This window comes from Barbatula barbatula (genome assembly GCF_947034865.1).
Source record: "Barbatula barbatula genome assembly, chromosome: 20".
NCBI lineage: Eukaryota > Metazoa > Chordata > Actinopteri > Cypriniformes > Nemacheilidae > Barbatula > Barbatula barbatula.
Genome location: NC_136783.1, coordinates 6,847,146 through 6,919,234, shown reverse-complemented (window position 1 = coordinate 6,919,234; position 72,089 = coordinate 6,847,146). Strand labels below are relative to the sequence as shown.

Here is a 72,089-nt window from a genome sequence, read left to right as displayed (position 1 = left end):
AGCATTTTGGGTTGAAACAACCAAGGTTAATTCATATCCCATCGGTTGGATTTGTGTGGCAATCGCACACCATGCACCCAGCTCCAGAGAAATACTCCTGGACACGTCACCATGCTATATCTACAACAACATCATCATAAAAAAAGACACTGTTATCCAGTCTGTTGTTCTCTGCAATCATTCCTTCTCCTGAAAACATGTAATCTCCACTTGATTTCACTCTTGCTGGGCTAGAGTAGCCTCTCACACCTTTTCTTCACGATGACGGCCCCTGTTTTTTTTCTTTCTCAGTCATAAAATTTGTATCTGCTCTCTGTTTTCTCCTTTTTGGCTGTTCTCTGACTGACTTGTGAATCACCTCTGAATGACGTGTGCTAAAATGTATTCTCTTTATCATTTTAGATGCCCAAATGGATTTATACATTGAAGCAAAACAATATTTTGTGCAGTAGAATCCAGTGAGTTAAAGTTAGCCTTGACTGGTGGACCATAAGCTACAATATAACTATTGATGCTGTGATGATATCGTCCGTACATGCTGTTGAAAAATAACCTAAACCAAAGCAAGAATCAATGTACCTATGACAGTTATTTAACCTTGTACTATATATGTTTTCATTTCTATGAAAGTATACAAAGCAAGTGTAATAAATGGTCTAGTATGGTCTAATATACTAGACAAAAAGCATGAATTTGTGCATGTCGTGATCCTGGTCACGTGGGTTCTCTTCCTGTCACTATGTCTGTGTTTGTTCTGTCGGACGTGTGTGCTTGTGTTTTTGTAAGCTCACTGTGCTTCAGGTGTCCACGTCAATCATCCCGCCCTCATGTCTCCCTGTCAGGCATTTCCATCACCGCTTCACCCATTTCACCTGTAGATCCCCCCGGCCATCATTATCATCATTATCTCTGATGATACCTGCTGCCTGTGGCTCGATAGGTTCCCCTAGTTAGTCTCTCTCGTTCTCTTGTCTTATGTCCAAGATCTTGCTCCTTGCCTACAAGACCACCACCAGGTCTGCACCATCTTATCTCCACTCACTAATGCAGATCTATGTTCCTGCCAGATCACTGCGGTCTGCAAAGGAACAACGACTAGTGGTACCATCCCAAAAAGGAAAAAAGTCACTCTCCCGTACCTTCTCTGGATCTTTTCCACATTGGTGGAATGATCTACCTGCTGCTACAAGATCAGCAGACTCGGTTGCCATCTTTAAAAAACGCCTGAAAACGTATCTCTTCCGTCAACACATCGCTGATTGATTTATCCTATTTCTTTTCTCTTTCCTTCTTATTAAAAAACATAAAAAAATTAAAAAATTACTAACCTCACTATTCTTAGCTTTGTATACTGTGGTAGGCTTTAATGGACTAGTTTTGATGCACTTAGGTATTTTGTTGCCTATGTTGTTATAATTGAATCCAATGTTTCCTCATCTGTAAGTCGCTTTGGATAAAAGCGTCTGCTAAATGACTAAATGTAAATATGTCAAGTTCAAACCAGAGACAGATCCTACGAGAATCGCTCTTCAACAGCAAGGGGTCATGCTGGGACACCAGGCCTCCCTCCTCAGTGCCGCCACCGTAGCGGACCGCTAGGGAGCGGACTTGCTCCTCCAGGTCTTCGAACAACGTTGCGTGGCGACCAGCCAACAGACTCTCACCTCTGCCACTTCTCTCGGGTTCTGCCCCGGCGGAGTGCTGACCGTAGAATTGTTGCTGTGTCTCCTGTGTTTCAGGTTGAGGCCACCGATTTGGCCGTGGTCCCAGAGGAGTACAACGATCTTCAGTCCATTTTCAGCAAATCACGAACCACCTCCCTTCCTCCGCATCGCCCCTACGACTGCAATTGACCTCCTCGCAGGCACTTCTCTGCTCCGGGCAACCTATACACCGTCAGGAGACGGTTGGAGGTATGTCGCCAGGGCAGGGACTGGGAAGCTGGACTGGGAAGCTGGACTGGGAAGGCTATGGTACAGAGAAGAGGTAATGGATGCTGACTCGTGACATATTGGATTGGTCGTTGACCGTGGACTTCTCCCAACATGATACTGGAGATGTGGGTTCTCTTCCTGTCACTATGTCTGTGTTTGTCTGGTGGGATGCACGTGTTAGTGTTTTTGTCAGCACACGGTACATGCAGTGTCTACGTCACTCACCCCTATAAAAAATGATTGTTGTTTAAAGAATCTTTGACAAAATGGTGCTTTGTGGAACTAAAAATGGTTCCTCAATGGCATCGCTGTGAAGAACATTTTAAGCACCTTTATTTTTAAGATTGTAAATATGGTGTCTCATTTGTAAAAAAATTTTAACCAATTTTAGCATCTCCCAGGTGTCAATTGCAAGTGTAATCGCTTCGAAAAGTAAAAGCCCTCAAACAATCACCTCAATAAACCGCACAATATAAGCTACACTTTTAAAAATAAAGGTGCTAAAAGGTTCTTCAGAGCGATGCCATAGACGAACCGTTTTCGGTTCCACAAGAGAACCTTTTAGTCAAAGGTTCTTAAAAGAACCATCATACTTTTTTATAATTTTAAGAACCTTTTTTGACCACAAATAATCATTTGTGAAACAAAAAGTTTCTTTACATGTTAAAGGTTCTTTATGGAACCAAAAGGTTCTTCTATGGCTTCGAAAAATCTTTTGAAGCACCTTTTTTTAAGAGTGTATCATTAACATCCATATGGACTCTTTTATTATTTTCAACCCAACATTGGGTCCAACAGGGACAAACTAAACCACTGGGTTAAATTAACCAAGGCAATGTTTATATTCAACCCAACCAGCCATATTTTCGAGTTCAGCCCATATATTGCAGATTGAGTTTATTTTATTTGCTGAAAAGAGGGAATGAACATTATTAAAATGGTCTTTCTTTGGTAGTCAAATCAGACATCCAGTTTGCAATTTAAAAAAAAAACAATTACAACAGACATAGCAGACTGTCTCAATTCCGTACGATGAATTTCCTCCCTGCTATCATTCTTGTAATCTGTGTAGCAAACTGCCAGCAGCCTCAGTAAAGTTATTAGACGTGGGGTGTGTCTATCACTCCCGTGTCCTGGGTCTCAGACCTCAGTGGCTTTTAAACTGTGCCAGAGCTTTACGAGTGTTTCCGTGAGGACAGTGAAAATCTCATCAGCCCAGACAGAATATCCGAGATGGAATCTGCTGATAAGTTTTATAGCCCTATCTTGAGGGTATGGCCCTAGAAATCCAAAGAGAGGTGGCTATTTTTTAAGAAACAGACCTTTAATAACATCATCCTTTACTTTGTGGAGCAATAAAACATCTCCAAATTGTGGGGCAGTTGGAATAACCAAAGGGCTAAATTCTAGAGAATAGACCCATTGTGTTGAAAATTTGGGATCGGACTGTCATTTTCCGTCCCCTCTGAATTTGCTTTGGGAAATGGTGAATAGACTGTGTTTAATTTGGCACTAGCTACCTGGCATTCAGCGCATCTGAATTAAAAACAAGGACAGAATGGGCTACGGGCATAGAAGAGTGCTTAAATCAGGTCTTGGTTTTGCCAGTTTACATTCAACATTTTTCTTTTTGATTCCTCTATTATGAAACTATTCAGTGCCGTTTAAGCAGACATTCAGATTTGAAGCAAGCTCAGGTCTTTAAGCACTTAATCTTCACTATGAAATAAAGCTTCATAATAACAGGCGTATAATGTTTTGTTGCTGTGGTAACAATAGCTGTTCTATCTCCATACCCTTGAAATGAAATACAAGGACACCCACATATTCTTCATTTGATTGTATTACTTTTTTGTATAAATGGAAAATTCCAGACAGTGAGTGTATCTGCAATTAGGATTTCAAAGAATGCATTGAAACGGTTGGTCTGTATGTTTAAAACAGCCTCCAAATGAGAAAATCCACTGCAGCCGTATAAAACATGACAACAGTGACACCACTGGATGAGAGATGGCTATGAATCAAACCAGTAGCACTTTGAAATGGAAGCCACGGGGCCCTATGTTTACAATAAATACGCTCTCAACACTAATGTAGTGTATTAATATCTTCTCAAGTGACATATCAGTGCATATCAGCAATAAACTTGATCTTCAAATCTATACGTGTATTGATATATTAAGGTCCTGAAAAGACGCATGGTCTCCATTGGCAGTGTTGATTTCTAATGAGCTCATCAATTTAAATTATAGATGGGCCGGCTATTTTAAAACAGCATTGGTGCATGTAATCAGTTGTTTACTTTGCTTGTGAAACTACTGGCAATGGAACACAGCTTGAAGGTATAGTTTACCCAAAAAATAAAAATGATCTCGGCCTCCTGATATTCCAGAAGTATAAATATATTTGTATTTTCATTACATAATGTGCATGCACAGGTCCCAAAATGTTGACGCTCCGGAAAAGCACATTCTGGCTCATCTGGGATGAGGGTGAGTAACTCGTAAGAGTATTTTCATTTTGGGTGAACTACTCCTTTAACATTCACTGTAAAAAAATAGTTTTATGGAATTTTACGGTTTTATTTGACAGAATTATGAAATACGGTAAAAATGTCAAATTACAGAAATGGACTTCAAATGTACAAGTCTTGTGTAAAATAACATGATAAATATTTTATTGACAATTTTACTTAAAAAAAAAAATTATTCTACATGAGTTTTAACAGAGTTGAAGTGTACTATTTAAATTTGTTTAATACACTTTATTGTAATTTATTTTTACAATAATCTTACTGTTATAAATTCTAATTTCATTAATAACAAAGCCAAAAACTAAGCCATGTGTAGTTTAAACATCCTTTTTAAACATTTCTTACATTTTTCTAGCATCAGTCTTTCACAGTCACGTCTCCTTAACAAATGAGACAAAACTGCCTGCCAGTCCAACCAATGCGAGAGAGGGCTACATGTTCGTGAAACCTGTCATTATTTTCTAAAATTGGGTGTCACAGAAATTACACACTTTACCTTTCACAGGACGTTCTCATTTTCCCGCTTGAACGTATCGGCACGTCCCTCATCCATATTTCAGCTGTCTCATCATCTCGAACGCGCATACACACAAAATAAGGACACGAGACCTGTCTCCAACAGGTTGCTATCTCATTCTTCCTTTCTTAAATGCGCCGTCTGGCCGAGATTCAAACAACTATCAGCGGGAAGTGTGAAAGGGAGATTAGGTTTGTAACTCGGCTAGACTCTCTGAGCAATCGTTCTCCTTTTCTTTCTTTCATAGACTGCTAATCAGCACCTTCAATTACCCAAATAAATGAATCTGCTTTCTCTCCAGGTCGCATGAATTAAAGTTCACCATCCTGTCTCGGCGAAATAAAGACTTCTCTAATTAGCTTCTGCAAGCTCTGCTTTAATTGTCAGTATGGTTGAAGCTGCAGGTCTATCTGTTTATCCGGACTGTGTGATGCCGCGCAACAGATTCACAGGAAATGTGGAGTTTCATTTGTTTGAACCTTTCTTGTCTCTCTCTCTCTCGCTTTCTACTATATATAGTGGGTCTTTATCGTATTAATTTGCGTGTCATTTGTGTGTAAAGTGTCACTGAAATGGGAACAAATGCAGTATATCAAATTCAGGGACTGTATGGTGTAATCTCTTTTCCCCTGATGCAACGTGAAAATCGAACTCCTGCCACAACTAGGGATTAGCCCAGGCCAGGAGAAAATAATGATAACAATTACTATTATTGATCTCTTGTACCATGATTGCAAACCTGGACAACTGCTTCTCATTCTACATTATCCAATGAGAGTACCGAGCTTTTTGATGGAATTGATGTATTAATGTAATAGAATTACAGTTCTGTCATTATGTTCACACATATCAGTAGTAGCTAAGGTTGTCACGATACCAAAGGCCATCTACAGTATGTTGTTATGTACAACTGTGGTTCAGTGTTAAACAGATCCAATGACGACATAATCTGACTGATTGAAGCGAGGAATGAGTTGGTGCTGGAAAAAGCTTCACATTAAACAACATGTTAACTCTGACAGATGGCAAACTCTCATCTTTCTCTCTCTCTCTCTCTCTCTCTCTCTCTCTCTCTCTCTCTCTCTCTCTTTTGTTTATCAATCTGCCAAGCAGATTTAACCCTGGAGCCAGCCTTAGAAAGATACGAACTACATTAATATTTGTGATATAAATATTTATACGAAATGCGTTAGATTGCACAGTAGAAAGTGCAGTCTAAGACTTGCCCCGTACGGTTGTTTAATTAGAGAAACGAAAGGTACTTTCAGAATCCGTACTTTAATAGCAGCGGGGGACTATTATTGTGTAAATTCACGGAACCGAGAGGGACAACCGAAGACATTGCGTCGTGGAAAAATGTGCAATGCGAGTATTCAAGCTGTTTATTTGATTTTTAGCCATGAGGTTTAAAATGAATTCTATTTTCAATGAACAAAAAACTAAAACGGCGCCGTTTACTCATCCCTGTTTGTTCAATTTCAAGCTGAAAAACAAAGGAAGGTACAAGGACCAGAAGGTACAAGGTACTCGCCTTCATGTCAACCCAAAAGATGATATTTTGAAGACGGTAACCAACCAACATTGGCCGCCATTGACTTCCATTGTGTAAGCACAAAACCACTGAGACATTTCTCAAAATATCCACTTCTGTCTTTCACAAAAGAGTCATATGTAGGTATATAAGTATATAAATGATGACATCATTTTTTATATGAACTATTCCTTTAAGTTTGTTCACATCTCTAACCCACCTCATTAGACGTAATAATAGTGATATTTGCCTTATAAGGACCCACTAATAATTGAAAGACAACTATAAACAAATGAGTGAATGTCAAGCCTAATGGCTATCCGTTTGTCATTTGGCAGAAATATATCTTTCACATCTTTGTCTCTGCACAAATTAGCTTGGTTGAGGAAATCCGTGCCTTCGGAACACCATGACCTTTCTCTGATGAGCTGGCAGCGGTAGCCCACTGTTTTCCGGCGCTCTCAACCAGGCGAGAGGAACAAGCACTGATCCATAATTTACAGAGCAGGCCGAAATCAGACAAGAGGCTGTTTTGAAGACAAAAAGACAGACAAACAAAAGTTTGCTGAACCATGGGAGGGAAAACCACGCCAAATGGCAGGAGCTCACTCAGATGCTCAAAGCTTCATCCAGCTAGAGGCAGTGTCTTACTTTAAGAGGCTATGAGGTCAGGGAGCCTCTAAGCTAAGACACACAATCTCATGTGTACTCTAACAGAGAACACGATTGAAATCTTTGTCTTTGTCTCAGTCGAATTCGGTTTCAAATATGAATTATTGACATCGGTTGAATTACAAGGTTCTCGACTCTCACATCCAGTGGTGCATTGGTAAAATCACTTGTTTTGTGTAAGCTGCAGTAGAGCATACATTTACTCTGCATGTCTGATCGACTGATTTCCAAGAATACATTGCTTGACTAACCCTGCATTCACTCCACATCAAGTCAGGTCAAGGAAACCAGTAATTTATATATATAAATATATATATATATATATATTGTATTATAAAAGCAATCCAAACATTACTTGTGGGAAATGTCTTTAAAAATGGAACAATGTGTTTGTGTTCCCGATAAAACACTACAGTGTTGGGACCAAATGGGCTTGAGTCCCCCAAACATAAAGAAAACTGGGATTTCGGATATTTCGGAAATAAACGTCTGGAACAACACTCAAAGTCAGACATGAGCTCAAAACAACAGTTTAACATAGCAGTTGCTAAAAATGAGTCGTCCAAAACTTCAGAAGTGATCAGTCATGTCTTTTATGACTAATACTGTCCTTACAAACCAAGTTCCAGAAGTAGTCCCCCATCACCGCTTCAACCCTCCTTCCCTGTGCTACAGAAATGTATAGAATTTTCTGACAGTGACAATTAGAAAATAGTAAAATATGTGGAATAGTAAAATATGTGAAAGTGTGGGTACAGTTCCCAATCGATTGATCCAGATAGCCCCCTGTCACAGACAGTTGAGATTCGCCTACGGAGGGGTTGCATATCAATACGGTCCTTCCATTTGGACTGCATGGAAGGGGCTCTATCCCCTCTCAGGCAGACGGGAATCCGCATTCTGAACTACCTCAACGACTGGCTTGTTCTAGCACAGTCGTAGGACGAGCTAAGGTCCCACAGGTCCCTCCTCCTCAGCCATGTGGAATGCCTGGGGCTCAGGATCAACCTTGCCAAGAGCGCACTGTCCCCCCAATGTATCTCGTTTCTGGGTGTGGTTTTCGATTCGACCCGTATGACGGCCAGAATCGCGCCAGACCGTGCTCTGGCTATTCAGCAGCTTGCGGCCTCCTTCAAACCGGGAGTTTCATGCCCCCTCAAGGCGTTTCAGAGAATGCTGGAGCTCATGGCCTCCGTGTCTCAAGTTCTGAAGTTGGGGGTCCTTTGGATGCGTCCCCTACGTGTTTTGGTGGACCAAGTCTGCATAACCGCCCTAGCCCCTTGGAAGAATTCATTTTTGGCAGTGCTCCTGGGCACCACATGCAGACAGAAGGTGGTCACGACAGACGCCTCCAACACAGGTGGGAGATACCTTCGGTTGTAAATCTTTATGAGGCCAGTCCAATCTGCGCTCACTGAGGGCAACTCATGTTCCAGGTAGACTGAACCAGGGAGCAGATATGTTATCTCGGAGCAATGTCCCTTCAGAGGAATGGACGCTCCACCCCGGTTCGGTTCAGTAAATCTGGGAAATCTTCAGCAAGGCAGAGGTCGACCTCTTTGCCTCAGAAGACAATACTCATTGCCCAACTTTTTTTTTGAAGGGCAAGGAAGCCTTGGCCCACAATTGGCCCAAACGGCTCCACTATGCTTTTCCCCCGATCGCTCTCATACAGCAGACGATCAGGTCCTCCTCTCTCAGGCAGCGCTGTGAGCTCTGCACCTTTGGCCTCTCGATGGGAGCCTACAGTCCTCCCAGAGGGTGTCCTGAACATGATATCTCAGGCTAGAGCTCCGTCTACTAGACAGGTCTATACCCTCAAATGGTCCATCTTCTCCACCTGGTGTACCGCACGCAGCGCAGACCCGGTGTCCTGTGATATCGTTAATACTGTCCTTCTTACAAAAGTTGCATAATAAGGGCCGTTCTCCTTCCACACTCAAGGTCTATGTGGCAGCCATTTCAGCTTTCCATCCCCCCTTTGCGGGCCAAGGAGTGGGCATGAACGACTTGATCGACTTGACGGCTACATCCTCCTCACCCCCTTACCGTTCCCACATGGGATCTGTCCATGGTCCTGAGAGCTATGAAGAGTTCTCTCTTCGAACCTCTCCAATCTGTGGACCTCTGTACCTTAACCCTTAAAACCGCTATGCTTCTACAGGTGCTCTTTGTTAGCACGTCCTGTCTTAGATTTGGGCCTAACGACTCCAAAGCAGTCCTCAAACCAAGGTATGGCTATGTACCTAAGGTGCTCTCTACTCCGTTCATAGCACAGGTTTCTGCTTTCTGCACTTCCCTCCGCCGAGCAGGACCCGGAGCTGAACCTGCTCTGTCCAGTCAGAGCGTTAAAGATTTACATTGACATTCCGACCCCTTCAGGCGGTCGGAACAGCTTTTTGTTTGCCGCACCAGAGGGTCCCCGGTCTCAAAGCATAGACTGTCTAAATGGATAGTTGAGGCTATCGTGCTGGCATATTCTTCTGTGATCTTTCTACTAGAGATGTCGCCTCTTCCTGGGCATGGTCTAGCGGTGTCTCCATAGCGGATATCTGTGTGGCGGCCTGCTGGGCTTTGCCTTCCACATTTACCAGATTCTACAGTCTGGACATTCCGGCCTTGCTGGCCCGGGTCCTTTTTGCTTAAGACTAGGCTGCTGGACCGCGCTTTCTCCAAACCGCACCGCACCTAGCACACTGTTGGGACAATCAACCGGATTAGACCACCTATTAACTTGGCTTTTCCGCCTTCCGCAAGGATTCCCTGTTCCATACCCTATCCCAGAGCCACGGCTCCGGGACTAACTGGTGTTTTTCGTTCCACTCGTAGCACGGCGGGATTATACTGGTTCCCCATAGCGCCCTGCTACGCAGAATGAGTGAAGTATCAATAGGGAACGTACTCGGTTACGTTCCCTGAGATACGGCAACGAGTACTGCGTTCATGGCCGTGCTTACAAGCTGTATGTGGTCGTCACTTCCGTCGAAGTAACCTGAGGACCATATGGCGATGTGTCTGCTTATATAGCCATAAACCCCGCCACTTTTGGCGGGTGCCATTGCCATAGGTCTGTGCAGCTTCGCTGACACTGGTTTAAAGTTTTACTTTTCACAAACCAATGGCCGTGAAGTTTTCACTGCGCTATTGAAAAAGCTTCAGTCATCGGAGAAAAAGGAGTTTAAACGCAGGACTCATTCCTGTATCTCAGGGAACCAAGGTTACGTTAGCAGCCGAGTACGTTTTTGGAATATACTGATATATCATAATTAATGATATAAAGTAAGCTTATAATCTCTTTAAGCTTAATAGACACTAAAACATTGAGTCCATATGAAAATGAATATTACTACATTAATAAGCACCACATAAAAATAATAATTTGTTACACTGACATCGGATTCAAAAGATGACGTTAATGTTAATGTTGTCATATGACTTTTATTCTCTTATACAGTCAACAATTGATGCGGCATTTTGTGTAAATAATGCCTTTATTTCTTTTTACAGTAAAAATGTAGCACCATTCACTATTTTCTTTTTTCTCAGACAAAACAAATCCCCTAAAACTATATTGTATGTCCATTTATTTATTTATTTGGTAAGCAGCCAAGTAAAAATCTGAAAATATACAGTCAGACAGTCATTACCGTAAACATAAACTACCTCGGGATGATAGAGGAGCCCTGTGCTTCGCAGGCTTTCTTCTGTGATAATGACCAACTGACTGTACATTAGCCCTTACTTAATCTCCGGGAAACTCTGAGAGGATGCTGAGAGATTATTAATGTTTTATTTGTTGAAGCAGGGTTTTGTCATTAACACATATTTGCCAAACCAACCACTCAAGGGGTGTAGCTTTATCTACAGCTGATATGAAAATTTCCGAGCTCCCTGTGGATGTTGCTACAGTAGATTCATTTCACGAGCTTGTTTGCCGCTGTTCTTTGTCACCTCCATGCGCAGATGGGACATAAAGGATCATCATGCCGTATCTGTGTAGTTATCTTAATAACCTTACCCTCTTGCCACCCAGTCTCATTTCTCCCTACCTACAACGTATACTGCTGGTTTAAGAGAGGAAAGAAGTCTCTGATGAGGACAAACGCTGATGGAAACTTTCATTTATCATATCAAAAGACTTCTAAAAATGTATGTTTGTGGGGTTTCTATACATTTTTTGGAGAATATTTCTAGAAATTCGTCAAAACATTTTATTTTTACATGCAAATGAACGTTCCTAACCAGCCAATGGTTTAAAGCTTTATGACAATTTTGGTTAAAAAACAAGTTGCACTCCAATAACAAAAGATGGTCACATTGGTTTGGAATGACATAAAGAATGACATAAAGATTATGACATAATTTCATTTCTCATGTAAACTACTCCTTTAAACTCCCAAACAAGTGACGTAAGTAGAAAGAAAATAAATGATCATTAAAGAAAGCATTGTGATTTCTTGAACGATCTGCTAGCTCTTTAATCACTGTGAATCTTCATTTGTTTTGCGGTACGGCTGCTTTTAATGGCCTACTGCATCACCGCCGTGTGCAGTCTTGCCAACGCACACAAGGTCCATTAAGTTGTTTCTATTCATTTTAAAGTCTGCAAACATCCTGGCAGCGGCATTGGATGAGGACTGGAATAAGCGTTATCTGTGAAAAAACAGCCAGGAAGGGAAGTAACAGATACAGAAAACAGTATCACAAAAAACAGTATCTGCCTACCTATAGTGTTGAAAGCTGAAATAGTGAATAAAAGAGCGAGCGGTCAAAGAACAACTCTCACGTTCCCTAAACAGAACAGCCAAACAAATTCAATTGCGGTTTTAAAATAGAATGTTTTTACAGCATGACATAGAAGTCCATGAACACACAGAAGCTAAATGTGGTTTAAATGACGGTTTTCACTGCTCTTCTAATCAGGTTCTGTACAAACAGGGTTTAGTCATGAGATTTACAACTCATTAAATTTACTCGTGAAAGATGAAAGTAAGGATGATCACATTCGAACATGAACTGCCTTTCAACTAAAAACAAGTGTACTTTCAGAAGTGTATGTCTCAGAAATATTGACTCTAAAGTATACTGATTTCTCGGACGCAAGAGCATTTCTTTTAAAACACCCTTCTCTTTTCAATTCTTATTATTATTTTGGACAAATATGTATAAGCAATATATACAGAAACATGTATTTTAGAGCTGAAGAGCAAAACCTCACATTGACCAAATCGGACAGCACAAAAACAGTCAATTCCAGTAAAGAGCATTCTAAAAAGATGGGTATTTGTTGGATGTTTTTATTAAATTCATTTATGCCCCCTGATCTAAAAGTGACCATTGCTTTAAGTGAAAAGTTAATGAAAATGTTTTAAATTGATGAAAGTGGCACAATTTAGTCCCAAGAGGTGATGATATAGTTCACTTACACTACTGGTTTATTAATATTAGCATACTTACTACATAGAGTATGCTTAAAGTAGGCTTTAACTTTCACTTGAAATTCATCTTTAAGCATTAAATTAGCATATGTTAAAAAGAAAGTTTGTTTTCGCACGATAAGAATTTCGTCATGGCTTAAAATGACTTCAACGTAACTCTACATCCTTGCAGATTCATGAATATGCAAATGAGTTCCCGCCTTCCTTCAAACACATGAGCTCGGACCGTTGTTTAAAGGTACATACAGTTGATGAATTCAATGCCATGTGGTTTGGCTTAAAATAGATTATTTTGACTTTATAAGGTAATAATCACTGTGATGTTTAAATATATAAATTTATGCATCCTTCGTTGAAAAACATCTTAAAAACTGAATGCTTTACAAACATGCTTTTTCTACCATTAGCGTACATTAAGGCATTTAAGCATCAGAGATTTGTTGAATTTCGTGTTCATGTAGCACGAGCAGACCCAATAGCTTGCTCTTCACGGGACACTTCACAGCTGCCGCCTGATATAAATACCACACGTTTGATGAGGAGCCTGCCTCTACCTGTGTCTACACAGTAGAAAAAATCTGCTTCCAAAAACGTCTCTATAGCCTACCCCAGTCTGGCGTGAAGTACTATCTGCTTTTGGCTGATGTGCACAGGTTCAAATCTCCTGAAGATGCTGTGTCGGAAAGTTAGTTATATGTGGCGGGAACGGTTATCTCGCGCTGCCGAGAGAAGGCCTCCTTTGGTGAAGCTGAAGCGTGTTGTCGCGAGACGTGTATCAGCGCACAGTCACAGTGACGCTTCCACTTACCTTGTTTAATAAACTTGTCGCAGAGGACTAGAAAAACACGCGCGCACGCAAACTCCAAATGTATTCTCTTATTGCTATTCATTCTCTCTCACTTCAGCCTATTGTTGTTTGCCGATGTTTGTGCGAAGGAACAGCAGTGTGGGTGTCTGCGCTGAGGGCCGCCGAGTTGTGAGAGCTCTCTTCTGCATCTTAATGTCCTTGCTTTCAATAAATGACCGGACAGAGAGAGAGAGCAACACAGCGGTGCCACTGAAACAAAAAGCATCATTTTGTATTGTGCCTGTCCTCCTTCCAACTGTGCATGGAGAATGTGTGGCTCACTGGCTCCCCCTGCTGAATGAATATGGAGATGCTAAGACTAGAAAATTGCTGGCTGCCCAAGGCCAAATATGCTTGTCATTATATAACCCTTTAATATGGGCCTTATAATTTTTATATCTTATAATATCATATTTCCAATTTGTTTTAACTTATGATTGGGACAAAAACAGAATGGGTCAAACTATGGATTTGTATATTTATATTACTTTAGATTTACATAACTATGGAACTAGACATTTAAACTATGTGTTTAACATATGCTGGGAAGCATCAGCCTATGTATGTGCACATTTTCTAGATTCATTTAAACAAGCATAGGTCTATACTTCAATAAATTCAACACAAACTGATGGATTCTTATGACACAAATGAAACATCAAAAAATTGCCTTAAGTGCATGCTGTCTTTCAAGTGGATGGTTTAATGGTTTACAGCATATACTGTACACAGACCGTATAGTTGTATCTTCCCACCTGGTATTGAATAGTCTATTTTAATATGTTTGTGCATGTATCAAAGTGCAAACCTACGATACATAATGTTTCATTCACAGTGATGTGAGGCAAACCTTTATCTGTGTGATGTGTGAGTTTGCGGGAGTATGAGGATTTTGAGAGTCTGACTATGTGAAGGATTGTCTTTGACAGGGTGCATGATGGGAAAGAGACAGAGAGAGATAACACATCATCAAAGTGATGTTTGTCGTTCAGGCCGGGATATTTTAGAAACGCTAGGCTTATAAAAATGCCTGAGCTCTCTCGGTTTAACTTGCAGAAACGACTGATTCCAAATCGCAATTTTTAGGTAATTACATCTCTAAAAATACCTTTTCAACCCATTATATTAGAGAAGGAGATGAAAAATGAGATCCTATATTTATCGTATTGGTTTTGCCTTGTAATTACACATTTAATCACAATCTTGATCTTCATTTGAACCATTTTGAAAGCTTTTGTATGGTCTGATCCATTTTGTGTTCGGCATTGAACGCAATGACTGAAATGCATAGATGTGGAAAGACGGCAAACTTCACATCAAAGCAAAGATATTGCATGAAACCGTTGCCTTGTGCTGCGGGCACACGTGAAATATCTGATTATCACTATTTCTCAAAGCTGGTGAACTTCAGCCAACTGTAGAAAGTAGAGAAATCGGTGCAATTACACAGCCCTTGAGCCAAGCTTCCCACACAATGTGCTTTTGAAAACAAAAGGTTACTTCTTTCTGTCGTTATCTGAAGGTCTAAAGATGCAACTTAGTTGTGTGTTTTTTATGTCAGAGACAGCTGGAGCAGTCTTTCAGCTACAACAAAGGACCACAATTTAACAAGAATGGAAAGAATGAGTCTTTCTATAGGGTATCTGTTCTATTGTGTGTTTTATTGTTTTTTAACTATTGTGCTATTTTATCATGTGAAGGTGACATAAAACTTTATATGTTTTACAATAATCTATTTACTGAAAGACGCGTGCAGAAAAGTTGCATAAACCACCTTAGACCCTTTTGTGTGTGTTCAACCTCAAACTGTAAATTTCTTTCACCCATATCATCGATTGTATTTTTAGTACAAAAATGACTTTTTCATAAATGTGAGTTAAATGAAAAATATTTTCCAGACATGCTGTATTTGTTACTTGTTATTGAGATAAAGTAAACTTCTTTAAAGTATTTTTATATATTTATGGCTGTACCATAAAATATAAAATAAACATAAATAAAAATGTTTCCTAACTATTGGATGAGTAACACCATACAAGGATTAAAGAATTTCTCTTTTTAATGAAGTTGTACTTTTGTAAAGTAAGAAAAAGTATTTCAAATACTAAGGACGTCTCTAAAATTGGCCAGTCCATTGATGTCAAACCTTCTTCAACCTTCTCAATTTGATTTTATTTACCCACCCTTGTGTGTTCCAAACCTTAGGTCGGGAATCGAAGGGTCTCCTTGAAGGCTGAACCAAATTAAACCACTGATCTGACTCTCTTACAATGTTGTACAGAACAACATTGTTCTAATAAGGTTTTTTTTGTCATGTCTTATCTCGCATAAGGCATGAAGTAAGCCAGAATTGCCACTGGTAGCCTTTCAAAAAAAGAAAGGTGCGTGACGCCCCCGAGTATGTGGGATGTTCTGCATGCGTGTCAAAGCGAGTGAGAGTGCATCGGCACTCGGTTTCCCTTTTTCTTTCTTGCGAGGCTGACCTCAAAACATATGCCATCTCCCTGAAGGATGAAGGAGGAAGTGCTAAAGTAGACCTTTGGAGCAGCGGTGGGTGGGGGGGTTTAGCTTGTCGGTTGCTTTTGGGGCTCAAGACACAAAACATTTTTCCAAAGCCTCGAATCTCTTCAGGTTTCTAAAATGAATTCATACAGTACACTAGGTAGCAGTATATGTCTTTATACTCGGTAGTCCTCCATTAACGTTGACCTAGGAAGACGTTCAGATTAAAACAAAGGTAAATTAATGTGTGCAAATTAAAAGATCTTCTGACAGTAAACACGCGTTTCAAATCGGTCATTTTTACAGTGGCTTCATTGTTACTGTGAAAGTCTCTATTTATAGTTATTTGATGTGAATCTGTTAGCTGATTCAGAGATTATTGGTTAATGGCTGATGTTGACACTCTGAATAGTCTTAATAGCGGGTTAGCCGTTGCTCACTGTTAGGATATAAAGAAATAATCAAAGTAATAATTTTTTGCCCATTAGTTTTTGCTGTTCTCGTGATTACGCTGTTCTCGTGCCCTACTGTGTGCAGCAGCGGTAACAGCGGCTAGCGCTCCTCAATGTCAAAATATTGACCAATCCAATGAGAAAAGACAGGGTTTACAGAATTCCGGCCAACCAAATTACAGATACAAGCAGAATGTCATCTTAAATCAGACTGAAGAAGACCGAACTTTCAGCCAATCATCCAGCGGGTGCTTAATAGAAACCATGCGTGAAATCCAGCATGGAGATGACTGTGTAGTGAGAAGTAAGACCTATATAACAAACCCAACGGCTTACAGTAAAAATGTTACGAATCGGAGATGCAAACTATTTTACAGGCCTCAAGATTCAAGATTATGCTGTTTATTTCAATTTCCTAATATACCATTTTTCATGTAACTTCATAGTTACAGGCTTACAGCAGACGTATTTCGCAAGAGAAGAGTAAATATCATTGTCAACATTTGTTGTGTTATGGTTTCAAGATGATAAAGCAGAGAACACATAGAAAATAGTAATATTGCTGCCACAAATGGGGGAAAAAATCTCCTTGGGGGACCATGCCCATAGATTTGGGCTGAGCCCCCGATGTCTACAACGTCTGGCTCCGCCCCTGCTTGCGAGCCTGCTGTCCTCATCTCAGTTTCCAGTCACTTTAAGTTAATGTCAACCAGGTTCTGGACCTCGCCGGTTGACTGTGAGTATCGATTGAGCGAGATCAGAGCAGGAAACTCGTCAAAATGTTCCTGTTTTAGAGAACTATAATGCACATTTAGAAAACGCCAATAATTTTTCCCCTCTCTCGGTAGAAATGGAGAAAGAGCGAGAGAACAGTCTAATTTACCCACACTGCCTCTGTGATGAAGGTCCATCCATTATACAGGCACACACACGCGGTCCTAAGAGGATCTTCACGTAATTACGGTGGGTACGCTAGATTAAATTGGGCCCGTGTCCAACTCTGAGCGAAAATACAGAGGACTATTTTCAGTCAAACATTTCCAGCCAGCTGATAAGTCATTCAGCACACAATGCTTGGCGCGGTGGGTTATTGCCCTTAAATTAGCCCTTTACACTTTCATTGGATTTTGCATTGAACCCGATAACCCCAAACCTGATTTCCCCTCTATTCTGATTCCCCGAAACGCCACTAAAAGAGAGTTCAGCGGAACGTGTGAAGATCACACTGTGCTTCATTTCTGTCTCCCGCGTTAGCCGTGGCAGAGAAGCGTTGTTAGGCGAATTGCATTACGCATCACAGCGGTTCTCATAGCTTTATTTTCTCCCTGGATTGGATGTTTTCCATTAGGAGAGCATCCATCAAAACCTCTATGTTTGACAGTCTATTTATGGCTTGCTCTACTCGGAAATGTCCCTCATCCTTATTCTCCTGTCAGTGAGCCCAAGTTTTCACTTAAACCAATCCTTTGCAAACAGGATTATTTGGATTTGGTGAGGTGTATTGACGGTGGCGGGCGCTTGGGAGGTGAAGCAAGGTAACAGAGCTGACAGATGAAAGAGAGTTTAAGGGACAGTTCATTCAGAAATTAATATTCTGTCATCATTAGCTCATTTACATTTATCCATTCAGCAGATGGTTTTATCCAACGCGTCGTACAAAAGTGAGAAAAACAACAAAGGGATGTGATAAATATTCACCCTTATGTCATTCCAAGCCACATTGACTCCCTGTCATTCATGGACATTTAGATTTTGGCATTACAGCAGGTTTGATGTCAAAGTAATTAAAGGTCGCTGACGTCAAACCCCGCCGTGATGTCATTTCATGGATCGCATTCAAATTTACACACAGAGAGATTTTTTATTCAAATATTTCCACATGAAATGCTTTCCTTAACAAAAACAAAATCTGCAAGTCCTCAAGCCCTAACCTTTTCTCAATTTACTACAGGAAACGTGTTAATGTTATACAAAAAAAGTTGTTTTGCGTGAAATGACAGTTTGACATTATTTGACTTTAAACAACAAAAAGAAAAGTGTGTAAAGTGTGGAGAAAATCAGAGATGGTGATATAGAGGTAAACGTTGCTGATACTTTAGTAGCTGCGAACCACCCAGATTAAAAAAAGTGCAGTATAATACACTTATAGTAAATGTATTTAAAGTACTCCATTTTCACATGCTGATTTTTGTACTTACTCTACAAAAATAGTATTTACTACAATACATGATGAACTTAAGATCTCGTGGAGTAATGTTTTATATTTAAAGTATTTTTGGTATATTAAATTGCTATTGAAGTTTGCCCAAACAATAATGTACCCTCTTATCATTTCAAACCTGTATGACTTTCTTTTTTCTGCAGAAAGTTGGTAGCCGAACAACGGCGGCATCCATCTACTTCTATTGTATTGACAAAAACCAAATGGAAGCGAATGGGTGCCTAATGTGTGAAAAAAGAGCACTTTAAGTATAGACTTATGGAAGTGTTTTTAAATAAAGTGTATTTTAGTGCACAATGTTTTACCTGGGAAAACAACAACATTTGTTACTGGCTGAATGTGCGTATACATTTATCAAAATATGTTCCAGTCTAAGGTGGTGGGCTTTGTTTTTGGATCTACTTAAACAGAATAGCCATTGTAGTTTTTGGCTTGCTAAAGGCACAAAAGTCTTTATAAACTGTTGTGGTACAAAATGTATCGTAGAGATCATATACTGTATGCATTTGAATTGTTCTCACAGAAGAAAGTAAGTCATACAGTGTGTTTGCAGTGACACGTGGATGAGAAAACGATGACAGATTTAAAATTTTTGCGTGAATTATTCCATTTTGTTGTTGACGTCGGTGCTGACAGTCCAAACGAGAAAATGTTGTTTCATCAACACCTTGTCTTTGTTCAGGCAGCTTTGAGACTGGTAATAAAATACGAAGACTGCTCTTTACAGCTCAACTCGAAACTTCTAAGGAAAAAACAAGCTTGTAAAGGAGATGAAATATTACCGAGATCTGACTCGCTCTGTACTGAGGCCGGACCTGAGGCTCCTGTCTCATTTGTAAACCATGTTAAACTAGTTAAAGGGGACACAGATCTCCGGGGCTTGCAAACATGAATTACATCAAAGCAGAAAATTTGTATGTAGCGGTGCAGTGCTCTCTTAAAGATACAATTCTTCAAGCAAAACAAGTCATTGTTTGCTCACTCTCGTGTCTTTCCTAACCTGTAGATTCTTAACGTAAATATCGAGCAAAATCTTGGTACTTTTGTCTTCAGAATTCGTAAACATAGAAGTGTTACACATTTGCAATATTTCGGCAGCATTAAACTTACTTTAAACATGTTTTGGAAAAACAAAACTGAAATCACACATGGAAGAGTTATAAACTTCCATATTCTGGTTATGTGGCTTATTGGCAGTTCCAAAATATCAGTTTTCTGTGTCTTTTGTGTTTTTTAAGTTGCCCATGCATGCATTAGACACGTAAAATGGCAAACATTGAAGTGTCGGAACAAACGATGCTTTCTATCTAAAAGCAAAAGCTCACCAGACCTGCCTGAAACGCCTTGTGTAACCACACCCCCACAAATCTACATCAGTTCGTGGTATGATTCAACTGAGTTTAAGCAACTTATATAAGAACATTGCATTGGTTCTTCAAGGTCTTTTCTTTATAGCCTTGAAAGAGAATGTATCTGGTGTTTATCTAGCTAAAAATAGTCCTGCTAGTGGTAGTGGGTTTGAGATGGTCTCAAAGGGCCAAGGTAAGTCTGACACCTGCGGTACCACGGGATCTGATTATTCCAGAAAGTCAACAGACAAAATGGTTAGATATTCGTCTGGCATATTCAAGCAGACACCTCAACCTCTATTGAATTGCTAATGTATTTGGATCTGATGAGAGAGAGCACCTTATGAAAAATTTACAATGTAAAATTTATTCCCCAGTTGTTCCCACAGTCCATTTTTCCGTGTAATAGGTAAGTGTGGTGATGACTTGCCAAATAGATAAATAGGGATGATATGTGTCACCTTTCTTTACTAGTTCAAGGACATAAGCGACATCAAATAAATCATAGATCAAATAGATGAACAGATGTATTATGATCAAGTCTCCCTCTTTATGTTCCTTATGAAAGAGACATGTCATGGCCTGCTTAATGTCTGACAACATCTAAACGAAAATATCACAGCAAATAAAAGTCTGCGCCTGAAGCAATGCAATGAAAGGGCTTGCATTTCTCACAAATCAATAACTGAAGTTCCTCGTGGCTTTTCAATTTGAAACATTCATGTTCTCAGTTCGTTTCATAGTGTTGGGAGTGATGAATGAGTTTGATTTCAATCCCATAAACCGCTTGTATGAATGCATTGCGCAGAGGGTTTTTGTGTAATCTATCGGTTTCACCAGCAAACAGATTCAACGCGCTCACATTTGCCTTTCTCTCCGTCCTTAACGCAATTAAAAAAAGGACTTTGGTTAAAAATAACACTTCAGCTTGTTTTGAAAGCCTTCGCTCCCACAAGACAAAACAAAAGAGGTCTCTTAACACCGCAGACGCGCTGAAGTGGCAAAGAAAGCAAAGACAGGAACAGATTTTTGTGTCCACATCAGTGACACAAAGATGTGTTTGAGTAAATGATGGGCTGTGACGTTTTATAAATGCTGATGAGCAGAAGGGGAGGCTCAGCATCATCTGCTAAAGAGAAAACATGATCAAAGGGGTTAAGACTAATATGGTGCACAGAAAAACACAAAGTTTTATGAACTACAGTGTAAATGACTATTTATTGTTTTTTCCTGAATGCTTTGAGAGTCCGACCTCAAATGTCTCAACACGTAAACATGTTTTTTCTCCTAATGTCATTCTATTTAGAGAATACAACCTGAGCTGAACGCTATCTGAAAGAAAAATGACTTTTTAATGAGGCCCTCAAAAGCAATTTGCTATGAATGATTGTGTATAGAATGGACCAGCGATTGAAAAAAACTGTAAATGTTTTTCCTGGATGTTGCTTTTCCGCATGCATCCGTGTTGTGCTACATGCACTTGCTTTACCACCCTTAACACCCTTAACTTACAGACTTGCTCAAATTTGTTGGTACCCCTCCACAAAAAATGAAGAATGCAATATTTCCTCTGAAATAACTTGAAACTGACAAATGTAATTGACATCCACCATAGTTTTTTCCTTATTTAATATAAATCAGACTTTGCTTTTGATTTTTTTTGTAAAAATGATCACGAACAAAAATGATGGGACTCCAACCAAATATTTATTTGCACAACCTTTAGAGGCAATTGCTACAGGCAAACGTTTTCTGTAGCTCTCAATGAGACTTCTGCACCTGTTAACAGGTAGTTCGGCTCACTATTCCTGAGCAAACTGATTCAGCTGTCTCAGGTTTGATGGGTGCCTTCTCCAGACTGCAAGTTTCAGCTCTTTCCATAGATGTTCGACAGGATTCAGATCAGGACTCACCGAAGGCCACTTCAGAATAGTCCAATGTTTTGTTCTTATCCATTCTTGTGTGATTTTAGCAGTGTGTTATGGGTCATTATCATGCTGGAGGACCCATGACCGGCAACTGAGACAGCGCTTTCTGACCCCCGGAAGTACGTTTCGCTCTAGAATGCCTTGATAGCCTTGTGATTTCATTGTGTCCTGCACAGATCCAAGGCACCCTGTGCCAGATGCAGCAAAGCAGCCTCAAAACAAAACCGAGCCTACTCCATGTTTCACTGTAGGTATGGTGCTCACTTCTTTGAAAGACTTTTCACTCTGTGAACATATAGAGCTGATGTGACTTGCCAAAAGCTACAGTTTTGATTAATTTGTCCAAAAGACATTTTCCCAGAAGGATTGTGGCTTGTCAGTCCTCCTGGGTCTTCTTCCACGGAGCGCATTTTTGCTCAAAAGGCGATGGAAGGTGCGATCAGAAACTGACTCACCTTCACTTTGGAGTTCAGCTTGTATCTGTTTAGCTGTTATCCTTGGTTCTTTTTCTACCATTCACACAATCCTTCTGTTCAATCTGGGGTTGATTTTCCACTTGCAGCCGATTTTCCTCTTGATTTTCCTCTTGGACCTGAAACTTCTTAATAATATTTGCAACTGTTCTCACAGGAACATCAAGCTGCTTGGAGATGGTCTTATGGACTTTGCCTTTACCTTTACCATGCTTGTCTATTATTTCTTTCTGAGCTCCTCAGACAACTCTATCCTTTGCTTTTTCTGGTCTATGTTCAGTGTGGGGCACACAATGATACCAAAGAGCACAGTGACTACTTTTCTCTGTTTAAATGGCTGATGATGTTCCAATGATGTTTCATCTTTTCTAAGGGGTACCAACAAATGTGTCCAAGCCCATTTTAAAATATCTTTGTAGAATAAGCAATAATTCATCTCTTTCCACAGATCTTTGCTTTATTCTATTCTATTGGAAGTATGCATGATACAATAGCTTTACATTTCCTCACTCTTCTGGAGGAATGAAGCATTATTTCAATGAGCTGTAAGTGTACCAACAAATTTGAGCACGTCTGTATATTGTTTTGCAAAGATACTCATGTATATTTTTTGTTTTTTAAAAAGGTACAGCAATGTCTTCATGCATCCAGTAGGTCTCAATATACAACTATAGTGATAACACAATGACAAATATGAGCCAGATAAGCAAATTAATGTCTGCTGCTTCAACGGCAAACACAAACAGAGGGTAAGTGGCAATCTTATTTATTCTGGTTGTAGATGGTGATTGGTTATATGATGATTGGTTGGGTCTATAAATAGTGAGTGATGCAAGATTGAGTCTTCCTGGCAGGACTTGCTCTGAAGCTTACATGTAAGGTTACGAAATAACCCACAAAAACCCTACAAGATAGCTTGTCTTGGTTTCTTGTTGTGTCTGCTGATGAGCGGCACTACATTCTCATCAGTACAAAACAATGGCGTGACTGATAATAGTGAATTCTATACCAAACTACTCATGCTTTCATAAAAAAGCTGTCAGCTTCTTAAAATGATGCTATTAATGTAATTAATGTATTTAGTAGAGTTGAGCCGGATACTCGGCTGAAACGAGTATCCGGTACGGATAAAGCATATTTGCCGAGTACAAGTATTATACGAGTAATACGAGTCAATATCTGTGCTCGGATGGAATAAAAATCCTCATTGGGTAGCTGACTGTGTCTGCGTTCTGTGATAGGCTAGTCACAGCGCCCCTCCCTTACACATACAGATTTGCTGTGTCCCGCTCTGCTCACTCAGTGTTGCCAACTTAGCGCCTTTGTCGCTATATTTAGCGAGTATTCAGACCCCTCTAGCGACACATTTTTAAAAAAGCGACTAGCGACAAATCTAACGACTTTTTCTGATGTTATTGGAGACTTTTGGAGACTCTGACGTGAAAGCACATATCGTTCTTAATCTTCACAACGAGCAGCGGGTCCTGCCGAGAGCCGCATGCCCGCACCAAAGCACTCACAGGCGGCTCAGTCCTCGCGAAGCAGCCCCTCCCCCGGCTGCAGTCAGAGCAGGAGATGTTGTTCACCCCTCCCCGTCCAGACTGCAAATGATCGCGCGCATGCGCAGAAAGCCGCCGCTGGCTGAATTCAGCTTGAGATATAAAATGTTCTTTGTCTAAAATAATTAAATCACCGCAGAAAAATAAATCCTCTCAGCTCACTCACTCACACACAGAACGCTGAGAAGAGAACAGCTCTCTTTCTCTCTCTCTGTCTCTCTCTAACTCACACACACACACACACACACCTGGTGTAAAAAAAAAAAAAAAGTAACCAAAAAAAACACTGATCATAAAAAAATTAAAAGTTAAAAAAAGAAAGTTATGTTTAGATGAAAACTCTTGTTCATTACATTTTTCTTCATAATTGCAACCACATGTGTTGTATTAATTGTTGCAAAACTTGTTCTGTATATAGTTCGTTTGTTATCGTGATCAAAACCATTGATCTGAAGCTCAATGCTGATGCTGTCATGTAAATAGTTTTCTAATCAGCAATAAATATAACAATTTCTGATCAACCCATAGCAATTGCATGATTAAAAATAACATACTGGTTAAAGCCCCGCCCCTTTCAAGACAACCCGACCACTTCCGGGCTAAACCCCGCCCACTTCCAGGTTAGGCCCCGCCCAGTCCGAGTACAGATACAGATACAGATAATTCATATGGTTAACAGATACAGATACAGATACAGATAATGCTGTACTCGCTCATCCCTAGTATTTAGTTTGTAGTCAGGAAGTGAAATTCTCGAATGGTCTGCTCAGTCCTCCTCTAATGCTGCGGGAAGGTGCCATAGATCACTAAAAGCAAAAATGATTCATTCTGCTCATGATGACAAATTAGACTCAACTCTGTGCACACTGCACACAGATATTAAAAACCCCTTGAGGACTGTGATTTTCTTTTACATTTTGACGTATTTCCTGCTGCTTGATTGGGAATTTGGGGCATAACGTAATGATATAGCCAGTAGGCTTTAATGTTTATCACTGCCCTGTTTTCAATTAGATTTTCAGTATCTAAAATTATTTGAATCCACCCAATTTTATTGACTTTACAGGCCATTTTTGTGCTTTTGTTTGTTATTTCTTATAGTTATATAGTTTATAATCATCATTGCACTTGAACACCGAGTAGGCTCAATAATAGATGAATCTTTGAGATCTGTGCATCTCCAGCAGGTGGCAGCACTACAATGTTCTGTAGCATCACTAGGTGTGTCATTGAAGCCCTTGACCACTCAGATGAAAGTCAACAAAAACTTAAATTTTGGAATTGGAATTTGCATTTTTGGAGTTAAATCTGTGACAGACAGATAATCCAGTGTTGGACTGGCCTCTGGTATAGAGTGTAAACTTGTGTTTGGACGTAACTCTTACCTGTTTAAGGATGCCATCTGCTGCATTGACTGAGAAATCTCACACATTAGTTAGACTTTAGCATGCCATATATTCCAAACTTGTGCACCAAATAGCAATGAATTACACAGCAGTACATTTTCATTCAAATCAAAAAGTACATTTGGTAGATACTTTATCCAAGATGGCTTACAGTGAATTTACGTCATATCAGTATGTGTTCCCACAGAATCGAACCCAATGTTTACAAATGTAGGTTTGTATTATCATATTATTTCATATTCCTTTGTTTAAATGTAAATCTACATTAAAAAAGACATGAAATTTTGTGGGATTTGCATATGTTTGCAATAACAGCTGAGTGATGCGATCGGGTATTCAGCCGTTTAATTTGCAGTATAACCAAACCCGTTCCTCAGTAGTTTGTAGTTCTGAGTCTGAACTAACATGGATGCAACACCAGATTAGGAAAGTTTGGTCTTTTTCGTGATGTCATCAGTGTGGGCCACTTATTCGTAATTGTCACAGATCCCTAATAAAGTAGCATCATATGTCGAACATCTATATTGCCCTTCTAAAATAAACAGCAAACAGATCAACCCCCAAGTACAGCCTTGCTTTTATAATCCCAACCAAAATGCACTCTCCCCCAGAATCGTGAAAATCCTCACAAACACTCCGAGGGCATCCGACCATGAGCTTCTCCAAGACTTCCTTCTCTGTCAACGCTAATTAGCATAATCTTGCCACAATGGACAAATCCTGTACCTAAAGCATGCTAACAGGTGTTTGAGCACACTCAAAGATTCCTTCATATCTGCATGAGTTGATTTCGTTTTGTTTTAACCTCAAAAGGAACGGGCAGAGGTTACTTCATGCTAAAAAGCCTGAACTCAACTCAAGCCAAAGAATGTGTTCAGAGAAACATTATTATCTAACCAAGCTAGCCACTTTTGATGTTGTCTAGGTGCCAGGGAGAGCGAGAGGGCTTTCAATGTTCAGCCCCCCCTCCCTGGCGGGGTTGGAGTGGACATAGACCGAGTCGGGGAAAGTCTAGTTCTGGTGCAGAGTTTGGAATAACAAGGAAATCTCAGGAGTCTGGGACCCAGCAGACAGACAGAAACCTCATCACAACACACAAAGCCTCAGCATGGGGGCGTCTTATGGGAAGAAAGTAAGTGAACCTTTAGCTTTGTAATTTGCATTAAGCTGTCAATTGTGCTACAGAGGAGTGGACGACACAGGCCACGAATTTTTGTTTTAATTTATTCACAATCATGTCACTCAAGACCTGTATATTGCGCTTTCCTCAGCGGAACACAAAAGAAGATATTTTGAGAAATGTCTGAGTGGCTATGTGTTCACATAATGGACGTCAATAGGGGTCAATGTCAATGTTTTGTTACCACCATTCTTCAAAATATCTTTATTTGTGTTATTACGGGTTCGAAATGACACAAGGGTGGCATGACTTTACATTTTTGGGTGAAATATGCCTTTGGGTTAGAATCATCACCGGTAATTCAAAACCATCTTTTTGTTTTTTTACGCTGTTCTATGTTTCTCAAGGAAGTTCTTTTGAATTTGTGTAGGTCATATTTGGTAAAGTATTGAAGCAATAACGTTGACAAATATGTGAGCTATGGGTAGGGCCGCACGGGAAGGTGTGGATGGAGGGTGTGGTGACGGCTGAAGTTGACTCATTGCCCAGTCCTGCAAGTGACAGCTGACAGCTGCTGTAGAGAGGGTTACTAAAGGATTATGGGATACTAAAGCCATGTCTTATTACCTATGTCTGAGTCTGAGACATTTGAAAGTACAAGCAACAGTCAGATTTGTGAGGGAAGAAAGTCATAGCCACAGATTGAAAGCTGTATGAGTTATGATTACGCAAGGTTGTAAATTGTCACTAGCTATATATCCACAATAGTTCACATTAAATGGTTACTAAATATTAAGGAACACCAATCGTCATTAAAATAGCATTTTATTAAATTTAAATATGTACCCTAAATTTGTAGTGAGATGTTTATAAATAGGTACCACTATAGAAAGTAAAGTTAAAGTGACATTTATGTATTTACCCTTATTTACAAAGGAAGATTTGTGGAAATGTCTCTGTTTTTGTGTCCAAGCAATGCAAGTCAATGGGGGCCAATGCTGTTTGGTTACCAACGGTCTTCAAAATATCTCCTTTTGTGTTCATGCAGTAGAAAGAAAGTCATGCAGGTTTGAAACAAGACGCAAGTGATTATTTGAATTTTGGGTATCCCTTTAAACTCCCCAAATAGACCCTTAGCTTTTTGGTTCACAAAGCACATCAAACACACCCCATGACCAACACAAACCAGATCACAACCAGATTAGATCTTTAACCAGATCATATAGCTTGAAACTTACACCTGAAGAGAAATAAAAACGTTGGTCGTCCCTTTAACAGATGGTTGTTTTGATAACGCAGCAGTGAGAGGAATGTGTAGTGTGCCACTGGGCTTCTCCGGTAATGTCTAAGGTGCAGTAAAGAAAGCAGCTCTCAGTAAGGCAGCTGAAAATGTCAAATTGTCAGAGCTGTAATTTCATCCCCTCTGCCAGCTTCCGGGACGCTTGGCATGAGCTGAATACCTCGACTGGCCCTCACTGCACTGATGACACCCTCACTTTCCCTTCACTTTTTGTTTAGAAGGATCATGCTAAAACATTTCATGTGTATTAATAACTACAGTGTTGTTCACTGTTTTCGTTGTGTCTGGTTAACATTGTTCAGAATTAATTGTGTTACAAGCCTCGTTCCATTGGAGTGTGGATCTCCCCGGTGGCATTTCACACATGGGTGCATGAGACGCACCTGCATTAAGCTCCATCGCTGGAACCAATTGTGCTACACCGATTGCTAAAATAAGCATCTCTAGCTGTGTTTGAAACATACTGCCATGATACTATTTATGCAATATATGTATGCAAATTGTCTTTATTTATATAATACCCAGATGGCTCCATTTAGTAGATGGAAAAACAAGCTTAGTAGCTCCCATTTAGAATGTGTTAGCTTATTCAAACCAGATGTTTTTTTAAAACGAACTAAGTTAAATTGAGAAATTATAATTTGGATAAAAAAATAAATCAACCAATCAATGAATCTCTTTCTTACTCTTTTATAATCTGAAGTTTTTATATTGAGCCATAAGGTTCTTCTGTGGCATCAAAGAACCTTTTGAAGCACCTTTTTCAAGAGTGTATGAAGTTATTCTGCTAGTATTCAAATAACCCTGTAGCTCTGTACGTGTTGTGGATAAAAACTGTTCAAATAAACACTTTAATGTTGACGAAGCTTCTCTGCTCATAAACTGTCATTTAACTAGGAATAGAAGCGGCAACATAGCTGGTCTGAGATCAGCATTAAGAGGGCTTCATCAGCCAACTCCTGAGCAGAGTACTTGCATGTGATTGCCCTATACTGCTAAATGGGATGTCAAGTTGTGCTAATGCCTCCTGTGCCAGAGACCTACTGATGAAGATTAGACCAATCAGACAAAATCCTTCCAAATGATCCAACAGCAAAGCTAAAAATAATGACTCGCTCTCAGAAGGAATTTAACTCCTAAAGATCCTGTGTTATGATCTACATTACAGAGAATTTTTACATGTAAATTCTCGAAATACAGCATTTGTACCCGTGTGAATGCTGATAAGTTATTGTTTATCGATACCATTAAAATGCCACATTTGTTTGTCTGAGGGGATTTGACACAGATATGCGATCTTGACCCACTTTTGCTGAAATGCATTTAAAGCAAGATGGGTCCAGATCCCCAAATGTATAAAAGACGAGTAACCGGACCTGTCCTCAGTGCACAGCCCGGAAGAAAAACCAATCTCCGATCAATGGACTCTTAAAGCAGAAATCCCTGTCTGTGACTCTTTCTCTCGTCTGTCTCTATCTCTCTTTCAACATTAGTGTGGGTTCCATTTCACTCCATTAACAGTAAAAAAAACCTCTGTGAAATAAGAAACAACGCTTTATTTTGAAGGTTGAATTATGGGCAGTGGGATGAAAAGAAGGTTAATCTCTGATTCAGGAATGCTAAGCTTACAAAATCACAGTTTTAATCTTTGCCTTTAGACTATATATAACATTTTTTTAATATGAATGTAGGCATTTTGTGTGAAATGGAAATGTAGATCATGTAGGATCTTGCATAGTTCTAATATATTATGTTTGTTTTTTGCAAGAATAGTCTACATTAAGTATTGAACTCAGAGTGATCTTTTCTAAGGGCTTTTAAACCACTAAAGGGAGGTTTACACAAAAAGAAAGTTCATATCAATCCATTGAACTAGAGGAATTCAGATATTTCATTTGAGAATGAATGCATTTAAAGCATCAATACAAAGTAAGTAATGGTGAATTCTATCATTTGTTAGTATGCAGGATTTCCTGAAAAATGAAGTGTTAAACATGCATGGCTGATATACCGCTGCCTACAGATCCATGAATGATGAAAATGAGCAAAAGAGTGTTAATATGTTTGATTTTGAGTAATAGATAATGTCATGAGTTTGTCACAGAGAATGCTCCTACTCAAAATCATCCAAACACTTTGGAGAAGGCTCTGATAATAAGAGGCTATAAGGGTTAAGATGTGTTCTCACCTCAACAGCGTGATGAATATTTGGTAATGTAAAAGTCTAAATTGTCCCTAAAGCAAAAACTTGCTTGCAATATCTTGGCTATTTGGGGTGCGACCATTTGCAAAAATGATTAACATTACACAGGCTGCAGACAGAGGAAAATGTATTCATTTGTATATGCATGAGCAACAGCAAATGTGTTTTGTCTTTTCTTTTTTAAGAGAATTCTTTAAGATTGACACGGAAACGTATAAACTGATAACCAAAATCAAAAAGAGAATTAAAAATGTTGAGGGCAACAAAAGCATTAAACTAAAGAGGTTTTTGCTCTTCTAAAATATCTCGGTTCATGGTTCTTTATGTTTGACATTGTTTTTTCCCACTAGGTGGCAGAATGAGCACAAATGTGAAAGACATGTCAATGTCAATGTTACCAGCAAATAATATCAATACAATCCACAGCTGCACTTTAAAACTTTGCTGTAGTTTTGCAGCAGGTTTGCCAGTAACTTACTGTAGATTTAATTTACAATTTGTTTTAAACATAAACTTATTTCTTATATTGTCTTTCATCAATCAAGAGTAAATGTCTTAGTTCCCTTTTCTTGTTATGTAAATGTATCGTAATTTAAGAAGTTTTTAATATTTTAACTAGAAAACAAAACTAAAATGCTTTGATTTGTGCAGTGTAACGCCAGTAATGTGACCAGTCTCTTCCTGCTCAGTTTATATCTCAAAAGTCAAAGTGATGATTAAAAACAGTACTAATAGGAAAATATAAAGTAGTAATACAATCTACAGCAAGTTTCTGGCAAACCTGCTGCAAAATTACAGCAAAGTTTTACAAATATTTGAAGATCTTTGTTACTCAAGCAGGGCATTAGTTGGTATATTTATAATAGTTATTTTAATTAATTGTATTTATTCTGTAATTTTAGTTGAGAGAGGTTTAGCATGTTTCCTGTTCAGTGTTAGCATGCTAAAGCACAGCTAGCTGCCGCTTTCCCCACAACGTTGTGTGACTGCATCGATCCACTTTAAAACACCACAACTTTAAAAAACCTAGGATATAAATGTAGAGCTAAGCTCGGTCAAACTCACTAATCGATTATTTTGTCGTTTAATGTTTAATAGACATGACCAGTGGCGGCTGGTGAAAAATATTCTCGGTGGGGCTGTGCCATACTTTTTTGTTTCCGTAACCATCGCAATAAAATTTAACACAAACTGCAGGACAGCAGTGCTCAGTGAAATAGTCAGTAATTATTTAATGCCAATATTAAAAAGTTGAGGCATTCGTACACAAAAACATAAACATCATGATGCACAAACACAAGCCTTTTATTTGCATTTAAACTGAACTTGTAAACAATTGACTATTTCTACATATAAGTAACATCTTTTGGAAAGGCTGTTGGTGCCATTGGTAGTAAATAGGCAACACAATATGCATGCTGTCAGAACAGAGTGGAAAGTGGACAATAACATTAAATTATTATAAAGTTTATAGGAATTCTTACACTGTATAAAGGATGTATAATATAGAAATGGATATCAAGTGGCTGAACTCAAACCTTTGACTGGAAGAATAGCATAAAGTATTTTATGATCAAACTAAATGTAACTAATTGTTAATGTGCTCCAGAACTGCAACAATTAATTGATACAAAACATATATACAGTAATATTAGCAAACACACTATTAACATTTTTTAGAGTACCATATATAACTGAATGATTTTTATGCTAAGGTCAACTATATACAAAGAAACGTGTGTGTGTGTGTGTGTGAAGCTACGGGAGAAGCCGCGCATATACTGCTTCCCTTTTTCGCTAGCCTGCTGTTTGATTGAGAGGTCAGGTTGATCTGGGCCCAGCTCTTTCACCCGAACTTTCTCCGACAAAGTTCTCCTCTCAAACGGATCTTGGAGGAGAGATTTCACCGAGTTAGGGTTGGGTCTTGGAGGAGTAACGTCCGCGCTCGCCATTGTCGTTTAGTAAAAATGGCGCCCCTAGAGCCCAGTCCTTATTTTATCAGGGCTTGGGGCGATAAAATGATCGCCCTTCTTGGATTCTATTTAAGAACGCTGATTGGCTAAATTTTACGTCATACATTCATATCTTAAATTAGCAATTGGCTTAACTGCTACATAGACCCGCCTCCTTGGGGCGCTTTCTCTATCGCCCCAGAGCTGATGAAGCGGTCAGACAGGCAGAGGAAAGGTTGCAAATATGATTTTGTATCATATTTTACATGTATTACTGGGTGCATTCCATATTTAAAACACACAAATATTGACATACTGATGTTTTTCTCATTATTATTACTATTTTTGTTTTAATTGTTTTAATTTTTTTTTTGTGGCTTAAGGGGGGCGGCGCCCTAGCGCCCTCTATTGGCCGGCCGCCACTGGACATGACCTGGGTTAAGTTTATTAGCCCGCAACAAGGGTCTCGACAAATATATATATTGTGTTTAACCAAACAGATCTGTTTATTGGTACAAGAGTGAGTGTATTTGAGTTGTGTTACACACACGGCAACACACGTGTACACTTGTTTTACAACATGGCCCCAAGCAACCTCACCATCTCAGCTTCTTTTCATCTCATCAGGAAACCACAAGATGAACTCAATCTTGCACGGCATAATGACCATTAAGGGAAAAGGAAATCTTTAACTATGTAAACAAAGGAGGCTTTGGGGGTCTTGAGATGTAATTATGTACGTAGAATTTGGATTTACTTTCCAAGCAGTGAACCAATAGACTTTGAGAATCAGCCTCATTTGATGGCTAGAACGATAAACCACTAAACAATGTATTTATCATATACATAAAATCATTCTGTGTCATTCACTTGCGGCTGAGGGTCCCAGCAGAAGACTGGAGCGTTGATCCATGTCCATGTTCTCTAGTAGTTTCTGTGGGTTATTAGTAGACTGCCTCTCCCCTTCTATGGCCTCCGCTATTTGTTAGTGTTGTCTGAGAAACTTGAGAACCTTCAGCTTGAAACCAGAGTGGCGACGCACAGCCAAAATCTTTTAAAAACACCCTTTTTGTTTGAGGCTTATGCACGAGGATGCAATATCACTTTCCAGTACGTGGGTATGGGGAAACATTCCGAAGAGCGTAAATAAAACATGAGAGATCAGAGCGAGCCACAAACATAAAGGTCAAACTATCACTTCGGCCAGTAACGGGACACTACAGGTGGGGCGCTGTGGCATCCAGCCCGTCTTGGAGGACAATGGTACATTCTGGAGGAGGTCACGCTTGACTCTCCTTAAGGTTTCTTGATGCCACATTGCTTTGGCTGTGGCCTATATTCTGTGCCTTGTGATAGAGGAGAGGACAACTTTGATTTCAGAGACCGATATTGTGTTCTGCATAAACACTGAGCTGAGTTGAATTATTATAACACTGTACTTTATCAAATTGTCACTTGATATGCCATGACATAAGACATGCTGTTGATTATCACGGTTTATTCATATCACACATACATTGTAGACTATGCGGTTATTTAGTCTGACGTCATACACCATCATATACGGAAGGTCAAATAGTGTTAGCGAGTCCAAAAGCCTAAATAAGATGCTATAGGCAAACAAAAACTGCTAATATACGCTCATGGCGAGATGTGAAACTATTGGCCCATTTCTGTATGTGTCTGCTTTGTAACCTTTAGATAAACCTGCATCAGAATCCGGGATAGACTGATACATTACCTTTGCCGATATGTTTGGCCGTTGCTTGAAGTTTTTTTATACATTTACATTTTACAATCTGCCGACAGTTTGAAGCTGTTTGGACAGTATATGCATACTAGCATTTTGTTCTTAAAGGCAACTTAAGGTACAGCCAGCAGTTGACACATAGTAAAAGATCGCAGTAAAAAGGTTTAACTATCCACAGAATACATAGTAATTGTTCATTTGGTTTCACCAATTTTATGTATGTCTCTCAATTACTGTACTTGCATTTGTGTTATATCGACCAATCAGCCACAGTGCTTTTTTAAAATATCAGTATTGGCGAATGGAGAAAAACAACCTCTAATAAACGTGCAACAATTTTACATAAAGAAAAATATTCCAGGTTGTGCAAAAATATAGTCTAAGTCACATAATGCCAATGAGCCTGTGTAGATACCATTTCTACACAAATAAGACCAAGACTGGTACTACAATATATGTACTAAACAATATACTATACAATGCAGTGTTCTGTAGTATCCTAACCAAACGCGACTCGATTTCTGCGATAAGCAATTTTTCTCTGTCCACGCACCCTCTCATGCTGCAGCTGAAGAGTGCACACTGCACATAGAGAGATGCAACCTGTTCTCATGACTTCAGTGATGCCTCACCGGATGCTACGCTTTAATTTCAGAATATAAACGTATGTGATCAAAGTATATAGCCTGTCCTCTTCGATGTTTGGCGGTTAATATACATGAGGTGCAGAACTTACATCGAATGAGATCATTTTGTGGTCGGAGCTGTAAGCCATTTAATATAGAAAAAGCAGTTTCTTGTCGCGGCTTGTTAGGACCATGCATATCTCTAATCCCGTTTTTGACTTATTATGTTGATTTATCATAAATAAGCAAACCGCAAGCATCTTATTATGGTAACAGAATATTCTCATAATGTATAAAGTATACGATAATGGTGGATGATGATGTCTTAAATAGTCTTAAGTGTCATAAGACGGTAGTTTAAAACCATGATTTAAAGGCCCCCTATCCCAGAAAATTTACTTTTAAACGTGTTCTACCAGAAATTGTGTTTGCCAGGGTGTGTGCAGAAACGCCCTGTAATTATACATGTTTTCTTCTTTTTTTAATCTCCTTTAAACCACAACAGTGACACAAAACAGGCTGTTCGCGATCCCCTATCAATGTGAAGTCACATTGATTACCGACGCCCATGACTGCTCACAGACTCCGCCTTATGAGCACGTAGTTCCACCTTCCTTCAGAAACACGCTGTCAGCCATTTTCAGGCAAGAGCAGATGTAGCCAACGACAAAAATGTCTAAGAAACAACAAAGGTGTGCTGTTGTTGGTTGTAAAATGGATCATAAAAGTCTTCATGTACTCCTGACATATGAGCCGCTGAGGACCCAGTGGATACGTTTTAAATTTTGTAGAAAACGCGCCCCTCAATTTACACAAAGTTTGTTTATTTGTGTGCCGATCATTTGACACCAGACTGCTTTGTCAACGTGGGTCAGTATAGCAAGGGTTTCGCCCAAAAATGTATTCTCAAGAGTGGAACTCTTGTTTGCGATTAAGCTTCATCTCCGGAAGAAGTAAGTATTACAAATCGTCTTTCTTTAATAAAGTGTTAAGCATGCTAGGGGCTGTTGTTTTCATGTTAGCGGCTAAACCTGAGACTTTACATTGGTCCAAAGACAGGTGTTTAGTGGTAAAACGCATCGCGCCCACCGGTTCAGAAGACTTGTGACCAACATGATTACTGTAAATTTTATTCATTACAACGAAAGAAAGTTATAGCAGTGTCTTTCTCTGTGAGTTCAGTGTTTACTCGTATGTCCTAAGTGCGACAATACTTATAGTGCAAAGAAACAGAGTGCGCATTTGTAAGATAACAAGGTTACACAGCAATTGCTATTCTCGCAACGTAATAACACCTGGTTTTGATGCAAAAAAAAAATGTCAGCCTCCGGGTAAAAATATTTTTTCAAAGTTTATGAATACTGTGACAGTAACATAAACTTCACATTTATCAAGTCAATGCCATTGTTAATATATTAAGCCATACATATCTCCATACCAAAGGTTCCTTACAAGTCAGAGCATTTACCGCTGAATAAATTTGATTTATTTCATACTATTACCACACTGCTCTCCATTCACAAAACTCAACTCCGAATATGGATTGACTTTCAGTGAGAATAAGCTTATTTTAACCTGATGCTGTTGTTGCTCGAAGAGGCTTTGCATCTCTCAGCCTCTTAGTGAGTCTTTGTTGATTATAATACAGTTTAAAGCCTCTCTCCTTCCAATGAGAGGAGACACAAATCCCCTTTAAATACAAGCAAATTAATAACATCGCAATAATGCTTGCTTTTTATGTCAGAGCCCAAAGCTGTAAAAACCGGTGAATAAGAAATCTTCTGTTGGTTCTGTTTGCATAAGGCGTTTTAGAACCAACAATTTTGCAAAGACTGGAATTTCCCTGTAGGCTTATAAGAGGTCTTTGTAGGCTTGTGTAGATGACAGAGAGGTGAAATGAAAGAGATTTCTTCTTCTTTTCTCGCTGTGCCCTCTCTTGTACCCTGTCCTCCATGCCCTTGCTGCGGACAGTGAGGTCCTTGTGAAGACACCAAGCCTGAGCAGACCTCTCCTAGCAACCGCACACAACCACAGCAACAATATCTATTCACTCAGACAGAACACACTGGAGGAAAGAACCTAGAGTCCTTGGGCATTAATATGTGGAAAACCTGTCTGATGTGAGAGGCAGGAAAAGGAGGGTCATGCTTAACTCTCAAGTTTCCACTGTAGTATAACAACGCATAACTCTCATATCTGAGACCATGTTTCACACACACTGAGAGTAAATAACAGGGTTAAGATAAGATATGAAAAGTGTTTGACTTGAAAACAGTGATTACACCATGCTAGTATTGGAAAGCTGTGTTGCTTAAAGCAAAAATATCCAGGTGAAAATTCAATGCATTGATTTTGGAAATGTTCAAAACCCTGTAATAAAAGTTTTAAAGAACTCTCCCAATTATGCATGGGCTGTATTGGTTCTTGTATGTCTCATAAAGAACCGTACAGCAATAAGTATTTTCTGTTCATTTTAATAAGTGTACATAATTAAAGTCCAGGGACATTTTCAAGAATTATTCACATAGTAAACATAGTAACGTACTAAGAACCAGTCTCAACCAAATTAGACTTAAACAGCTAAAACAAATTGTATAATGTAATTTACTAAATTTAATTTCGTAAAAAATACACGTAATAAGCTCTCCTCACTAACCAAAAATATTTACTCCGTAACTTTTACTCAAAGTAACTGAGTGCAGCTGTAACACATCAGAGGAGACCTGGCCCTTACGGCTGAGTCTGGTAACCCTATTAACATTATTGGAATGCTCTTACTCTTTCTATAACATGTGTATTGTATTTTACCTTCCTTTGTCTTTTTGTTTAGTTTTTCTTTTTGTAAAGCTGCTTTGAAACAATACAACATTGTAATAACCGCTATGTAAATAAAATGTAATTGAATTATTATCAATTTACTACAAATATACAGGTAAGCCTAGTACTACTTGAAACCAAGTTGTCCAACTTCAAGTTTAAAAACATTAAAAAAACTATTAAGTATACTTTGAGTTTGGCATTAGAGTACACAACTATTTTACTGTAAGTCTGCTTATATTTCTTTCTTTAAGTAGCATTAACATTGTATTTGTAGTTTACTACCTGAATGATATTTAATTGATATATGTTCTTGTTTCTATACAAACTTAAGTGTATATGTTCAAAAGACTACTGTACAAAACTACTGTATGTCAAACTACATGCCAAGTATTATACCTTCACTCAATACTTGATCAAAAGATTACATGTTTAAGTACCACATATATATAGGTCAAATATACTTGCCATTTTACAATCCCCAGATGGCAAAAATGATTCTGGATAAGTAAAATATTATTTTCAGAACCCTCAGATTACTTTTTAAGGAAACCCTCATATTTTCTTTTTTAAATCGTCGAGTCAAACGCAATTCCCACTAGCACCGGTGAGGAGCGTGAAATAGAACAGCCGGTTTTATGTTACAACGTTAGAAGCATACGGTAATGCGCTTCCACCGTTTCCTGGGTGCATGTCTCTCATAATATATCCTAAATCAATTGCAGGATAGACGAGACCATCAGTAATGCAGTGATTGATGAGATTCATGTGGATATTTGTAAACTGATAAGCCTCTTTTTTTCTTTCTCTGTTTGTCTCTTCAATGCACAGAGGAAGGCATATAACATTGAGCAGCAGAGTGTGAATAACTCCAAACACCTGAATGGAGCGGGTAAGTCTACACTCACGCATCTTTTACAATAATAAAAGAAGCTCTGTGAAGGAACAATACAGCGCTGCCACGGCTCCTCATCCTTTGACCTTGTTTCTTGACACGCCACGGCTAGGTCCAAAGACTTATGATGTTCCTGTTATGCTTTACAATGTAAAACAATGTAATGGCCTCTTAATGTGCCATTGACCTTGAGTAAAACAAAACAATTTAGGGATTTAAAGTATGACTGCACATGAAACATGCAAGAGGTACAGTAAGTGTGTCAACCAGCCATTTTGCTCTACTGGTTGTGCACCTCGGTACATGTAGTATCAGTGGTCAAGAGTGTTTTGCACTGTTTACATGTGTAATTGAAGCTGTCAAGTCATTCAAAAGCTACACATATTTGACTCTTTCTTCTGTGGAACACAAAAGAAGATATTTAGAGAAATGTTTCAGTGGTTTTGTGTTCAAACCATGGAAATCAATGGGGTCAGTGTTGTTTAATTACCAACATTCTTCACAATATCTACTTTTGTGTCACGCAGGTTTGAAATGACGGTTTTTGTACATTGTCTATTGTACAATGGCTTTGAATGGCTCATCCGGTTAATATAAGAAATATTCATTTTATAATATATGATCATTATATTATTTATCTTATTTTTTGCATTCGAGTGTTAAAACAAGAGAAAACTGTTTCGCCAACCACCACAAAAATAATCATATTGGGATGAATATTGTGTAATTCTTGCCTTATTTAATCATCAAATACCCACAGTAGGACCTTTGTGCAGTGATGGAAAAATATATTCTGCAGATAAAAAAGTAAAGATGCGCTTGACCTAATGGTCATCATCGGGTGATGTCAAGGGAGCTTGTTCTAAATATAATCTGTGCTGATAAACATAAGGGGTTGCATGAGCAATGAGTGCATGTATTAATAATGGTTAATGTGAGATTTACGAGAGAGAGAGAGAGAGAGAGAGAGGGGATGGATTATTAACCTTTCACTAATCCAATCACACTGCTGGGAGAGAAAAAAGTTTGGGAGGAGCAGAAGGGGCGTGGCTTTGAATGGCCAGTGGTCATGTGACTGTTTAGACTCTGAGAGAGCAGGCATGTGTGTGTGAGAGAAGAGCAGAACATCAGGAGAAACGGCCCTCACATAAAAATGTAGGGTATCTCACACACACATACAGGCAGCACCGGGATGGAGCAGAGAGTTGAACACAGTCTGTACCCTTCTGAGGGCCCACCCAGCAGACCTAGAGATGTGCTGATCAAGTCAGGTAAGACAGATATACACTAAGACCGAGATTAGAAGATGCTGTTCAGTTGATGCTACAAGAGAACATGTAGAATAGTTAGAATCAGCCTTATGGGTTGTCATGGAGTGTCATAGACATTACCAATATGCAGCAATTAAAATATTGTACATTATGTTAAAAATGTATTTCTGTCTACTGTTCTGTCTAGCACTTTTTTGTTGTTATTGACAAATTTAGTACATGGATAAAGACTGTATTTGAGAAGAATGAACCATCGGTCATATGTACCTATATGCATCACAAGTCAAGCTAAAAATGAAAAAGTCACACACAAAGTTCATATGAAAATATCACTGCAGTTGGAAATGTGACATGCTTGTCCTGGGCGCTGTGCCCACATACTTATGCTGTTTTGCTTTACAATGAAACTTCACACTTCAAAACCTCTCCATCGGCCATTACAAATTCACAGTTTGGAATCTCGATGAAACAATGCAGACATATGAATTCTTCAAATCTAAGACTGATGTTTCAGCACATATTTTCATGTTGCTGTGATTTCACAGTAGGTTTCCATTACATAAATCAATATATCTGCATCCCAATGACAGAAAACAGCATCTTTCACAATTTTCTGATTGTAATGTTTTACCAGTTGTATCTTTCTGTGTGTTTGTTTAAACTGAAAAGCACAAGGTTCACTTTGCATTTGCGCTTGACTGTGATCGAAACCAATAATCCCTGCTTGCTATATTTGCACAGTTATCTTAAATCATTCAGCTTTGTAGGAATCACACCTTAAACCAACATACCCTGGATGAATTCACTGGTGACTGTCACAAATCTGCAGAAAAATATTTGTAAAACTGCCTTTAAACCTATTATTATAGACTCTTCCAGTCTACGTTTAGATGCTCAAAGTAAGTTATTCTGTGTTATTGTGCCAATAGACTGCTGCTTTGCTTCTTGCTGGGCACCTTTATCATGCAAATTCCCTGTCTGAGAGCTCTGCCTACATTTTATGGCTTGCCAAGGACCAGTATTCACAGGGGATTATGGGAAATAACACAGCACTTCCACACATGCAGATTCATGGGAGAATGGGATCCCTGGGCATCCTCAGAAAAAGCCGATGTCGTCATGACAACTGTCAGCATTCTGTTTGTATACAGTCCATTCTGGGAACAACCTCCTTACATAACAGAGGATTTTTTGTTGGAAGAAAAATTGTGTTTTTAATACTGAATGCCCGGAGCCTTACGTGACAATGCGTTCACTCATGCAGAGAAATTCAAGGTGTGCTACATAACCATGAAGCCAGCCTGCTTTCAGTTGCTTTTATAAAGAATGTCATGATATTATCATAACAATATACCATGGAAAATCAATGGTAATATTTTTTGGGGGGGAATTGCTGTGAAGGTTTTCTTTAAAATGTTATATAGTACCATTTGAATACAATTTTGTTATGAATATGGTAGTATCATGTTGTCATGGGACAGTGACTCCAAACATATTTGGGACTGAAGCCACACTTGATGTATGAATGACACTACATGAGAGATAAAGTGACAGAAATATTGTTAACAAAGAAGACAGAAAATGGCTTAGAGACACAAAATCAACCTGCTGTTGTTCCCATGAGATCATGTTGAAATCTGGACTCTTTATGGTTGTCAATTTAGTGAAAGCATTTCAACAATTAGAAAGCTTAATTTTTTAGCATATGTTATTTATGATTGTGTTATTAATCTAACCCAATATAGCTAAAAAACGGGTAATGTTTATTTGGGTGAACTACAATGGAAACCTCAATGGGGACAATTTTGGGTCAACTATTCCTTTGATACAAATGAAAACGTTACATTTTTAACATTTTGCTTAAGCATCTTCCTACTATTAACACTTGTTGGGTTATTTTGGTGTTGGGTCAAAAATGGACAAACCCATCTGTTTTGTAAAGAATTTACGTATGCTGGGTTGTTTAACCCAAATGCTGGTTTGTTTAAACCCATTGTTGGGTCAAATATAAACATACTCTTGGTCAATAGTTGGTTTTTTCCATGTTTGACCCGTGATGGGTTGAAATAATGCAACATTTTTAGAGTATAAATTTTGCAGAACAGCAGATTAGATATAAATCAGAAGTTTTAATACAGTTATACCAAATATTATGTGTGACCATGAATTATTTTCAATTATCCCGCACACATTATTAAACCCCTTGAAGCTGCATCAACAGTCCCATACAAATCTAATTGACCCCAGCGATTCTTGGAAATGGACTCAGATTTGATCAGCAGAATGCAATGATGTGTGACTCCTGGTTTTGTGGGGGATGTTGATAAATACATTATGCCCATAATAGAAGGATATTCCCTTTCAGGTCCGGCCTCTGCTGCTCTGCACTGTGTTATAGATCTCTAATCAATGTGAACAAGGACGCCACAGCAGCAGATTATGTGGGAGAATACCAAAACCAACGTACGGAAGCAAAATGTCATAATTGGGAATAATACTCATGTCCAACACGTGAGATCTCATAGGAACATGGAAGCATTTGTTTTTTATTTATTAGAGATGCAGACTTATGTACATGTAAGTGTCCATTGGAAATGCTTTGTGAACCTGATAACCTCTGACAGAGAACACTGGGTCACATGAATGAATTGTCTTTATTTCATTGGCCTGTCGTCTCCTTTCATACACTCTGATTGAGAAGTGCTAAGAATGGAGCTCAGCTTTTTTAATATTGTATGGTGGAGAATGTCTCTGGTTCCTCCTCCAAGGAAAGCATTGTTCAGAACGTATGACACCTAATCTGCTGTCACTTTAACACGGATCGCTGCACTTTTCATCTGTCCTATCTGGAGAGGAGTGGCTGGGCTGTTTTATAGAGCAGGGTGCAGGTTGACCATTTGGGTTGATGAATTTTTATTTGAGAAAGTCACATGTAGAACCTACTGTAGAAGGGTTTTGTCTTGGTAATGTTTCAATAATTCAGTATTTGGATGACTTCTAAGTAGCAATTCACATTTCACGTCTTTTGCGCATGAATATTCATTATTTTGAATGTAGACATGTAACAAGCACACTCGAATTGGGAACGCTGCCGTTTTTCTACACACGTCGGTGCCGCATCTAGAGGAAAATATTTCAACTTTTCAGAATGCCGCAGGCTCACCACAGGTCATGTGACAAGAACCAACCAACCAATATAGACAAGTTCAGTGAAAATGGAGACACAGATGATCAAAGCATAAATGGATATACTACCAGAGTTATTACAAGGTATTGCTAGCTCAATGGCTAGCGTAGCTAATGGTTGTGAAATGTGAAATGTGAATCACCCTTAAAACCAATTTTAATCGTGCCACACTCAAAACCCACCTCCATCCCCATCTCCACCATATCTGCCTGTATCTGTCGGATCATTTTAATTTTATCCTGTTACGCATCATAACTTATTCTAGTTCCCCTGGTGGGGGGACATCTATTGCTACGCTCCTGCTCTATCCATGCAAATCATGCAACCTTGTTGAAATTTTTAACGACATGGGTCCTGATAGAAGTTGAAATGTGACATAGCTGATCTCTAAAATCAAAGAACAAATGACAGGTGAATAACAATTTGTAGTTGTAGATGTAGAAGCACCTAACATAAACTGTAAATGGGTCCTTCAAATCTGATTGGTTAATTGAAATGTTGTTCCAGAGTCAACTATGACGTTGACCAAAGAACATCTCTCACTCTGCAACTTCATGTAATCCATGTGCTTTAAAAACACGTTTTTTAAAGCCAGTTCAATATACAGTAATTTAGTCCAATTGACAGATAAAGCTAATTTGATTTAACTTACAAACTTAATGCAGCTGAAATTGGTGAAATTGGTTTTGTTAATGTTCAAGTAGCTGATCTCAGCACATATGATATGGAGATTGGCCATTTCCACCGAAGCCCTATAAGGATGTTAACACTGTCCACCTGCTCTCTTCCCAGTCTTACAAGTCTCAGCTCACATGGAAACATTTAAACTAGTTTAGAGAGAAGCTGTATCCAGTGGTGTAGTAAACACAGACTCTCTGATGTGGTTTATTACAGCACACAATGTCACATCCTGTTGTTTATGTACTTCGTTTGCACAATTATCTGTGTGCTCCCAGTAGAAACTGTCAGGAAGGAAAAACGACTTCCTGTCAACATAAAAGTTCCTTTCAAACTCTCATTTTCTCTCTTTAGCTTCGGCATATGCCAATATACAATGGGAACAGCCTCACCAGCCGAGGACCCCGGACCGGGACCCGTTCGGTTACCCTCATCGCGATCAGATCCCCCCGTTGGCCAGTTACGCTCCCCAACCCGATTACATGACAGGGGATGATGATCTCATCAGACCCAAAAAGCTGGTAAATCCAGTGAAAGCCTCTAAAAGCCACCAGGAACTTCATCGAGAGTTGCTTATGAACCATAAACGGTATGATACACAAGTACACACAGTTATGCAAGGATGAAACATTTAGTACAGACGGTACAGTTCTTTATTAAAACGTCCATGAGAGGTAGAGGTAGAGTGAGTTCAATGTGATTTTTATTCAGGCGTTCCCCTATAATGAATCAGTACAACAATAGTGTCAAAGTCGTGAATCAGAGGCTCTTTAGTTTGACCTTGGCTCTACCCATCCTTTTTGTATTTGCGCTCTGATTGTCATTGGGTAGTTGCTTAGAAACAGTGCACTCTGAAGCCTTACGGAGTGTGCAACAGAAGCCCCTTTATCCATCCATCCATCCATCCTCCTTCATTCCTTTCTTTCTGAGACGCTTTAGGGGTTTAAGATTTAAAGAACTCAAGGTTCAGCCAATAAAAGCCAATGGGCGTTAAAGTGTCATTGACTAAAAATAGTGACACCACTAAATTGTACTATTAGCATGGTAGCTAGGTGGTACACTGCAAAAATGAGTTTCTTGTTATCCAGTAAAAATGTCTAAACATTCTTGAATCAAGAACAATTTTCTTGATGAGCAAACTGACGTAAGAAAATAAGTCTTGTTTTTAGAAAAACAATATGAAATTTCACTGAATTTGTATAGTCCATATTGGCCGTTTCTCAACATGCGTTCTTCGGCGATCTTGTGTCCTCGTGTTCTCACTCTAAATCATCAATAACCATTCAAGTCTGGTTCCAATACTTAAGTACACAAGAACAAAGAAAATCTGATTTGGATGTGTTCTTGATATCAAGGTTGCATTGAACGCAGACTTGCGCGTACCGATCCCTGCTTTAAGTCCCACAAGTCATGGCGGCGCATCCAGAAGTTTGTTCTTCTGAGGCTGCCTTGCAAGACAGGTCTCCACGCAAACACAAGTCTGTTCTTTATGTTCTTTTGAATTGAGAAACGGCCATTGTTTTGAACAAAAAGGTAGGATCGGGAAACTTTTTTTTAAGGTTGTTTCACCCAAATTCAAACCTGTATGCCCTTTTTTCTTCTACAGAACACAAAAGAAGATATTCTTGATGAACGTTAAAGAATACTGACAAGCATTGACTTCCATTGTGTGGACACAAAACCACAGAGACATTTCTCAAAATATCTTCTTTTGTGTTCCACAGAACAAAGAGTCATGTACAGCTTTTGAACAACACAATTGTGAGTAAATAGTGAACTATCCATCAATACTTCATGTAAAAAAGCTAACCCCCATAAACGCAAGCAATTTTAAAGGGTGTGTTCAAGCTACCGTGTGATCCTTGTACCGCTACAAGACACGCGCTGGCACGGCGCTGAGTTGACCATTAAGCAAGTATCCGTTAGTTACAGTTGGCACTCGACCCAACAAAAGACAGTCAATCAGTGGAGAACGCTAAACATAAGAGAAAAAGATAAAACGCTTTCCCTTCCCGGGCATCAGAAGTGGCACAGGGTAGCAGTGGAAATAGGTCACTCTGTGGACTCCGCCCGTCTCTTTTCTGAAGTGTTCTCAAGATAAGCTGCGTTTATGTGCCAGTGTGCGCTATGGATGTTGTTGAGCTCCTCACCAAGAGAGCTTAACACTCAACATCAGTCAACAGTAGAGATGCTAAAAGAAGACTGAAGACGGAAAAATACAGACAAATACTGTATATATCAGATGTCACGGTTTTCTCTGTCTGACGGATGACGATAGGAAAACAGACTCTGTGTATGGATCATGTCAGGAACTGGTCGATGCCGATTCAGTCAGGTTACTATTCATAGCTGAGAGATGAGACAAGGTGTTGCTCACTACGAGGGTCCTCGGGAGCCGTCCGGGGGCCTGATGTCTCTCTTATTAACTTCATTAATTGCTCCTCACGTTTGTTTGTTGTTGTCTGGATGTCTCCTCGGCTTGAAGGACACCAGCTAAATTAGTAGCGATGCTAATTGGTACTCCTACATGTGCAAAACATACGCGCACACAAACACGCTTCCTTTCCGTCCTCTAAGCACTCCTGGCGCCATCTCCCCATGGAGGGATGAGCTCACACTTCATATAATTAGCAGTCTGTGTGTCTGTGTGTGTATGTCAATCGTAGCATCAGCGCTAATAATTATCTCTCATGTTAACAGCACCTTGACACCTTGAGAAACAGTTGTGTTTATTCAGTTTATTGGTTGAGTTTATTCAGAGTTGGTCGGAATGGATACAGTGTGAAGAAGCTATAAACAAGCACAACCGAACACACAATTCAAATGTGCTTATAACCAAATTTGCCCATGACTAAATTGGCAAGACAAATGATTTGAAACAGCAGGAAATGAACAAATGGTGTGCCTCTTGCGAGAACTAAAACAAATGTGACTTGAAATCTTTTTGATGTTTCTTCCTATAGGCAAAATTTTAACGCATTTCCTTTCATGCATTCACACATTTTGTTCACACAATGTTCTAAATGTAATAATACCGCCACCTACTGGATAGATAATAGACAACGTTATATAAACTCGTCTGTGATTTATTTATACTCTTTTTTTCTATTCCATGGTAATCTATTCTATTTTCAAATCTATTCTATTTTCTATTCCACATTCTAAATTGTATTATATCCTATTGTATCACATTCTATTTTCTATTCCATATTTGATATTGCATTTTATTCTATAGTTTTACATCTGATATTCCATTCTATTCTGTAAAACCTTGCTGTAGTTTTGCCGCAGGTTTGCCATTAACTTACTGTGGATTTAAATAAAACACTTCAAAATGAGCAGGAAGAGACTGATCTTGTTATTGGCGTTAGCACAGTAACACTGCAAAAAATGACATTTTTCCTAAGCATTTTTGTCTTGTTTACTTGTAAAAAAATACATTTAAATATTTAGTCTTGTTTTATGAAAGAAAATATAAGAACAAGGTAAGATTATGTTTAAGATTAAATTGTAAATTAAATCTACAGTAAGTTACTGGCAAACCTGCTGCAGATCTAAAGTTTTTCTATTCTATTCTTTATTAGAGATTGTGTATTACATTTTATATTCTATTCTCTCCTTCCATAATCGACATTCCATTCTATCCAATTATATTCCATTCTATTGTATTACATATTATATTACATTACATAAAATAACAAGTTTGGCTCCAAATCACTGACTGATAATACAGTGTACTTTTGCGGAACCTTCAGTCAAACAATGACTCTCATGTTAAAATCCTGGGGGTCATTTTTGACTGCCATTTGAAGTTTGACAAACAAATGAACTCTGTGGTTAATATTTCTCTCAGGCTTACCCATAACTTGGTTTTATTCTCGTATACTTTATTTTTGGTCATCACAGTTGTTTTAAGGTGCTATACACTGTAAATAAACCTTGACCAAGACCATGACATGACTCCATTCTGTTCGCCCTTTCAGAGGGGTCAGTGTGGAGAATAAGCCTGAGCTTCAGCGTGTGTTAGAGCAAAGGAAAAGAGAGCAGATGATACGACAGAGAAAGCAGGAGGAGGAGGACAGGAGGAAAATCTCTCCACTGGAACAAGAGCTCTTCAAGAGGCACCAGAAACTGGAGGAGGTACACACAACCATTCTCACCTGTCACGCTGACCTGGACGAATGACAGTCTTCCCTTTATCGCCGGGCTCGTACTAAACTTCATTTGGGGATTAAATAAGGATATATGTTTCAAATCCATTTGGGTTATAATGTCATATTGTTCATTCTAGTCAAAATGTCAAACAACAACAACCCATATATCCGCTGATTAGTCTCTCTCTTTATTTCAGATGGAGAAAGAGCAAGCAAAGCTGGAGAACAGCAACGGCAGCGCTCCGGAGTTCATCAAAGTGAAGGAGAACCTGAGACGGACATCATTTACGAGTCCTGGAGAGAAGGAGGTGTAGAGGTGCAGACACAGACGGCATCCATATGTGTATTTGCACACGGCCAGTAACGTAAAGACACGCTCCAGCCCCAAACATCACCCACATGGCTGTGTTTCTTCACTTCCTGTCTCACACCAACAAAATCCTGTCGCAGGCTAAAAGAGGACAGAGATATGACCCAGGAGAACCTGTTACACCCGTGGATTACATAGACAGCGGTGCTCACGTGGTTTTTGTTGAAGGCTTGTGGGCTTATAAGTCTGAGAGCGGAAGATAAACGGACAGAAATGTTCTGGCTCTTTCACATTACGTACAACAGTGAGGGAAAGTGCAGGTTGTGTCATTCTAAAGGGAACAGAACACGTACAAGGCGGATATTAGACAAACAGTATTACATGACACATATCATCAAACAGCCAAATTTTTGCGTCATATTTGCCTAAATCTGAACACTGTCTATTATTCTTAACAATCAGCACATGTCACTTTTAAATGAGAAAATAACAGCTAAGATTATTTTCAGCCTTTCATCAACAGTGTCGGCAAAATGTATGGACTGAAAAAAAACTGTCATAACAAGTAAATAAGGATGGTTATTAAAATGATGACTTTTTTTCTTGCAATATTTGTTGTTATTCCAGTGCCTTTGTTAAAGGAAGAGAGCAGGACAGGCTGTCTGACTGTTACTGTGATTTAATGTTACATTTTTCTTTCATCTTCTTATGTCATGTTACTTTTACTTTGAAAGCATATGGTTGTGTGTGGTAGTATTTCATAAAGAGCATTTTTTAAGATCAATAATAGCATCATCTTCAAAAAAAATATAATGCATTTTCATTTGTCTTATTTTCTAAGTCGTTTTTTTTCCGATTCATTATAAACTTTGAACACTAAACTAAGTTAAGATATGTAAATCTTGTCTATACCGGCTCCTTAAACCACTGGAAATACAACAATGAATGTGTAACTTGACTTTAGACCTATCTGCTGTTCCACTGAATGTTAATTTAACTCTGATGTTGTTCATGTCCATCCGATACTCATTGACCAAGTGTAAGCTACTTATGTTTTCAGGTCCAGCCGTGACATTTTGATTGACAGAGAATCACATAAACGTGCAGAATAAAGAGAACTGTAGATACGCTTCACGTAAATAAATGAATTAATAGTACTGTCCTGAAATTCATCTTTTCAAATACAATGAATTCTGTTTTTCAGAACACGCACCTGCACAGAAAAACATCAGATCCAATAACATTCAACACTAAGCTATCAAATTCAGCTCAGTCCTGTTTAGATACTGCCAGCTTCGGGTCTTTAAAGCCAGGCATGCAAACGTCCAGCTTTCAGAATTTCACAAGCCTCTAGAGTGAAACAGTATAGAATAATGAGTGCATGACTTGAATTTAAAGTAGACGCTCCGAAAGTGAAATGGCTTGATGCTGTTGTAGGTCACGGGGTCTGGTTTGAGGTTATCATGCTCGGTTTCACTTTAATGGGTCCACAGTGGGATTTTTTTCTTCCACTGATGGAAAATCTCCATCTCTGCCTTCCATCCAGCTTCTCGGTAGCTTCTTAATTAGAGGAACAGGTAACACTATAGCTCGAATCACAAGACCCTTTGTCCACACAAACACGCTATCCACCTCTAATCTGTTTAATCCTGAAGAATCTTCAGGATCCGATTTGTCGTGCTCTAGTAAACAAGGGCTAAATTGTTTGACGTGAAGCAGTTGTGAACCTGAACTGAATGATGGCAACACAACAGCCTAAACATAAGAACAGAGGGGAAACAGGTGCATACAGAGAAGTGGTATTTTGATTTCATTTTACTTGCGTTTTTAATAGTCAATTGAATACATTTAAACTTCATGCAGAAATGTATCTGAATTATTAAACGTTTAATAGGTTTGGAAATCTGTTCAAGTATACACGTGTACTTTGAAGTCTAAGATACAACCTGTAAAAACTTCCACCATTAACAGTCAACAGGAATCATTTCTGAAACCCAATAGCGTAGACATTTTCTGACACAGACACTTACACTTTAACCCATCTTAAAACCTTACTTCTGTAACCAATGTTAAATAACATCAGTGTTTTGGAATTGTTTGTTTGTCAGCTCGCCACATCTAAATGATACTGTGAAACTGATTCATAGCACAATAGAAAAGTAGAATAGTTAAAACCTTGTTTTTTTCGGTGTCCCTTGATATGGTTTGCCCACTGACCAGTGTTTACTTCTCATGGTTTCATCTAACATTTTAAGCCGTGCAGTAGTTTGGTGTTTGGGTAAACTTCGCTTGAGGTTTACGTTAATGTGAATTCCTGTCTTGGTCCAGGTCCACCTGTTAAGGGTGGATGCTGAAGGCCACGCCCCCTGAGACTGTGTTTGTTGATGCTGCAGTGGGTGGAGTCAGATTCTCAGGAAAAGTACAAAACCAGCAGAAGTCTGAGCTCAGAGGTGATGTGAGAAATGGGGCCTAACAGACAGCTGACGGCACTGCTCATCTTTGTGTCTGTGACATACACCTGTGAAGCAGGTATGAACACTGATCCGCTTTTTCACTTTCTTTTGATATGTTTGTGTGATTTTTATTTTATAATGTAAAAGGTTGAATACAGGTTAGTACATTTATAACAATTTTATGACAATATATATTTAGTTTATCTCGAGTGAAGCGTTTTTTGTCACTTTACACTCTTAAAAAAGATGCTTCAGAAGGTTCTTTGATGTCACCTTTTGCTTCCATAAAGAAACTTTAACATCTGAAGAATCTTTATGTTTCACAAAAGGCTCTTTTTGTTTTTCAGATTATGTAAAAGAAAGAGATGGTTCTTTAAAGAACCTTTGACTGAATGGTTCTCTGTGTTTCCAAAAATGGTTCTTCTGTTCCATCCCTGTGAAGAACCTTTTAAGCACCTTTATTCTTAAGAGTGTACAAACCTTTAATGTAAATGTCTTGATTTTTTTATAGAAAAATATTATTGTTCCATAATATTAGTTTGATTTATTACACAGTTGTGTTTAATAAATGCTTTTTTGAAATTACAAGTGACCCTTAACCTTTGAATGGTACTATATACAGTATATAATATGCGATATAGACTGTATATGATGAAATATATGATGAAAGTCAGATAACAGTGCTGTACACTACTATTTCTACAAGTGAACACATTTTTATTGTAGCTCTGCTCCGGAAGTCTTCTGCGGTGGACTTTCTGAGGTCTGGGCGAGAGAGACGTGCCGTGAGATGTCAACAAGGAGGCTGCAGCTCTGAAGACAGCGAGACAGAAGAGCTTCTGGAGAACAACTCGGATTATGTAAGTTCACCTCAAAGCAAAGCAGACCAAACGAACAGTGGACATCAGTTTAAGTGGTTTAGTAGACACAATAATGTTTTTTTATGGAACTGAAAGGCATTGTAAGCTGTACGGTAAACCTCCGATGAATTTTCACCCAACAGGAGCAAGAGAACGAGAAGATGTTCTTCAATGGTGGATCTCAAGGGTTGCAGATGGTAAGTCTAAATCATTCAATGAATCTTGTAAACGGGATAGTGGGACGACACAAGGCATTCAATAAGCCATAAATGCATATTGTGATTTTCGTTATGTGAAGAAAGTTGACTGAATGTGAAGCTGTACTGAGGGTTTAGGTGCCTGCACACATCTCCCCATTGACAGCATGTAAAGTAGAATGTAACTCAATCCATCCGTGGGGGCTTTTCTGTTTCTCTCCCTCATTTAGAGGCCAGACAGTAAGCCTCAGAAAGAGGGCTCAGGTATGTAGCGACGCATGATTCGAGGTCTCCACACATCAGGGGGAAACAGAAAACCAGAGGATACTCTTGACCATCGCATACAATCACAGGTGCACGGAATGAAGTCAAATGCTTTTATTGTTCAGAGATGGATGCTGACGCTAGAAAATACACCTGAAGTGGATACATTTCTCATTTAACACTAGATGTGGTGTCGTGACCTTGGTGCTCTCGTATGATTGCTGCTGACACTATAGTCATGGTGCTAAACTTACATTATTCATGCTAAAGGACAGTATTTAGACACTATATGCAGGTATCGAAACTAAACCTTATCCCATATTTAGTACATACCTTATGATTTTAATAATTGTTTAATGACACTTCAAGTGCACATACTGTAAAATCAAGTGGAAGAAAGTGTTCGGTACTCATGACACCAAAGTTTTAGCACAAAAATGCATCATATATTACCATGATTTTGTGCTTTATGATTTACAAATATGATAGACAAACAATGGTATTCAAATTTGTATGTTTTAGGTGAAATACAGTGGATCAAGAATAGGTCAAATTACAATGATATTACCACCTGATATCAAACTTGACTCTAACGTAATCCTGCAGTAGTTATTGATACTTTACCAAAATACAATATTTCTGTACAGTTTACAGCATAAAATCACTCACTTTCACTCATTTACCAATTTTTTTGCAAACATGTTAATGTCTTATCCATTCAAATATAATGTATGCCTATTTTAACCATGGAAATAAAGATCATCTGCTTTAGAAAGATACCAATGCTGCATTGCATTCTATTTATGCCTGTACAGTACATTTACAAACCTGTTAAATATTTTGATGAAGATATATTTGGTTGCTCAAAGGCACACTAAACAGAATAGTGTCTTACATGAGAAACACACCACTTATGCCTTTTGCTGGAAGTATTCATTTAGTAACGTATGTATTAACTTTAATATTAACTTTAACATATTGAGCATTTGTAAATACCTCAGATTGCTTGAAGAGGATCTTTGCCACCTGCTGGCTGTAACTCATACAAACACCACAGTACTAGAGAATTTATGCCATTAAGTATTTAGTAGTGTTTTTTATACAGTGTATTAACCAACAAAGCAGCTTTCTTCTCTCTCTCTCTCTCTCTCTCTCTCTCTTAAATGATAACGTATTTGTTAACTCAGTAGAAGCTCAGGACCAGTAAAGTACACCAGTGTGTGTGTGTGTGGCGTCCCAGGCTGCAGGTTCAATGTCAGGCCTGTGTACATGGAGGTGTTAGCTATACCGTGGGAGACCAAATGCTTGAGTGGCATAAGATCTCATATGAGGCAGGAGGGGGAAATGAAACACAATGGAGAACTGTGATTTAAAAGCAATACAATCTGTGTAGATGGCTTTATGTATAATGCTGTTTAACAAATTACACAAATGCTGAAACAGGCACATCCTACAGGACAGGTAACTGGGAAACGACAGGATTTATGTGGCGAATAATATCAAACATGACAAGTGGTTTATGACATAAAAAATGAATTCTTGGATATTTTTAATATATTTCTGACCCTACATTACTGCAAAGACGGTCAGTTCATGTTTGATGAAACACCACCGGGTGGCGGTAACGTCCAGGCAAACCCGTCCTTTCCTTTCTTACTATATCTTCTACAATAGATAATGCAACTGCATGAAACTGACACTGAATGGGATACATTAATATTGCTTTCAAGGAAATTCTCTACTGGGTCTCTACCGGTCATAAATGGGGTTCTGTGGGTGGGCTTCATGAACACAAATCTCTCTGAAGTCTGCCTGGATCAGTGAAGAGCAAACAGAGTTTACTGCCCAGAAAGAAGATTTAACAGTGGATCGTCTGAAAACTCTTGTAGTGCTGCTCCGCATAACACATTTTTTACAAATAAAACACTGTTTAGTCAAAAGGCCAGTTAGATCATTTATTCAATTCAGCTTTCCCTCTTTTCTAGTCCTATAGTTCATTTAGTCAATTACTGACTTTTACTGTGACTTTTAAGTGTCCTAAGGACATTTAAGTCCTCTAACAGCCCTCATGCAAGTCCTCATAAGCCCCTAATGGGAGAGTTTAGAAATGTGGGTTTGCGTCGTTCTGCAGGGGAATAAAGGTTTTGCGTGTTGTTACAGGTTTTGTGTTAAAGTGTCACAGAGGTTTGAAATGTCAAAAGGATAAGAGAAGGATGATTTTTGGGTGAACTACGTATCTTAATGATTTGGTGAGGGGTAAGCATTGCCTGACAGCTTTTTATTCTTAACCTCTAACCTTGTGTCACGAGCAAATGGTTTATCGTGGTTTAAGTAAGCACGATAGTAAATCTATGTTGTGACAGGGCGATTTCTCTGTGTAAACAAAAGCTACAAACTCAATAATGGCTTTAATAATCTGCTATTTAGATTGTCAACCCTTGATCTGCACGGATGTATTGCAGATGTTTCTCTGAAGAGTCCACATCTCAAACTGAGCGTTCTGTAGCGAATTTAACACTAGCCAAACAAACTCGGAAATGAGTCAAGATGTGCTAATTCTTAACATTAGTTCAGATTCAAGTATGATTCAGGCTATTTCTGATGCAGGTTTCAGACCTGTATACATTTATTTGTTCTGCTGAACGCAAACATATTTATATATGGGAGTTCTGGGACACTTTTGATGTCTAAAAAAATCAAAGGTGGTCAATGGTGCCACAGAAATGTGTGGTTTCCCACATGCTGTAAAATATCTTCTTTTGTCTACATCAGAACAAAGAAATGTATTGAGAGTGAATAAATGAAGACAGAATTTTCGTTTTTGGGTGAACTCTTCCTTTATTATCCATCGTGTCATTAGGGTCAAGGGTGATAAACAAATATTTATCTAAATTAAAACACATATGTGCCTAGCTCTTTTTATGTCTTTTGGAATTATACATTTTAATAATAATTTTAATGGGTACTAAATTATAATTTGTAAATTATTATAAATATTTATTTTTGTTTCATACATTTAATGTACTTACATAGCATACATAATTTGTGTCATTAATGTCATTTGACTTTCTCATCAAATCTGACAGCCTGAACCTTGCCACATAATAAAATGATTAAAAAATGATATTGTTCATAATTTGCCATTACACATCTTGAGTTCACACACCTCTTGAACTTTTCATGAGAACAACCCTTATTAAAATATTTGATTGATTTGATTGACTGATCATTGTTTTAGGAAATATTATAACGTATTTAAGATTATAATTTAGATTAAAGGCTAACATAACTTTTTTCCCTTTAAAATAAATTAACATATATTTTTTGTATTATATTACTTCAAAACCCGCAAAACAAATAGGCCTATAATACGCTACAAATCTTAATTTGGACACGTTAAATGAATAAATAGGGTTGGACACAAAATAGTGACACTTCGTGTTAAGTTATCGTCAAACATATAAAATTTGAATGAAAACATTCGTGATTCGTGACATCCACAGATCATGCGCTGTCGGGGGTGCTGAAAATCACACTTCAAGTTGATGAATAGATCGAATACCTCTTTAGGACGAGTCGAGTGTGAGATGTAAGCTCTGCCAAAGCTCTTTGCGATTGTTTTCTCCTTTAGGTCTGTAATGGACCTGAGCGTCACTGAAGGACCCTCCGCTAAGAGAAGTGGAGCTGCGCGTAATTGCACATCATATCCATGCGCAGAGAGCGCGCAGAAGGACGGAGTGCAATTGCACAGCATCCTAAATCAAACTGAATCTACAGAAATGCACTGTATTTACAGCAGATTAAAAACACGTTTTTAATGACAACGCGTATCCTTCATTGCTTTGGAGAGTTTGGACATTGTGCGTCTTTGGTGGACCCGGTTACGATTCTGTAGGGATACCAGCTATCTCCGCACGGAATTGTTTTATATTACAGAGACAGTTTGCACGGATAACGTAAAGTTGCATGTAATGGGCATTCTACTGGCTTTAATATTAGCGCTCTCTGTAAGCGAATCGTGGGGATGCCAACTTCCCCACGACTGGAGACCTCAGACTGAAGCATGCCGCGCAGAGCTCGCCGAGATCATCGTTTTTGCCAAAGTGCTCGCCATCCATAAGGAGTCTTACAGCTTGTACAACTACCTGCCGTGGCAGTACGACACAGATCTGTTCTTTTCCGCCGAGATCGAGATGCAGTGTGATCAGGCGTGGGGCAGCATGCTGGAGGTGCCAGCCGGCTCCAGGTTCAATGTCAGCGGGTTGGGATATTTCCCCTGCTACTCCTACAGCGTCGTGGAGAATAATTCCTACTATTTCTTTCTGAGGTAAGATTCATGTCAACCAGGGTTTGATCGTCGTGATTTAATTGGAGACAATACAGAAATGAGCGTGTGGAAACAATGTGATGTCTGCGTCAAGAGCGCAGACATCATGTCAAGTTTACAAGGGGACATATCACATACAGGAAGAAAGCATTTGTGATATTTAGCAGTTCAACTAAAACCATTTTAGGCTGATGATGGATGGACCAGATTCAAACCAGATCAAAAGCTATTAACCACTAACCACATCTTTCAGAAATCCCATTATTTAATAACGATCACTCTACTGGAGACATTCAGCGATGAATGGAATCTGTGCCAGATCTCCCCATCTTGCCGATTCTTTCATGACAAATGCACCAGGGCTACAATGGCCAGGAGAATTGCAAAACATTTGGCAGACATAATTAGCCCCGTCTTGTGTTTGTTTTTATGTTTATAGAGAAAATGAAATCCCACTGGCGGATGAATAAAGGATGAGGTATAGCTAACAGACCAAGAGTCGACCCGAATGCTTTGATTATGGAGAGAGGGATTATACTTGCTTCCATATTGTTAGGACTTTGTTCCAAACACACAGTTTGAAAGTGATTCATGTGTAATACCGCAAGGCTTCGATCTCTTGACAACCAGACTGTTTTGCTTATGTTTTCTGTGGTCACCCTATGGTCCTATCAGTTATGCAGAAGGATGTTCGACTCCCTCGTGCAGCGCTATACTGGATTTATCAAACTCAGCACTTTTCTGGCAAACACTATAAGCATCACTTTGCACAGTGACTGCAAACCAGCATCACACAACCCAACCCATTCATACTAAACATACACAGAAACAGTTGTTAACAAGATTTAACATGAATACACAACAGCGGAGTGACACTCCAAGCATATGAATCTAATTAATGCAAACACATTTGATTTGGTTCTTGGAAGTGAAGTTTTATTAAGTGTTTGATGAAAAGCATACAGCAAAATGTTAGGAACCACATGTGTTTTGTGCTACGATATAGGATGTTTACAGAGTTTTTATAAGGTAACTGTGACTCAAAACATTACTGGTAACAGAGGGAAAATGTCAAGGGTTGGAAATTGAGAGAAGTAATGAATTCATCTTGGAGGCAGGTTTTACTGAACTGTGTGCATGCTGTATGATACAATATTGATAAAAAGCTGTCCAGGCAACTTTCTTTGTTGTTGGCCGTTGTTTTGCGGTGATCTGGAGCATTTTAGGAATGTTCTGTATGGTTGCTAGGGCATAGCTTGATGGTTTCTAGGGTGTTGTTGGTGTTGTTAGGGTGCTCTTAGTGTAAATGGTTGCTTACTGTGCTGAAGAAAAAAGACCACATTTTCAAACCATATGGATTGTTTCTCAATAATTCAATGATTCCTTACTGCTTGTACCATATTGATCAGTGATCCTATGGCATACAGTTAAATACATTATTTAATATCCTTGGTCAAATATGCTATTTAATCAATTGGACAATTATTACTAGTGCCACTTAATGCTCTGTATAACAGCTTATTTTACTGTTAAATCAGACCCCAACTCAAATATTTCTAGTGATTTGCAAGATGTAAATTTTTCAACTGGATTCATAAATGTACCAGTTTTGGTCTTTTCATTTGGTGTTTGCCATTAAAAAGAATTAAATGTAACAGGTCGATAAAATGTTGAATCACAGAGGACGAACATTTTTTACAATGTTCAGACAAAAGCGGTTGATAATTGGTATTTCAGCCGGTTATACGGGCACATAAACAAAAACTGTTGCAACTGTGTGACTATAAAATACATTCTGTGGGAAAGCTCGTGGACAGGTTAACACTCTCCCGGTCAGAGACACGGAGCAGCTCTGGAATTCTTTCCACTCCAACGTAACTACCCCGCACATACAGTGTGTAACTGCCCGGGGTGACCCGGGGGCAACTGGTTACAGGAGTGCGAACATAAGTTTGACATTATATCAAAGGGTTATAAGTTCAAGTTTACAAGTCTCGTCATCTGTTATTTCAAAGGGTTTTCGTCAGAAAAGTCTGTTTAGTACTAACAGGTACTACCCACCCCGCCCCCTTTAGTTACTGTAGTTTAACTGTGTTTTGGGATGCTGTGCTTGTGGAACCACGTTTAGACTAGCTTCCCTCATCCCTTTGTTCTTTTGTTCATCTCATCACCGATAGTTGTACACACATTTGCAGGCATTCCACACCACAGCGGGACAAAGTATGTCAACACTGATCCTGTTAGATGACCTCGTTTCACATAGCCAGACATTTGACTTTTGGCATAGATGTTTGGCGAACTTAACAAAACATTTTCTCCACACCACACTATATTCTGTCCAGGAATGACCATTTGTTTATGTGCCAGCCTGGCTTATCCAAAATAGATTAAACCAATAAAAAACAAATTCACATTATGGTTTCCACAAACAGCCAGAAATCTTGTGTATGTCTACACAGAACAAAAGCAATAGAGAGGGGTCTTGGCGTAATGCAAAACGGTGTTGTATGTGAACTTGGCCAAACGTAGACTATAAGATGGATACTTTGCTTTTCACAGTATTTTTTAAGTTACTGTGGTTTTAAAGAGAGTGTAAGTGTGGTTTTAATAAAAAAAAGTCATGACAAATCTGGATTTGAGAAACCTTGGCCAAAGAAGTCAACCTGTTCCTTATTTCTCGATCAAACCTCGGAGACATGCTCAATGTCATGCAGTGAACAGTTTCAACGGGGGCTGGGGGGGGTTCTTTTACTCTTCGGCATGTTTCAGTTAGAAATCCAGAGATATTCCTTCATGCAGTCACACTGCAAGACAACTCTAAGATTTCAAAGCATGATTTCATTGAAAAAACATAATCCAGCAGTTAAGCTTTATGGCAGGTGTGGTGCAGTCAAGTGAGTTATTGCAAGTAAGTGCATTGCTTTTCGTCACATAACACTCGTGGATGCTGAATCAGCAAACCTCTCCATTCTGTTATATGGTGACTTGATTCCGTATCCAAACTGAAACATGTCTCAGACTTTGCTTTATACATGCACAACTTTTCTTCTACTTTTCCTATTTATGTCCTATGTCAGGAGTCTGAGCAATTGAACCTATGAGACAGCTGGTTCCAGTTTGGCAAGACAATTCTCGCCAGTCAAACCACCAAAAGCCTGAGAAACCGGAGACGCTCTGCATGGAAACAATAATTAATGCAACATGGTGCATAGTGTAGACACATTCAACAACAATTGGGAGCTTTCTCCTAAATTTTTTGGCTAATAGAGGGTGGCTAGTGAATAGCAGGAGAATTTAAGTAGATGCATCCTAGAGATACATATACAGTACTTGCGTGAGACATCAAGCTTTTAGTGCACGTGAAATAAACAAACAGTGTATACTAATACAAGCAGGTAGCAGCAGTGTTCGAATTGTGTCAAAGCTCTTGGGGGGTCCCCTAACCAGCCCTCAATGTAAATATATATATATATATCGAGTATATGAAAATAATCTGTATGAACCAATGCAGAATAAGAATAACTGATGTCATTCCTTTGATCGAAAGCAGAAGGGTAGCCTTCTTGTCAAAGTCAGAGTTCATGTTTGCAAATTAATTTGAGTTTTTAGTAGTCTAGTTTCAATGAAAAACCAGGGGATCCCCAGTTCAATATTTTACACTTTTTATGAGGGGTCCTTTAAGGCATATTTGGGATCCGGGACCGCCCCTGCCCCCCCTCAATTCAAACCCTGGGTAGCAGTCATATAACATTGGGTTGACTTGATAGTTCACCCCCAAAAAAAATCAGCATTTACATGGCAATTCAAACCTGTATGACTTTCTTTCTTGCGCAGAACACAAAATAAGATATTTTCAAGAATGGCGTAAACAGTGTAAAGAAGTCAGAATGCGTAAAGTAGCATGTTACCTCCTCTTTACAAAATATAATCTCTTCTGTTCTAAGGAAGGAAGAAAGTTATAAAGGTTAGAAATGATGAATAAATGATGACGGAATTTAAATTTTTGGGTGAACTATCACTTTAAGTGACTTGGTTGCACCTGTAAACTGCGGTCAAGAAATGATGTATGGAATATAGAAGGCTTATACACAAAATATGTAAAATCAAATGATATTGGAAAGCATAAACGTTGTAGATTCTGCTTCTTTATGTCACAAATGTAGCAGATTGTAGCGTATCGTCTATATCCTTCTAAAACCTTGTATGTTCAAATTTGCTATTTTTCAAGAAATGTAAAAAACGCTGTACTTTTAAACGATTAAATGCTGCGTTGTCAACGTTACTTTAAAGCACTTTTTGATACTTTTTATTTCCTTGATATTTGCTAAATTCAGTGACAAACATAAAGGGTGACTAATAACACTAATAACAACGATTTATGGAATCTTCACTCTTTTAAAACATTTTAATTCGAAACGTTTGTATCTATTTCTAAACTACAGCCATTTTGATTTATGAAAGTATTCAGTGATTGGCTAGTAAGTAGATGTTTAAATATGTATCACTCATAAAGATTCTTTTGAATGCTTTGTGGAGCGGTAAAATTAACTTCCTAATGAACACACTTTCAAGCCTATGATTAAAAAACAAGATAATACACAAATAAATAAATCAATTCAACTGACGCTATATATTCCAAGTTTTCTGAAACTAAACAATTGCTTTGTGTGACGAACAGACAATATACTATCCCCTTTACCAGATGACATGACATGATAATCTCATGACAGAGAAATAAAAAATGATCAAAGATGTATTTGTGTTACACAGAAAATATAACATCTGTGATTTAAGCTGGTAAGGCTATTTAGGCTTAAACATTAGAATACAAAAGCCAAATTCTGGAAAGCCATCAGAAAATTCATCTGGCTGTGTACAGGCTTTAAAATCCTCTGCTGGAGGGGTTGAATGAGATCCAGATGGAAGGAGACTCTGCTGTCAAGGTCCAAAGCCAATGTTTCCTCCAGAGACTTGAGCTAAACTGGCTATAGAAGCCAACAGGTAGAATTTAAAGCTAACCTATTTCTCTCATGGTGAGCAACGGTGTTTTGATTCATGCCGAATATGGATAAAAACTTCATTAACTATTCACACAACAGGCGTGATACAGATATGCCTGAAGGAAACTTCCAACACATTTATATGAAATAACAGTGATTTTCCTTTTCCACACCAAACACTACATCATAACTTACTTCTCAGGTATAAACAAAATACTAAAAATGAAAAATATAAGTGAATCCCTATGGTCAGTTTCTGAGGATTAGCGTACAATGGAGTTCCGTAAACGATTTAACTATTTTCCTGTCAAACACAAAGCGAGAGCAAAAATAAATGAGACGTTCCCGTAGGCTGATGGTGGTCACCTTCCAAAATCCACACAGTAAATTAAAGAGAACGAACAGAGTGTTGTGTTTCCCAACATTGTGCCAGTGTAACCATGGCTTTTGCATTCATATTTTTCAAACATTTTTCTTGAAACTTTGATAATAAACTTATTTCATCAACACGGAGAGACGTGTGTGTGTATGTGTGAAAGTTTGAGGGACTGCATGCCAAAACTGCAAGAAACCAGTGAGACAAGAGCTTTGAATGTCAATCACAAGTGATGAATTCTTCATTCAGGCAGAAACAGATAGAAAAGGAAAATGTTTCTATTTTTTATTTTAAATATTTAAACTTATGCAAACATACACATATAAAGAACACAAATATCCCTGCATACCCTTTCCCGTAACACCCCCAGCCATTTTCCTATGTAAAAAATATATGGGTCATTGACATTAAGTGTCCCAAGAGTCTGTGTACTAATACAGCGGCGAGGCTGGTAAAGTTTGTAGTGTTTCATGATAGAAAGAATAATTTTGTAATGCCGATTCTCATGTTTGGGTTGGTTCTGAAAGTCTGCACAAGCTTTTTATAAGCACTTTATAATGAAAAAAAGGCATAAAATCATGTTTACAATGTTATTGTTTCAATCTATGTGAAATAAAAAGAATGTCCTGTCTCTGCTTTAAAAACGTTTGTCAAGCATTGAAATCGATTGATAAATCAAAACATTCAACTTATGTGTTTATACAGTGTCCGAAAAAAGTTAAAAACTGTATTTTTACCCTCGCTGGGGTAAAGGTTAAAAACATAAAATGGTGTACCTTTTTGGGTTTGGTACCTTTAAAGAGAAAGTAAAACGTTTTGTTTCCAGAACAACTGTTGTTCTGTCAGTGTAGGGTAGTCCTTCCCTTATGAATATGCTGGCAGCAGAGCAGAATATGTATGTACGGCTTACCGGCTCGAAATGTCGAAAGACCTCAATCTAATTTTCTCATATTCTGGAAATACGGCAGATCAAATCTCTTCAACGTATGTCCAGGACCACTTACTAAAGTTAACTTGGAAGGCCTAATGTAAATAATGATCGTGCCGCATAGTAATTTTCTATCTCTTTGCAATTCTTCACAGGATGGATGAGAACTACAGTATCATTCCTCATGGTGTAAATTTCCAGGATCCCATCTTTCCCGACACACCGGAGAACCATCGCATGTTTGCCAGCTTGTTCCAGTTTTCCAACTGCACACCTGGCACGCAGGTGCACACATATACTCCAGACTGGGAAATCCAAGAGGACAACCGGGTGAGCAACTACAGTATAAACCCTAAAGTGGTTAATCATGGCATTTACGACAGAAACTGACTTATGTACTCCATAGTGCCCTATCTGTGTCTGTATGCATGTTTGTTGGTCTTGGCTTGTAAAGTTGGAATTATGGTACTCTGCGATGGAAGACGTGCCTCAATGTTAGCAGGTCTGCCACAGAAACCCTTCAAGAATAAGCATCCAACTACTCTTCTGTTTTTGAGATCCAAAACAGCAAACCTATATTTTACGTAGAGAATTTGTATTCACCCTTAAGTGCACTTAATGCCTGGGTGCAAGAAATGAGTTAGGATCTCAGAGATATGAACATTCCTCTCTGGACACTTTGTCTTTGGCTTTTCTTTCTTTTTGGAAAGTATGTTTCACATAATCGCGTGGTATGTTAAAACTCAGAGCCCTGCGTTACAGTATGCGTATTTCTGTTGTACGATTCTTATTAAATCGGATGAAGTCAATGCCTTCTTCATAACTTCGCCACGCTTCATCTGAATCTCTTCACGGTTGCGCTCTTGTGTCCACATGGTCCGCGTGTTGCTTAATTGCACACGGTTGGCTTTATCGAAATTAATAAATCATACTAGATTCCACATAGCAGTCTCCTCCAATGACCCTTCTCAGTGGGGCTGGTTTCAATCAGGTCCTGAATGCCAAAAAATTCAGTCGTAATGTAATCAGAATGGGTGAAGTTTATATTTATAACCACGTTTCTGCGCTTATCAGTAGCTAATCCGAGCAAAGAATGAGGTTATGTCATAGAATTTCATTCCCTTTTATAATTTATTCCTCTTTCCTTATAAAGTGAAGAAAGCACGTTCAGAACACGAACAGCAAGTTTTATGGGCCTTTCTGATTTTAAACTGTCACCAAACAATCAGCTCTGGATATTTTTGTATGTGAAACTGGCAATCGTGTGAAGAATTGTGCTGCAGTAATGTTTCCCATTCCATTGTCGTATGTTCCCATAAATTTGATCCACAAATGGATTAAAATAGCAGCCGGCTGTCTCTTTCAATTAATTTCCTGTACAGGAAACTGTGTTTGCCATACAGAACATTCGGCTCTTTCGTGCTTTATATCATCAATGAGGTACAGTACATTTGTACGGCTTCAGGTAGGTTACCTTCCATACTGATACCATCTGATCTGCGGACAGGTTCAGGAGCAAACATGATGGTTCGATCTACCCAGGAAATCTAAAGGAAGGGTTCAGCTGTGACTAATTTCCAGATGTTTTTCAGGCATGATTTGAGAACACATGTGGGAGGCAAACATCTAAGTCTTGACTTTCTCCGAGGTTATGAAAGTACAATCACATAACAAGAACCAAAGATGCATTTCGACCATTTTGATTTTAAGCTGATAATCAAAACCCGATTGGAGCTTTCTTGCAGCTCCGTGGTAAGAGCGTGGCGCTAACAACGCCAAGGTCGTGAGTTTGACCCCAGGGGATTGCACATACTTAGAAACAAATGTATGGATACACAGCGCTGGTCCAGAAGAACTTCCTGTTTAAGTTCTAAATCACACAACCGTTTGAACAAAATCCACCAACAGAACATTTATAACCCAATTATAACCCACATTATTAAACAAACATCTTTAAGATGTAATTATATATGTAATTTTAATAACAAAATAAATGAAAATGCAACCATTATATAATGTTACATTATATAATCACGCACTTATTTGTGTAAAAGCCTTTAAACCATTTAAGCCTAAATGAATGCAAAGAGTTGTGAAAATGGGAAAGTGTATCAGATCTGCGTGCGGCAGCTCTTAAAAGGGCAGCGTTCTTAAAGTCACCATGAAATCATACAGGATTTTTTTTTTTTACAAAGAGTAAAACATTGATCATTATAAAGGATTTATCTGTGCACACCATTAACATTAAGCTCCTCCCCCTCTCAACAACAACTTTTCACCATATGTCCTCAGCAATAAAAAAGAAGTAAGACTATACTGACAGGCACCATAGCTTTCCTGTAGCTCAGTGGTAAGAGCATTGTGTTTAAAAGAATTACATGATGTTGCCACAAAACAGACTACATCTTCTCCTGAAGTAATTTAGTTTTACTTCTGGACTGCATTTGACATTGTGAGTATCTAGTCCATGCACACTTGGCAGGGGTCAGTCCTATGTAGTGTAGATACTTACCTTAACCTCAGCCACTTACTACCACTGACTTTCCATTTACTCTGATTCCTTCCCGTCAGCTCTGGTGCTCCAACGTGCAGAAGGCCTTATTTGAGGAGGAAGAGAAAGTCAAAGACCTCTCTCAGAAAGTGAAGACCCTGGAAAAGGCCAATAACCACTTGAGGGATAAGGTGAAGAACATGAAGCGTCTCTTGAGGCAGGCCAAAAAGGAGTCGGTTCAAAGCTTCAAACAGCTTCATGAATCTGAACCGGAGCTGCCGCATCCACAGCAGGACACCAATCACGAACAGAAGCCCACTCTTAAGAAGATCCTTCCTAAAAAGCTCAAGAACTGAGACCATTAGGGTGGTGTTTTGTGCATCTGTAATAACATTGAGAGTCCTTGTGAGTTCTTGAAAGCAGAGTTCATGAGTCTTCCACTGTGGGAAGTCCAGCAGAGTTCCCTTTGAAAAAGAAAAAGCACGTTGGGAACGGTTTAGATAAAAGGTTTTCAAATAGCAGACTGTACTTAATAATTATAAAGAAAAAGCCTTCCTTAGACTTTACAAGCATCAAAAGTGACATGGTTCTTAAAAATAACATACAAATATATGACCACAACATGACATTTAGGCCAATAAAACCTTATGACAAAATGTCTGATTTTTTGTGAAAACAAACTGATGTCACTGTTAATCAGGGAGTGCAATATGGGGACATGGATACGGATCGGCGTTTTGTGAATTTCACCAGGTGTTTATGGGAAGTTCTGGAATACGTTTTGGCAGAGTCCAGTGATATTAGCTTCCAGTCTACAAAACCTCATCGTTTTCCCATTACTGTGGCCGAAACTCCAAGAAACATCCATCTGTCAGTAAGACAGACGAAAAATCTGGTTTCAGGGTATTATGCAGAAGTGGTTCCATACTTTTACTCTTATTTGACCATTTATGGCTAAAAATATACAGATTTGCAAGAATCAATCCATCATGAATCTGCTAGTTTAGCATCAGCTTTCTTTTTCCATTAGATACCAATCTTCCTTTTAACAATTCCAAGTTTTCTAGTTTTTGTACTTGTGAATCTAAGTTTTATAACGGTGCTGAGCGCCTGATATAACCTTTACTCAATGAATCTTATCTCATCTTAATCAACTGTTCATTACCTAGACAACTGTATTTACCGACATGATTTTGATATTTTAGAGCTGGTGCTTATGTTATTTTTTTGTAAAATGGTAGAAATTACCGTTTCATGTTTAATACAGTCACATGTATGCCTATGAGTATTGAAATAAACCTCACATTTCGCTAAATGTTTGTGTGTGATAAAAGTAATGTGTTTATTTTATGAAGAAATAAAATGCACTTTTATAAGAATATGCCATCTAGTAGAACAACTCTTAGTTAATAAAGGATTATGTCCCTGTTAAATCCCCCGAAGCAAAAGCATTAATGGAGACCCATGCGTTCATTGCACAATGTCAGTTTCAAGCTCTGTATTTTTGCAAGACGTGTTTACACATTTAGGCAAAATGACATAAGATATTAAGTCATGTGTCAGAGGCTTTGTTCATCTATGAGTCACAATGGTCAACAAATCTGTGCCTACGTTCTGAACACATCACGTCCGACCTAAACCCAGCCCTTTCACAGGGCTTAAGATCAATAAAAAATATATATGTCATTTTAGACATCCCATGTGGGTACTAAACTAAAGGCTATAGGATCATTTATAATGACTCTACTTCCCGTTTCTATAAGTGATGACTTTAGCACGGGGGAAAGAATTGCATTAGTCAAACCATCTCGAAGGTCCTTCAAGAGTTTGATCTGTGGGAGTTTAAAGTGAACACAATGATGTTTGTCTTTGGATTTACTTTTTGTTTTTACAGTAGATCTCAATAGTCCAAGACCTTTCACCAGAAAGCTTGGGTTACATTTATAACATTAGGTTCCTGAAGCCTGAGAAAGATTTCCCTTTGCCTCTCATGTCACATCTCAGGAATTTGTAACCCTTGGAAGAACATTGATTACAACTTATATACGTGTTAGCCAAACGACTGACTCGGGCATGGAATAAGAATCATGCTGGAGCTTAAAATAAGCATAAGTCTACCGAGAATACAGAATGCAATATGGGTATGCGTTTTTCACTTCTCACCTCACTTTGTCTGAGAAATTCACAATGCGATAAACATTTCTGACTTATGCAATGTGAGTGACGATAGGCCAAGTACAGACTGAAGTTCATAATCTTTCCTGCTTAGGTTGGGAATATTCACAGGGATTTTTCTCAACGCTGTCTCCAGTAGAGAATTCAAAAGCTTTTTTTTACGCATTCAATCTGGAAAGAAAAATCTATTTAACAGAACATAATACTAAAGCTTTTGCTTGAGTGTCTTGCTTCTCATATATTTCTCCTGAGAGAGAGAGACGACATCTCACAAATGTCTCACTTGGAGTTTCAGAAGAGAAATCATCTCAGACTTGTTAAGTCCGCAATCAAAAGTCAATATTAATATGAATAAAGTTCTCAATATGAACTCCAGATCCAGAATGTTTTACTTAACAGAATGTTTTTACTAAAATCTACATTCATTTTACACCTCCGAACTCTTCTTGGATCTTAACAACTGCTCATTCGTATCTGTTCTTTTTTCTCCAAAGCAATAAAGGAGAAACATCAGAGATTAAGTTGAGTTCTGTTACCTGAATGGGAGAAAAAACAACACTTTGAATCCTTTAAACATCTTTACATTATGTTAACTTTCGAATTAAGCATGACAGACAAGTCAGAGCCAACAAGACCTTGGGTCTTGCATTTTGTATGAAACGCAGACGTTGGAAGACCTTTCCCCCTCTTTTTCGGGCACTACATCACATAAACACTATTAAAGAATCTGTCATTACACGAACACGCTCCACAGAAGATATACAGTACAAACACACAGTTTTCAACACAAACCGTGTTCTCGAGTAAGCTGCAGAACAGATGTCTGGACATCATTGATTTAATGCAGCGGTCTTCCTGTGAGACTTCAGCCTAATTATTGACATGACTTTATTTCTTTCATTTTATCCTCCTGTGGAGATGTTCAACCCAACTCATTCAACTCTGAAAGTCGGAAATAATTTGAAAACTGAATGCAACTAAATGTCAGACTTCAAACGCATCACAGATTTCATCAGGATCTATAAGTATGATACCCTTACTGTTCTGCAGTATACCGTGTAGTAAGAATAGTGTGTACACTGTGAGGAAACTGTATCCCACAATGCAACTTTTTCATTGTGATAAATCAATGTGATACGTGTCTTTCCCGACTTACTTGATCAAAGGTTTGCAAGAAGATTTTTTCCCACAGTGCATGCATGTTTTTTTTAATGCTTGTGAAATGCATTTAAAGGTCCAATGTGTCATTTTTTGGAGGATCTATTGACAGAAATGCAATATAATATACATAACTATGTGTTCAGAGGTGTATAAAGACCTTACATAATGAAGCTTTTATTACTCAGAATGCTGAACTTACAGTACAATACATCAAACGTCATACATCAATAATATACAACATGTTCCCATGACACATCTCCAACCCCAGATGTAACCCTGAACCCAAACTCTCAAGCTTTACAGCACTGCCAAAATGAGACGCTGACCTCTGGTATTTGGTAAGTCATTTTCCAATCTAGACTATAATTAGACTTTGACCAGTCTGTGATTATACTGAAACTTTAGATTCCAAAGAACTTCACTACTCTTTTTATCTGTATTATTTATTCATTTAACACAAAAAATGTTTTGTTGTCAATCTTTCAGTAGCCACTGTATTATTATAGCAATCTCCCAAACCAGTCTCTCATAACCGCTGTGTTTCGACTAATGTTTTTAACAGTCATAGTTATGTATGATCTTTTAAGTATACTGTAAATAAACTAAAGAATTTAACAGTTTTTCCACTCACAGTATAAGGTCAAAGAATTAACTGTTTACTGAATTTTACGGTGTTTTCTTTTTTGCAGATTATCATATACATTTTGGGGTCAAAAAAACGTAGCATTACAGATAAAGACCACAAATTTAGAAGAAAATTTTGGAAAACGTGTAATTTTACAGAGAAAACCCTGCAGAACCATTATTTTACGGTTTATTCCCGTTGCCCCAGTTGCCAGAAAATGTCAGTTTTTTTACAGGATCGTTTTAAAGTGTACTGATACAACAGTCATAGCTGAAATTCGTGACATTTCTAATATCCAATATATCAAATGCAACGGCAACAAAACAACTTGTCCACCTTGTCCACAATGGTGGACCCTACTTGTTGTAGTTTCCAGCTCTGATGCGTTCCCATGAAATGGCCCTCTAAAGAAAGACTACAATCCTTGGCAGGAGTTATTTGTCCCTTAACTACAGCTCCAAGTCTTCACCGCCAAGCAAAAGAGAGGCATGTGAATTCATTAGAGGGTCATTAAAAGCTATCTGGAGGACTGGTAAGATGGGGTGGGGGTCTGAATAAATAGTGTCTTTTAACCCTTGGGTTCTTTTCACATCCATCCAGGAGACAACAAACAAGATTGCCAAGAAATGCAACGGAGCAACATGCCATTTTAACACAGATAGCCAAAGGCTAACAAAGCATTCTTCTCATTTAAATCTAAATGAAGGGATGGACTGATGCCAGACCGTGAGAGGAGATCAAACCTGTTACATCGGCCTGTTGCATATGTGATTATCGGATGTTTGTGTATGCGTGCATATTGACACTTAAGATTCAGCATTTCAGATGTGTTTTATGGCCCCCAGCTTTACAGACAGACATGACTCTTGGCAATAATACACATTATCTCAGAGCTGATGTGTTGAACAGCTTTTCATGTACAGTATATCCACGCATAGCAGATGCTTTCATATGCACTATACATTTTGATTTCAATCATTGGCTTTACATTTCAGCTTACACTCTAAAAAAATGTTGGGTTATTTTAACTCATCATTGTCTTAAAAATGGACAAATCCAGTTGTTGGGTTAAATTAACACCAAAAATGTGACTCGACCAACAATAAAACAACCCAACATTTTGGCTTGAAAAACCATAGGTTATTTTGTGACCCAACCGTTGGGTTTGTCCATTTTTTAAATAACCCAACATATTTTTGGAGTGTAATTTTTATACTTTGGCTATTCATAACATAAATCAGAAATGCAGAACTTATTTTGATGAGTTGAAGTATTGTAAAAACATCTAAATGTTGAAAATAATAAGTCAATATGACTAGTAAAGCCAGTCTCTACTTAAAAATGTAGGTAGCAAAAACTACATGATCAATTCATTTCCATTTATCCCAGAACATTTTGAGAAAATTCATGTTAATAAAATATTTGTGTTTGGTGACTTGAACAGTGCCATAGCAATACATGTCAGTAAACTGGTTTTGCTTCTCAGACTTTGGCACAGGATTGTGCTAGACATTGGGGGGTGCCTGTGGACAGCTGCCAAAGAATCTGTGGACAGTAGCTTTCCAAAACCATTCTGTAATGAACAACAGATGCTTCACTGCAAACTTGTAATTGTGGAAAGCAAACCAAAAATGATGCAACCAAAAATGTTGAGGTAAATGTCAGCTTCAAATAGAGATAATTTAAAGCAAAGCTTCAGTGAACTGAATAGCTCAGAGAACTTGCAGGACACGTATTTGTTAAAGTTCTTTCATGAATAACAGTATAGCTGTCACGTTTCTCCTTTCCAGGACTCCATTACCCATGTTCCTCCACACCACACCACCGCACCTGTCACTCGTTGTCTATCCCCGCACCTGTCAGCTATTCCCTCATCTACTGAACTCCACATATACCCATTGTGGTCCTCTGTTCATTGTCTGGTGTTGTCAATGTAAAACGTGATTATGACAGTTGTTTTGTGAGCATGTGCATGCCGTTGCTTTATCGCATTAAACGTGAGCTTCCGTTGGAGTCATCTTGTCTGTTGCTCACATAACAAAAGCTCAAATCCAAAACAAAATACTGCATAGCATAATATGGTGTGCAACATGGTGCACTCTGAAATGACTGTATCCCAGAATGCAACACACTCCATTGTATCTTTCCATTTATTTTAAAGTGGAAGTAATGGCTGTTGGGTTTTTTCAACACAATCTCACAGGAATTTGTAACTATTTTACAAGATGGTTCATTTGAATTCGAACGATTCATACATTTTTGTACGTTGTTAGGTTTAGGGGTGGGGTCACGGGATCGAGGGGCTTCAGTATTAAGCTTTTTTCTAATAGTTATATGTTTTTGTACCATTCATATTATACATATTCATACGAATTTGCAACCTCATAAAATAGTGACGAATTCCTGTGAGATGAAGTTGGGTTTTTCTGCACTCAGCATTCAGGAATATGCAGTAAGGAGTACAGTGATATTCCATTCTGAACATTGTTCTCAGTCTGAGCCAAAGACAATTCATTAAAATCATGCAATGCATAAACTTTTATATTTATACGTGAGTGAGGGAACTATTGATCCAAACAGTGTGTGCCAGTCGACATCCAGTCTCATATAGCACAAGAATAATCTGTATGAATGATTTGTTTATCCCTTCTTTAAATTCATACCAGTTGGATTTATTTGGGTGGCCCACATGAGCTCCTCATTATTTGCATTTTCGAGACGCTTCACAGTCACTCGTCGTGTCTGTTATTTTTCAATCTTTATTGCTCTCGCATTGTTTCTCAGTATGATATTTATGACTGTGTTTTTAAGATGTGGTCTTCTGGCAGGAGCCACAATATAAGCATCAGACTTGACTTCACGTGTTTGCTGTTAGCAGCCTGTAATTGTTTCAGCTATATTCCCAGACCAAGCAGAACTTGCGTTTATGTTCTTATATTTTCCACTGATGCTGTTTATAAAACTCCTGAGCAATCAAGTAAAACACATTAGAGTTCCTTTGCCATGCCATGTGTTGGACCTTCTCGATTGTTTCCTAACCCTTAATGGCACGGCCGATCCGTCTGTTTCGAGAGACTGAACAAAGGTAAACAAACCTTAGTTAGGTTAATATAAATTATTTTACAAATAACGCATTCTTCTGCTTGTCCCATTTAAGGAGCTGACCTTAAAGGGTCTAAAGTAATGCTAACAGACACTGACTTCTAAAACAAACAGAAACTCCATTGGAGGCCACATTCAACCCTGTTATTGAGATCATATTTAGCCATTGGCTACTCTATCCTTTAGATCAAGCTGACGTCATTATACAAATTCTTCTAAAGCTCCAAATAAAAAAAGATGGTATGTTATTTATGCACATGAGAAGCAGTCGAGATGAAATCAAAGTTGTTGGCCAGCGCAACCCACCCTTTGTTGTTGCGTTCCTGACAACGATCACAGATTTCCATGTGTGGTTCTAGTTCAGAAGAGAACTGGAGTTAAGATGATGAGAGTTATTAGACAGAAAGACTGAATCGAGGAAACTGAGCGCGACTAGAGAGAAACAAGGTGGTGGGCTATACAAAAAAAGGTGCTTCAAATGGTTCTTCGGTGCCATAGAAGAACC

At 38.6% G+C, this 72,089-nt stretch overlaps 2 protein-coding genes across 3 annotated transcripts; both read left to right on the top strand.

The window, feature by feature from the left end:
• The first annotated feature begins 26,068 nt into the window (after positions 1–26,068).
• On the top strand, positions 26,069–48,829 carry LOC306909696 (protein FAM107B). 2 transcript variants are annotated; one of them, XM_079483688.1, is made up of 5 exons: positions 26,069–26,494; positions 37,962–38,022; positions 43,516–43,750; positions 47,145–47,301; positions 47,513–48,781. In XM_079483688.1, the coding sequence occupies exons 1-5, from the start codon at positions 26,471–26,473 to the stop codon at positions 47,627–47,629; spliced, it is 594 nt and encodes a 197-aa protein (XP_079339814.1). In that variant the 5' UTR covers positions 26,069–26,470; the 3' UTR covers positions 47,630–48,781. The 2 variants fall into 2 exon arrangements, with proteins under 2 accessions (XP_079339814.1, XP_079339815.1); XM_079483689.1 differs by lacking the exons at positions 26,069–26,494; positions 37,962–38,022 and adding an exon at positions 39,114–39,296 and having other exon boundaries at positions 47,513–48,829.
• Positions 48,830–55,034: 6,205 nt separating this feature from the next.
• Positions 55,035–65,894, top strand: ccdc3b (coiled-coil domain containing 3b). Its single transcript, XM_079483377.1, has 3 exons — positions 55,035–55,726; positions 62,186–62,360; positions 64,602–65,894. The coding sequence occupies exons 1-3, from the start codon at positions 55,371–55,373 to the stop codon at positions 64,875–64,877; spliced, it is 807 nt and encodes a 268-aa protein (XP_079339503.1). The 5' UTR covers positions 55,035–55,370; the 3' UTR covers positions 64,878–65,894.
• The last annotated feature ends 6,195 nt before the right edge of the window (positions 65,895–72,089 follow it).

Excerpts from the sequence above, each read along its gene's own strand:
- LOC306909696 (XM_079483688.1), top strand. The coding sequence starts at position 26,471 with ATGGGGGCGTCTTATGGGAAGAAA. Across the intron at positions 38,023-43,515 it reads CAAACACCTGAATGGAGCGG|CTTCGGCATATGCCAATATA; the intron begins GTAAGTCTACAC and ends TTCTCTCTTTAG. Across the intron at positions 43,751-47,144 it reads TTGCTTATGAACCATAAACG|AGGGGTCAGTGTGGAGAATA; the intron begins GTATGATACACA and ends TCGCCCTTTCAG.
- ccdc3b (XM_079483377.1), top strand. The coding sequence starts at position 55,371 with ATGGGCATTCTACTGGCTTTAATATTAGCGCTCTCTGTAAGCGAATCG. Across the intron at positions 55,727-62,185 it reads TCCTACTATTTCTTTCTGAG|GATGGATGAGAACTACAGTA; the intron begins GTAAGATTCATG and ends AATTCTTCACAG. Across the intron at positions 62,361-64,601 it reads AAATCCAAGAGGACAACCGG|CTCTGGTGCTCCAACGTGCA; the intron begins GTGAGCAACTAC and ends CCTTCCCGTCAG.